This window comes from Neofelis nebulosa, chromosome 4, assembly GCF_028018385.1.
Source record: "Neofelis nebulosa isolate mNeoNeb1 chromosome 4, mNeoNeb1.pri, whole genome shotgun sequence".
Lineage (NCBI taxonomy): Eukaryota > Metazoa > Chordata > Mammalia > Carnivora > Felidae > Neofelis > Neofelis nebulosa.
The window spans coordinates 154,494,570-154,555,517 of NC_080785.1; the positions used below are offsets into that span (position 1 = coordinate 154,494,570).

At 55.0% G+C, this 60,948-nt stretch overlaps 1 protein-coding gene and 1 long non-coding RNA gene across 2 annotated transcripts; one reads left to right on the forward strand and one right to left on the reverse strand.

Moving 5' to 3' along the window:
- Positions 1-10,856: 10,856 nt before the first annotated feature.
- LOC131510290 (uncharacterized) lies at positions 10,857-13,021 on the reverse strand. Its single transcript, XR_009260979.1, has 2 exons — positions 12,881-13,021; positions 10,857-11,137 (listed from the first exon to the last, which is right to left on the reverse strand). It is a non-coding gene; the product is annotated as an uncharacterized LOC131510290 (long non-coding RNA).
- A 4,620-nt stretch (positions 13,022-17,641) lies between these two features.
- Positions 17,642-56,703, forward strand: SLC6A20 (solute carrier family 6 member 20). Its single transcript, XM_058727247.1, has 11 exons — positions 17,642-17,877; positions 33,149-33,289; positions 34,780-34,871; positions 39,001-39,228; positions 42,617-42,727; positions 43,525-43,766; positions 44,892-45,054; positions 48,246-48,450; positions 49,956-50,115; positions 52,521-52,686; positions 54,431-56,703. Exons 1-11 carry the CDS (start codon positions 17,757-17,759, stop codon positions 54,578-54,580), a joined length of 1,779 nt encoding a protein of 592 aa, XP_058583230.1. The 5' UTR covers positions 17,642-17,756; the 3' UTR covers positions 54,581-56,703.
- The last annotated feature ends 4,245 nt before the right edge of the window (positions 56,704-60,948 follow it).

The window sequence follows — 60,948 nt, forward strand, 5'->3', positions numbered from 1 at the left end:
GAAACCTTGAAACCTTAAAACCTAACTGTCCCACGTGAAGATAAATAAATACGACATTCTTTGACATAAACCAACATGACGACTCTTCCACATGCAAATACCTCGTGCTCTGGTTTTGCTACTTTTTGCGTGTCTGTTTAACTCCTGCCTTTAGCAAAATGAAGTGTTAAATGTTTATTTTTTGCACATTTACCTAGTTTTGAGGTTTCCCTCATTTGACCGAGAAAGCAAGCCTCTTTGGTCTATATATTCTGGGTTCCTAAGAATGTTGGCTCAAGCCTTGACTCAACTTTCGATGTGCTGAGCTGTCTAGATGGTGCATTCCTGGCTGTCAGGACACAGCTTTGGCTCGACTTAAACATTCAAGGCTCCTGCTCAACTATGGCTCAGACCTTTTGATGACAAAAGAAGCATAAAGGGATTTTGTTACCAATTTCTTCTGTTCAACATTTAAGGGCTTGTTTTTTCTCGGTGTGCAGTACATTCTGAGTCTATAGTGAGTAATCCTATTTGATAGAAACTTTGCTATTTGTTATGTCCGTTCTTACGAACTGAAACGATCCGTAGAGATGCTTACATTTTTAAATGGCATGCACACATTAGACATTAATGATTCTTTCGCTGATGTAGAAATGCTTATATTCTAAAGCTTTTCCGTTAGAAGTTCAAGGCCTAATTCCTCTCATGTAAGCAAGTCTTTTAAAAGTAAAAGGCAATAGCTGGGTGTTGTATGGAAACCAATTTGACAATAAATTATATTTAAAAAAAAAAAAAGTAAAAGACGATAAGAAGGCGCCCGGGTGGCTCAGTCGGTTAAGCGTCCGACTTCGGCTCAGGTCTTGATCTTGCGGTTCATGGGTTCAAGCCCCACGTCAGGCTGTGTGTGAATCAGAAGTCCTGGGAAGCCGGTGTAAGCAGCGTCCCCTGCGTGCTCTGGCCAGCAGAGGACAGCGGCCCACCCGGCTCCTCGCCAGGACTAACGTTGCCGCCCTCGCTGTTCCAGGAGGGGGGCTCGCCCAACCTGCTATCCGTCCCAGGAGGGAGAGGCCCTCCCTCCGAGCCTTCGTGTCCCACTTCGGTGCGCCACGGTCTCCAGCCTCCCGGGAACCACTCAGCAGTGCCTTAGGACTGGATTCACGGGTCCTTGCCCAGGTGCCGAACACCGAGTCCCAGAGGAGAAGCCCCCTGTCAATAGCTCTCCTTAGCCGGCTTCTGTTCATCGCCCACTGGGCCGGCATCCTCGAGTTCCGTGCCCGTACATGCCCTTCCGGCCCCTGGCGGTCCACACTAGCCAGCTACTTCAGCGCTTTGGGGGAATGATTCACTTTCTTTCCAAGCAGGACAGTGATTCTCTCCACAGGCCATGCTGATACTCGCCCCTGTGGTCTGATCGAGGAGCACTGAGTGCAAGTGACGGCAGATCTTGGGGGGACAGAGGTTATCTGGCCGCTCTTCTCTTCGAGAGAGGCCTCCAAACGATTTCCAGGTCAGGGAGCTGCCCTCTACGACGGCCACGAGCCACTTGCTAAGACCCAAGCATTCAGGGAGGGTCTGGGGTGTCAAGGCTCCTGAGGGCATCCGCCCAGACGGGCCCATGTCCCATCCAGAGTCCCCTCCCTTCCAATCAGGGCATGGCTTGAGCCAAGGGGACTTTCCAGGCCTCTGAATATGGTCCACTTCCCGATCATGCCACCTGGGATCCCACCTTGGCCTGAGTCTCGGCCTGTTCTTCTGCATGTGCCATAGGGCATCCTCATTGTCACGGCACCTCCAGTGGCGGAAGCTGGTCGACCAGAGCCTGCTGCTGTCTTCCTCACCCTAGTCCTGCCCCGGTTGGAGTTTGGTGACTGGCCCGGCAGCGTGCTGGAGTCTTACCACCGCACTCAACGTCAGCCCTGGGATCCCGTGGTCCTCTGGCTGGCATCCAGGTCCAGTAGTTGGCTTTCCCTAAGACAAGAGTTTGGGTTCAGGCAATTCACTTGGGAGGGGACCCCAGGAAGCACGGTGAGGGCGTGGGGGCACGAGGCGGGAAAGGGCGTGCTCACGTGCAGGGTGCCACGGTGCTCCGCCTAGCCCCATCCCTCTCCGGAGTGGGGGGTCAGGGCGTCACCCACCAGCTCCCTGCTTCTCGGGTTGCGCCTTGCTCCCGGGGCATCAACCCCCGGCACTTCTCGTGCCTGGGTTGAGCAGGCTCCGGTGTCCAAGAAAGGCCTCCAGGTGAAGAGACACAAAGAACCTTCCGCCGGTCACCTCCTGGCGAGGAGAAGTGGATGTGTGTGGGGCATTGATAGCATGTGGTCCCACGATGAACTGAGGAGACCGAAGGGTAGACGCCGTGGATGTTCTATGCTGTCAGTCCTTCCTTATCAGAGGGCAAACTCACACCCTGCTCGGCCTCTTCAGCCCAGTGCGCTCACGTGGCCGGGCCACAGCTGCCTTTAAATAGTAACAGCTCTTGAGAGAAAGGATATCCCCGGACTGAGCACCAGACCAGACCTCCCCATTGGGACTCAAGCGTGAGGGCCCCTTATACGAGCTCAATCCCAATGTTTGTGAGACTGAACCTCCACTTTCTGCACAAGCATTGCTTAAGCCATGGAAACCCTTGGGTAGACTGTTCAAGATATTAGATGTTACCTATAAGTTTTCTAATACCAAAACTTCCCCCATACCGGTGACCAAACTTGTTGAAAACTCAGCCACGAGAAAAATCTTTCATACGGAGCATAATTCCCGTCCTTGTTAGGTGGGGAGACAAAACCACAATTTTATCTTTTCCTGATGGCAGGAAGTCACTATTACAACTATCAGTGACTGTCCTATACGGCAGTGGCCTCAGGCTGCCTCAGCGTAGAGTGCTGTTTGCCCCAGTAATAAGTGGTTTGCGAGCACCGTGCTTTTTGAACTTGTATCGTTTTTTATGGTTTACCCATGTCCACTCCTCTCCTTTCCTATCACGCTGGTAGCTCACATTCGGATTTTTGAGCCACGTGCCGGTCTCTGTTGCTGTTTCTAAGTGGTGTGGGCTTGCAAGACAAAAAGAGACGCTTATTAGAATTCTATATATCCCCAGAGTGAGGGCCCAAGGGACTCCTCTTCTGTGAGCCAAGTGCATAGACTTTGTGGCATCCTGGAAACTCCAAGATTGTTTTTTAGATGCTTTTTATAAGAAAATGCTAACCTGCCAGGTTTGTTTCAAATAGTTGCAGTCTGCAGGTAAATAAGCCTGGATAAGTAGGAAATCATGTCTCTTATTTATTTCTCTTGCCTTATTGCACTGGCCGGGACCTCTAGTACAATGTTGAATAGAAGGCAACAGAGGCCATGCTTGCCTCGTTCCCCGCCTCCGGGGCAACGCTCTAAATAACTTCATGAATAAGAACAACGTTTGCCATATTCCGTATTAGATTAGAGACATTCTTTTCTATTCCCAGTTTGCTAAGAGCATTGATACAAATTACAAATGGGTATTGAAGTTGGCCAGATGTCTTTTCTGCGTCTCTTGAGGTGATGGACTTTCTCTCTCTCTCTCCCTCTCTCCCTCTCTCTCTCTCTCTCTCTCTTCTGTTAATACTGCAAAGTACAGCACTTAATTTTCTGGTGTTCAACTGTCCTCAGAGTCCTGCAACCATGTCACCTGGTCACTGACGGGTGCTGTAGGCACACTGGCACAGCAGCCCCTCGGGCCAAGTTTGAACCACAGCTCATCTGAGTCCTAGCAGGACGTCTTTCGATTCTCCCAGTTGATGAGGGGAGAGGGGGTGCGAGGCTAGTGAGGAACTACTCTAAAGCCACCTCCCCCTCGCCTGCCCACCTCCCCTGGGAGGGTTCGGATGAGCTCAGGATAGACCCACAAGATGAACTCAGTCTAGCAATGCGGCGTCCCCCAGCTCGTGTGGTGGCTCCTTCGGACCCGAGGGAGAAGGACCCAGGGAGCCGGCACCTTTGCGTTGCTCTCTTCCTTTCACTGTCTACACTGCCTGAATCTAAATTGTATCTTCACTCTCTGACTCGACCCCACTTTGGCTGCTGCTGCGTGCTTTGTAATCCCCTTCAGGATAAAGAAAGGACCATGACCCCAGCTGCTGGCAATGTCACTGGTCCTCAGCTGTCCGCCCTTTGCCAACTGCCCAACTAAAGGGAACCACCTGGCCTGGGTTTACACGCCCGACAGGGCGACAGCATCCGACAGTGGTCAGTGCAAAAGCATAAAGGCCAGGCCCTCCCGCCCCGTTCAGAACACCCCCTCCCTGGGTCAAGAGCCTTTCCACCGGGCCTGCCCGGGACCCTCCCCAACTGGGGTCCTGCATACCGACCTCTGTCTCAGTCTGCTTCCCGAGGGGCCCGGCCCACAGCGGTCACAAGGCACTATCCTTTCATATCTTACTGGTTCCTATTAGTTGACATCTTATTTGGGGGTTTTGCATCCATATTCCCGTCAGAGACGGGTGTGGGATTTTCCTTCCTTGTAAAACAGCTGTTGTTGGAAAGCCACCAACGGCGTTTCCGAACCCGGTCACTGGTTCGTATTCAACAAAACCTTTGAACCCTTTGACCTGCACTTATCTCACTTTGTAACTAAAATCAGTGATCTGTTATCGGAGTTGAGCCCCGCCCCCCAAGGAGAGAACAGATAGAGAAGGAAGTGGGCGGGGTTGATAACCCCCCCCCCCCCCCCCCGCCCCGGCCAGGGTCCCCCAGGACAGCTGCCCTGCTAACTCAGTAAAGGTCTTCCGGCCTGGCTGCGGCTGCCGACACGGTCCAGAGGCTTGAAGCGGCAGGTGCGAGGCTGGAGGCGCGTGGTCTGAAACGTGGGCTCTGCCGGGGGTGCCGTCTCGCAGGCGCGTCCTGGGTCAGGCTCCAAACAGCCAGTGCCGTCTGTTTTTCAGTCCCTTCGGTTTTATATTTCCTGCCTCCTGGCACTGTACCTTCTTGCCACACGTTTTGAGATTCTAAAATCACATCTTTAGACCCGCCTCAGGGTCCACGGTGGGTATTGGCTTTAGATAATTATTACGTTTTTTCTAGACAAAGCAACCACCTCCTTCTGCCCCCTTTTGGAGATAGAATTTACATACAAGAACATGCCCCCGTATTAAGGGCGCGGCTCGGCGCGTCTGGACAAACGCAGGGACCCGTGTAGGCACCACCACAGTCAAGACATAGGCCATTCTCATCGACCCCCAAAGTTGCTCGGCTTCCCGTACGGGGACTCTCCTGGGCCCTGGGCTCTGGGCCCCCCACGGATCCGCTCTCTCTCGTGATAGCTCAGATGATATCGTACCATATGCTCTCTCTTATACCTGGCTCCTTCCGCTCTGCAACTCTTGCTGGTAGACCCATCACCTCTATCTCTGCCCCTGTCTTCACATCCCCTTGGACACTTGTCATCGGGGTTAGTGTCCTCCCTAACCAGGACGCTCTCATCTCCAAACACCTAATTACACCTGCAAAAGCTCTTTTCCAAGTGAGGTCACAGCCCTGGGTTCTGGGTGGACATTTTGGGGCGGGAGAAGGGGGGACGGCCATTCAGACCATGCTGGAAAAGAAGGTGCTAGGGTAAAGGAATGACAGTAGAGTCGAATAAGGAAGAAAAAGAGAACTGGGGGTGTCGAACGCAAGCTGAGTAGGCCGGCTCCCTCCTCGAGGGGTCGGTCCTGGCCGACGAGCACCCCCAGGCCGAGGGAAGAGCGGACAAGGGCCTTGGACAGGAGTGGCCCGACCTGTGGAAGGGGGGCAAGGAGCCACGGGGCTGGGTCATGCTGGCCTTGCGGGCGACAGGGAAGATCTGAGACTGTCCTCGGAAGGAAACGTGGCACAGGTGAGCCTTGGAAGGAGAAAACCCGACCGGCCTGTGGCTGCATTGAGAGTGGACATCCTCGGTCAAGACTGGGAGCAGGGGACAGCTTAGGAGTCATCCAGGTGAGAGTCCGGGGCTTTGATCGAGAGAGGAGCGGTGGACGCGGGAAGAGCGGTTGAGTCTGGGTGTTTTGAATCAAAGGCAAACTTGGAGCAAAGGTGCACGGATCCTAGTGTCCGGCTCAGGGCGCGTTCGTGGGGGAAACGCTTGGTTTAACTGGCACCCAGATGAAGGCTTGCCCATTCTCTGCCCCGAGAGGCCTCCCGTGCCCCCCGCCTCCGCCGTGGCCCCGTCTCTGCCCAGAGGCAGCCACTCTCCTGACTTCCAGCACCCAAGGTTCCCGTGGCTGCTCTTGAACTTCACGTACACGGAGTCACCCCGTGTACACCGTGCGTGCATCACCCATACACCTGGAGCGTGGACGGTCCTTGTCACCCCAGCTGGTGTTTGCTCACGTGAACCTTCCACGGCTCACTCACCACCTGGCAGGTGCCGGGGAGGTGAAGTGCAGGAAGCCTGTCTGTGCCTCGCAGACATCCCGATGAGGACGATGGAGAGACGACAGACATCCATCTAGACAGACGTCTGAGGCCCAACGGGGGCCGGAGAGACAGCGTGGGAGTCACAAGTGTGTAGATGGCTTGAAGCCACGAGATTGCTGCGCGGAAGAGGCGAGCGTGGGTGAGAAGCCGGGGCGCTGCGAGATTGTGAGATCGCGGAGAACAGAAAGACTCAGCAGAGGAGACCAGCAGCCACGGCAGGGACCCGGGAGCCCACACCGGGGCCGTCCAGGAGGCCTCCGGGGAGATGAGCCCCAGGAAGCAGTCATCACCCCGGGCAGACACGGCAGAGAGGGCAAGAAGGGGACGCTGAGAGCCCACCTTCGCCTGAGCCACAAGGGGTCACGGGTGACCTTGACAAGACAGTTCCGTTAGACTGGGGGAGGTAGGCCCGGTGCAGGTGACAGTGCGGTGCGTCCGGGGAGGAGAGAAGCCTGGAGTATCGATGCCTCTTGAGGAGTCTTGCTGTCGAAGAGCCAATATAAAAACAAGAACAGGGGCGCCTGGGTGGCGCAGTCGGTTAAGCGTCCGACTTCAGCCAGGTCACGATCTCGCGGTCCGTGAGTTCGAGCCCCGTGTCAGGCTCTGGGCTGATGGCTCGGAGCCTGGAGCCTGTTTCCGATTCTGTGTCTCCCTCTCTCTCTGCCCCTCCCCCGTTCATGCTCTGTCTCTCTCTGTCCCAAAAATAAATTAAAAATGTTGAAAAAAAAAAATTAAAAAAAAAAAAAAAAAAAAAAAACAAGAACAAACAGGGCAGAAGCCGGAGGGGGAAGCGGTAACAAGCAAAGGGACTGTGTGAGGAGCCCGGTGTGGTTGGTCTTCCCCCCAGCAGAGCGCACGCCCGACATCGTTTTGTCGACTCTGAATGTATTTTAGCGAAAGTTGAAAAGGTGGGAAAAAGCGGGCAGAAGGGGATCATTCACAGAGGAGCGCTCGGAATGGCAGGAAAAGGAAAATGGAGGGGGAAATCTGTGTTTAAAACAACTTTCTTTTTAACATTTATTCATTTTTGAGAGACCGAGTGTGAGCGGGGGAGGAGCAGAGAGGGAGGGAGACACAGAATCCGAGGCAGGCTCCGGGCTCTGAGCTGTTCGGCGCAGAGCCCGACGTGGGGCTCAAACTCATGAATCATGAGATCATGACCCGGGCCAAAGTCAGAGGCTCAACCAGGGGAGCCACCCAGGCGCCCCAGGGGGTATCTGTGCTTTAAAGCTCCACAGATGGGGCACTGGGGTGGCTCAGTCGGCTGAGCATCTGACTCTTGAATTCGGCGCAGGTCATGATCCCAGGGTCGTGGAATCGAGTCCTGAGTCGGGCTCTGCATTTAGCATGGAGGCTGCTTGAGATTCATTCTCTCTCTCTCTCCCCTGCCCCCCCCCCCGACCCCCGCTTGCTCACACACTCTCTCTCTAAAAAAAATATTTTTTTAATTAAGAAAAAAAAAAAAGCTCCACAAATGATCCTGATGGGCAGCTAGGTTTAAGAACCAATGTGCTCTGGAGACTTTGACATGCCCACGTCCCCCGTCCCAGGGGTCCCACAAGAGCATGTGGGTTTTGACTTAAGAGCCCTGGGGAGGGACCCACGGGTCTGCCTTTCTCACAGGCTCCCCGGTGGTGCCCCTGCTCGTCCACAGACCACGTTCTGAGTATCAACAGACCAAAGAAATCCAATATAATCTGAACTATTGAGCTTGTGAAATGAAGCATGTGTGTTTCCTGGCAGAGTGAGATTCCTAAGGCCTCTCTTGCTATGAAAGGAAAGCACAAGCACAAAACAACACAGTGGGACACAGGACAGGTCCTCAAGGGGTCACGGATCGGGACAGTGTGGCCCCAGGTCTGTTCTGGCCCTGGAAAATATTTTCACAATGCCCCGTCTGTTCTTCCTCAGCAGATCACGCCTTCTTGCTGGTCTCGGTTGTTTGTTCCCGGCACAAATATGTGGGGCGAAGAGATAACCTTGGCCAACACCAACAGAAAGGACGGAGGGGCCTCTCCACCGCTCCCCGGGGCCCGGTGTTTACAGAGCACGCGGCCGCCTCTCCCCACGGGTGACCAGCTGAGTCGTCGTGGGGAGAGGCCGTAATGTGTTCCCATAAACTCGTTTCCGCATCTGTTTTCTCTGGCCTGAAAAATCCTGTCGGTTCTACTCAGGCCTTTCCTAAAGGACGCCCACTTGGTGGTGTTCACGCAAATTAGCTACTCTAGACACGGAAAGTCAGCAATTAATTTACAGACGATCCCTCCGGGTTACTCTGTTGAAGGCCCTGTCCTTTGGAAGTGGTCATACGGACAAAGGGACCCCCGGGTGCTAAATTCCTTGTTTCCTCTAACCTTGCTCCGCGTCCCTCCAGGCTCTGCGTTTTCAACAGTATACGCTCTAAAGTGTACGAATTCACACCGTTCACTTCGGCATTTCCCTACGTCACTGCTAGGCGGGGAGGGGGAGAAAAAAACAGTCTTGAATGACCCCCAGTGAAACAATGTGACAAATCCTGAGCGCAGGCCGTTCTGCAATTAGAACGATTGGCCCAGCCTCTCCGGAAAGTTTGTGTCGTGAAACTAAAAAGGTGGGGAGGCCATCCTAAAAGCAGCTGTATGCGTAACAACTAAACGCGATGTCTGAACCCTGACCGGCTCCTGGGTGGCTAAAAACTGGCATCTGGGGTCAACTCCTTGAAACTGTCACTTTGCATGCTTCGACCAAGTCTGAAGTTACCTCCTTAGCACATTTCAACCCTTGTCGCGCCAAGCTGCCGGCCCAGGATTTAACTTTTACCTTTTTACTTTTGCAAAATCCCATGAAGTAAACATTCCTCTGCAGTGAGATCTTTGGCGTGGACTCAGGGCTCACCATGATGTCCTGGCGTCATGATGCATCTTGACATACGTTTTTCTTTTTTTTAACCCCTACACAGGATTCGTTAGGCTGTGTGAATCTGTAGTGGGAAATGCTGAGCTCTTAGTCCTTTAAATACTGCTCTGCCTCCATTTCTCCCTCTCCTTCTTCTAGAATACTAAGGAGGCAGGGGCGCCTGGGTGGCGCAGTCGGTTAAGCGTCCGACTTCAGCCAGGTCACGATCTCGCGGTCCGTGAGTTCGAGCCCCGCGTCAGGCTCTGGGCTGATGGCTCGGAGCCTGGAGCCTGTTTCCGATTCTGTGTCTCCCTCTCTCTCTGCCCCTCCCCCGTTCATGCTCTGTCTCTCTCTGTCCCCAAAATAAAAAAAAAAAAAAAAAAAAAAAAATGTTGAAAAAAAAATATAGAATACTAAGGAGGCATAGGTTAGTACTTCATTGTTCTACATATCTTAACCTTTTTCGTAGTCTTTTGACCTCTTTGTCTCTCTGAGCAGGGCTCCAGAAAATTCTTTCTGACATACCTTCGAGTTCATCGAATCTCTCCCTGATTGCGTCTCACCCACTTTTAAACCCATCCACCGAGTTTCGGGTGTCTCATTTTTACGGCATTTTTCGTTTCAGAAGTTCCACTTGGTTTTTATTCCAATGATCTGTATCATTTTCCATTCTCTGCTCCTCACTTTTTATTTTCCGCTTTGACAATCCATCATGGACAGACAAGGGCAGAAATCTCTCTCCTGATGGTAGACCTGTCACTTTCTCCCTGTGGCCCTACCAAGTTTTGCTTCCAGTGTTTTGAAGCTAGTTGACTCATTGTATTCAACTTTGAAAATGTCACATGTTGCTAGTGATAGATGTCCTCTCTGTCACTCATAACACTTTTTGGTTTCGAGTCTGTTTTGTCTGACGCAACACAGCTCTCCGTGACTTTCTTTTGCATAATGTTTTCCTGGTATCTCCCCTTCACCCATTTACTATAAGTTTTTCTGTTATGTGTAGTGTGTGTCTTATAAATGAACTTTTTACTCCCGTCTTTCACCCGGTCCATTTACCCCATTTCTATTTACGATAATTACGGACACATTTGGACTTCTTTCCCCATTTTACTTCTTGCTTTCCATTTGTTCTGAATTTGTGCTAATGCTCCCCCTCCCCCGTTGTTTTGTTTTGTTTTGTTTTTGTTTGTTGGTTCGTTTGTTTTTTACTTTCACCAGGCCACGCGAGAATATAAAGCAACCAGAAGTCCAAGCTGCTGTAGAGTTTTGACACATACACACGAATCGGCAGCAACCATTCTAAGGTACATCTACCAAAGTTAAAAATACACACGCCTCTGTTTCAGCAAATCCACCCACAGAAACGCTTGTCCACACGCCCGTAGGACACACGTACCTGAATGCCCAACAGCCTTCTTCGTAAGAGCCAAATCCAAAAATAATCCAAATGTGGACAAGTGATCTGCAGTTACAATCACACAGAAAATACAACTGAGTGGCCAGGAAAAAAAAGGAATTAAGCACAGCTACACATACCAACTTGGAGGTAACTGAAAATAATAATGTGAGGTGAAAAGAAATCAAACACCGAAGAATAGCCACTATATTTTTTCCTGATACAAAGTTTAAACCCAGACAAAACAGAACTGGAGTAGGATTCACGCCCGAGGCGTAAAACCAAACAGGAAAGCAAGATGGTGTCAGCACGGGGTCACTTCTGCAGGGAGGGCGCGGGTGCGACGCGCAGGGTCGGTGAAGGGACCGCTGGGGCGCTGGCCATCCCTTTCGTGTCCTGGGTGAGACGGTCATTTCTGAGCCATGTATCTTCGCATGCAGTTGTCTGAATGGGTATTATATTTCGCTATGAAAAGAGGGGAAAAAAAAGGAATATCGTTCATCAGTAGCTTTTTTCTTTTTTCATGTTTATTTATTTTTGAGACAGAGAGAGACAGAGCATGAATGGGGGAGGGTCAGAGAGAGAGGGAGACACAGAATCCGAAGCAGGCTCCAGGCTCCGAGCTGTCAGCACAGAGCCCGACGCGGGGCTCGAACTCACGGACCGTGAGATCATGACCTGAGCCGAAGTCGGACGCTCAACCGACTGAGCCACCCAGGCGCCCCAGGAGATCTTTTTTCTACTCACTCACCATCATTTCCCAAACCTCCGCTTTCATTGCCACGGTGACATCCTTTCACTGAGTCGTCTAGTCTTCAAAGTTGCTGTATCCTCGGTGTGGGTCTGGGCACGCGAGGTCACAGGGGGAGCTGGGCGCGCACACAGTCCTGGCGCTGGAGGGGGCTTAGCGAGGAGGAGGGGTCTCCATCATCACAGGGGGAAAGCGGAAGGGATGGAGTCGGCGGGCTCAGTATAATTTAGGTGGCACATCACTCCCTTGTAAGAGGTGAAGGAGAAAAGCTATCTGCCACGTTGGGCAGCCCGGCTCCGGACCCCTCCTCTAAAACAGAGGCGTGGGCTTGGGAGGCGCCTAGGGGGCTCGGTCGGTTCAGCGTCCGACTCTTGATTTCGGCTCAGGTCTTGCTCTCATGGCTTCTGGGATCGAGCCCCGCATCGGGCTGAGCGTCAAACCTGCTTGGGATTGTCTCTCTCTCTCCCTGCTTCTCTCTGCTCCTCCCCGCCTCGTGCTCGCTCGCTCGCTCTCAAAATCAGTAGACGTTAAAAAAAAAATTATTTAAAAATAAAAAACAGTGTTTTAAAGGCATGGGCTTGGCAGTGGGGCTCTAGCACTTTCTTCGGACCTTAACTCTTTTGCCAGACTTCTCCACGGACACCCAATACATAGAAACATCATGGCGGGGCGGCTCCATTCGGGGTCCCACTCCTGCTTCCCAAGCCCTGGACACATGTCCTCAGCGTTCTGGGGCTGTGTGGGCACAGAGCGTGGGCAAGGTCCGTGGCGCCCCCACCCCCCCACCCCGCCACCATGGCACACATAGCACTGGGAAGGCACGAAGACTTTTACAACCTTAATTATCAGCTTCTGTCAAAATGAGTGAGGAAAGCACCTGCTTTGCCTGTAGGGCAATGATATAAAGCTTCATTAAAAAAATTTTTTTTTTAATGTTTATTTACTTTTGGGAGAGACAGAGACAGAATGCAGGTGGGTTAGGGGCAGAGAAAGAGGGAGACACAGAATCCGAAGCAGATTTCAGGCTCCGAGCTGTCAGCCCAGAGCCTGACGCGGGGCTCGAACTCATGGACCGTGAGATCATGACCTGAGCTGAAGTCGGACACTCAGCCGACTGAGCCACCCAGGCGCCCCAATGATAACCCAGGGCATCTGTGGGCACATGGGTGCTTGCAGAGCACGGTCGAAGGGGCTGGCTGCGCTGAGAGTCCAGGGGTCGAGCCCAGGAGCTCCCTTTGCAGCCAGGAAAGGCTCAGGTCTCATGGGAATTCCTGCCTCTTCAACACGACACGCACACACACAAGCACACACACAAGCACACACACGCACTCCCCCACACACATAGAGGCATGTGCACACACATACACATGCATGCACATGCTCAGCCCAGAGGCAGGGGCTCCCCCAGATCTCGAGGTACATGTCTCTGTGCCGCCCCAGGGACAACGAGCAGGTACCTTGGGCAGCAGGGAGGGGGCACCGTCCCATCCAGAGCCGTGCCTCCAGTCCCCAAGCTGAGCGGGCTCCTGGCACGTCATAGGTGAGCCATAAAAGCTCGAATGTCTGAAGAAACTTCCTGAAATGTGGGTGCCCGGGCTGTCGATGTTTGAGAACGATAATGATGGACTGACACCGAAGTGCCCAGATTCTGTGGCAGCCTTTTCACGTATCAGCGAACCTTTACTGAGACTCAAGCACGCACCTGGGCTGGGGAGAAAACGGTGGGTAAGACGTGACCCAGCCACGGAGCAGAGGGGACACATATCTTGCGTTCTTCGTGACAGGGCCACGCGGAAAGCATTAGAAACCAGATGTGCGCCCCAGGCTGGGAGCAGGAAAGAGAGAGCAACAGAGTCTGGCCAGGGCTGGGGTGCTGGGCTTCCCAGAAACGGTAGTGTTCCATCTGGGTCAGGAAGCAGGGGGAGGCTTTTCCCAGGTCAAGAAGGGAGAAGGTGTTCCTGGTCGAGGGAACTGCCCACGGGTATAAAAAAGCACATTATATTCCAGAAGGTGAAAAGTCTAATTTCTCTGGAACCTAGGTGAGCAAGGATCAAATTCCTCTTGGCCCCATTAAAAAATAAATTCCTCAGGGCCTTACAGAACAGGCTGAGGAGTTTGGACTTTATCTCGTGGGGAACCGGGGACTGGTGGGGGTAAGTAACAGCATTATCGCTGGGGTGAGCACATGATTGAAAGTGGCCTGGCTGCGATCGGTGGGGTAAGAATCTGGAATCCTGGAATCTGTGACCACACCTATGCAACTGAGTCAGGACCGCCCCTTCCTTCTCCACCCTCTTCCCTGAACCAGATAATTCTGGTAGGCTGGCCTTCTATCCTTCTGAAGCCGTGTCCTCATTGACACGTGGCAGGCTAAGATGGGACAGGTCCTCTGGTCAGAGGGGAAGATTTCTTCCATTCTGGCAGGGAGCACTGGGGAGCACTCAGGGCAGGGCTTCACCAAGCCTAGAACCTTGTTGCCCTTGGGCACTTGACCTCGCTCTCCGTGACACAGAGGTTGCCCACCCCCCCCAGCCCCAAGGCCCTATGGGGTGCTGGAGCCAGGTCCCACGGGCTTGCGAGTGCCAGCTGGTACCTTTTCCAGAATTTTATGAGCTGATTTTTTTTTTTTTAAGTTTACTTATTTTTGAGAGAGACAGAGACAGAGTGCGAGCAGGGGAGGGGCAGAGAGAGAGAGAGGGAGACACAGAATCCGAAGCAGGCTCCAGGCCCGGAGCTGTCAGCACAGAGCCCGACCCGGGGCTCGAACCCACGGACTGCGAGACCGTGAGCTGATTGCCAAACAGAACCCTTGTTGGGGTGCCTGGGTGGCTCAGTTGGTTAAGTATCTGACTCTTGATCTTGGCTCAGGTCATGATCTCACGGTTCGTGGGTTCGGGCCCCACGTCGGGCTCTGCACTGAAGCCAGGGAGCCTGCTTGGGCCTCTCTCTCTGTCTCTTTCTCCAAATAAATAAATAAACATTAAAAAAAAAAAAAGCACAGAGCCATTATTAAAACTTAAGTTATATAAACTACAGTTAAGTGATCTAAAACAGAAATAACAAATACTCAACCTCCCCCCGCTTCCTAATGATCTACTGCCCCTCCATCATGCCGTTGAGGCCATGTGCACCGCGTGTGGAGAATAGAGAGCCCTCCAACAGTGCGCTCCTGCACGTCCCCGCGAAGCGCCACGTTCAGCGGCCCCCCCGTGGGAAGCCTGGAATCCGCCCCGGTGGGAGTATTGACAACAGCGAGATCGGCGAGGGCCGCAAGCCAGGGTTCGCAGAGAGCTGGGTGTGAGGCATCTGCCATCACTACACCACTAACCTCCACCCACCCACCCCCCCTTTGCTGGCTCCCACGAAAGCACACCCCGCCCCCCTCAGGCCTGTTCTTCACCCTTCTAGCAACACAACTACTCTTGGCAGATTAGCTCGCAGGTGGGTGTCAGGAAGGTGTGGGGACCCTGGCAGGAGTCCTGAGCGTCCGCCCCTGAAGAGTCACTCAGTCCTGCTGTGGGGCATCTCCCCGTGCTTCCCACAAACCCCACCCAGGACCTCACACCCCGGATGGCCTCCCGGGGCGTCTGGCAGTGTGAGTGCCCGAGCCCTGGAAGCGGGAAATGGCAGAGGGGCCTTGCCTGGTCAAGCCAACAACCCGCAAACAGCACAGCCTCACATTCTAGGTGGCAGGCGACCGTGCTGGGCGTCTCTCCAGGGTGCCCGGTTCCTGAATGCCACCGTGCGGCCGGGCACCCTCCAGGGAGAACTCCTTTCCAAGGACAAGACCGCGCCAAGCAGACAGCTGGAGGCGGCAACGTGCCTTCTGTCTAAACCAGTCAGCAACACTAAAAAGGCGGCCCCGTCTACAGACTGCCGAGACTCCTCTTGCCACAGATTTAAATTCTCAGGAGTACCTTCGTGACCTTGGAGTTGCTAAGGGAGACGTGTGTCAAACAGGACATTTGTTTAAAACAAAACAAAAGAAAACCAAAACCAAAAAACTAACAGAGAACACCGAAAGGGGAAGATTGGCCATTGGCACTTTGTTAAATTCAAGGACGTCTGTTCATCAGAAGACACCACCGATGGAAGAAAAAGGCAGCTCGCAGATGGAGAGAAGAAATCTGTCCTGCATAAAACTGACAGGGGGCTCATATCCAGAATGTGCAGGGAACCCTGGGTCAGAAGGAAAAGACAGACAAGCGAATTGCAAAGCAGCAAAGGCACATGTGCTTCGCGAAAGAGGTTCTCCAGAAGACCCAGTTCGCCTATGGAAAGGTATGCAGCCTCATTAGTATCCGGGAAGTGACAATTAAAAGTCACGGTGAACTATCACCACACGCCCACAAAGCCGGGTAGCACTTTGAGAACAGAATGACAGACGTTGGTGAGGACCCAGGACAACCGAAACTCTCGTGGGAGTATAAACTGGTACTACCTCTCTAGAAAAGAGTTTGGCAACACGTGCCAAGGCCACGCGCACACACTTGCCGTCCGGCCCGGAAGTTCCCAGCGTTGCGTGTATTCTCCTGCCCGAGGGCAAGTACTAGAATGTTCCTCACTGCTTTATTCACAGCAGTCCCAAACGTCCTGCGGTCATTGACTAGGGTATGTTCACCGCACAGAATACTATGTAGCCGTGAGAAAGAACAGCCTTAGAACCGCACGCTGCCGCAGACTGAATCCCACAAGGAAGCCAGGCACCATAGAGCGCATGCCGCACGAGTCCACGTGTGTGATGTAGTTCACGTGCAAAAGCAGTGGAAACTAGCCTGGGCTGGTGGGTCCCTCTGAGGGGGGGAGGCCAGTTGTAGAAAAAACACTTACCAGAATCCAAAGTTTAAAAATCAAAATGGTCCCCGGCCCCTTGCTGCATTGTGGACTTTTCCTGCTCTGCCTTTTGGAGACAGAAATTTCAAGGACGGGTAGGACGTCCGAGAAGCCCCTACCTTCCTGACCACACTGCCCGTTGTCAGCCACCGGCCGGGCAGGAGCGCTGGGGACACCAGAGTAATGATTTCATTTTGGCTTCAAGGAAGATTTCCACTGGCGACTCCACCTTTCATCTCTTTTTAATTTTAATTATATATCAAGAATTTTCATAGCGCTCACTGTGTACCAGGCACTGTTCAAAGTATAATATTAATGAACTGATTTAGCACGTTACGCATTCATTCATCCAGACTCCTGGGGACTTATAACAGTGGCCCCTGTATCGAGCACTTACTATAATGCCACTTAGTAAGCTATCAATGAATTCTCACATGGGCCCTTGGGAGGGGGAGAGGTTTGTTTCAATTGTTTCAATGAGGCAACAGTGGTTCAGAGAGGTTAAGTGACTTGTCCAAGGTCACACAGCTAAGTCAGTGACAGAAGCATTTCTCCAAAGCACCATGCTTAGACATGTCTAGTGACCACCCTGAACCAAATAACTTTTCGAGACTGGTCTCTTAGGCCTCAATGCCAGTGTCATGAATCAGAATCACAGAGGTTGTTCAAAACCGGATTCCTGGCCCCACCCTGCATCACAGAGCCGGACTCCCCACCCTGCACACAGTAGGCAAGTAGGGCCTGTCTGCAGATGGAGGGAAACCTGGCCGCCTGGATGGCTCTTCCTCCAAGAAGTGTGTGTCTGTGGACGGTGGAGGAGGGTGGAAAGTGCCTCCCTCCCTCGCTCCCTTCCTCCCAGTTTCTGGGCAATGTTACATCTCCTACTCTGGGAAGCCCTCCCTGACCACCCCAGCCTATACCCCAGTACTGCTCACCCTTTTTTCTTTGCCTTAGTTGTCTTCTTCGTGCCTCAGGCTTTTATATGGACTAAAATGAACCATATGAAATTGTCCTTTCAATTTCAACGGTAGTTGAAAATGGGACATTTTATCCTGTCCAATGAATGTAAGCCTTTCCCTGCGGGGAATGCCCCAACGCCCGGTCCCGGAGGGAGGGTCGGGGATGTCTGTTGTTCACAGCCTCATCCGCAGCCCAAGCCCAGCACCCGGCAGGCACCCAGGAAACGACGGGTAGGTGGGCTGGGAGAACCCGACGGCTCCCAAGAGCCGCCGCGCAGCAACACACCCCGGGCGCCGCCCCCGTGCCGCGCAATCCCGGGCACCTTCCCGGCCGCGGCGGCCCCGGGCGGGGTGGGGCCCGCCGTCATCCATTTACCAGCCTCGCCCCTCGGCGGGCGCGCGTTAATGAGATTAGCAATTAAAAAGCGAGGGAGCCTGTGGCGGCGGCGGCGGCGGCGGCGGCGGGGCCACCACAGGGCCGAGCGGGCGGGACGCGCGCGGCAGCAGCGCTCCGAAGCAGCCCCTCGCCGAGCCCGCGGCCATGGAGAAGGCGCGGCCGCTGTGGGCCAACCCGCTGCAGTTCGTCTTTGCCTGCATCTCGTACGCCGTGGGCCTGGGCAACGTGTGGCGCTTCCCCTACCTGTGCCAGATGTACGGCGGAGGTGAGTGCGCCGGAGGGGGTGCGCGCCAGCCGGCGCTGGGCCCGTGCTCCCGGCCGGTAAACTGAGGCACGCCGCTGCCCAGTTCTTCCCCCAGAGCCGCCCTCGTGGCGGGGGGGGGGGGGATGCTCTCTGCAAGCCCCCAATCCCATCCCAGGGGCGTCCCAGCGCCTCACACCCTTGCTGAGAGCCCTAGGAGGGTCGGGGAGCGTTTTCTCCCTGGGGCAGTAGTCTGAGCAAGCCTTCCCTTTACCTGGGAACAGTGAGCAGGAAATTGGCTTGCTCGACAGAAACTCCTGACACCAGTGTTCAAATCAGAAGCGTATTCCCAGCAGCGCGATTTGAAACTCCGGGTCAAAGGGTCTTGAGCCAGCTGTTTAAATCTTTTTGTTAAAGCATTGGTTTGGGTTTGGAACCGCAGGTGACAGGACAGGCAAGTCATTGCAATTCTGTTGTTTCGGGTTTGGTTTGATTTTACAAGTGCTTCCTCTGACGCATCATGCACACTCACCAGCTAGACCAACACACGCACCTCATTTTCCCTTAACATTACAGAGAGCCGGGGACACCTTCGTGACATGCCACAGAGCCTCTGTGCATGCGGTTGTCGCTTTGGAAGGCAGTGTGGCAAGAGGGGTTCAAGCCTCAGCATTGAACAGTTTTTCCTCCTCGGTTCCATTCCTAGAATTCTACCTGAAGGAAATGATCAGAGTTCTGACCGAGGGTGGAAGGATCGTCTCGATCTTTTTTTTTTTTTTTTTACATTTTATTTATTTTTGAGAGAGAGACAGAGACGGAGACAGAGCACAAGTGGGGGAGGGGCAGAGAGAGAGGAAGACACAGAATCCGAAGCAGGCTCCAGGCTCCGAGCTGTCAGCACAGAGCCTGATGCTGGGCCCGAACCCATGAATTGCAAGGTCGTGACCTGAGCCGAGGTCAGTTGCTTAACCGACTGAGCCACCCACGTGCCCCTGGTCTCCATCTTTTAATAAGAGTAAAATGTTGGAAACTTCCTAAGCCCTTGGGGCACCTGGGTGGCTCAGTCGGTTAAGCGGCCGACTTCAGCTCAGGTCAGGATCTCACAGTTTGTGGGTTTGAGCCCCGCATCGGGCTCTGTGCTGACAGCTCAGAGCCTGCTTGGGATTCTCTCTTTCTCTCTCTCACTCAAAAATAAATAAACTTAAAAAAAGAAGAAGAAGAAGAAAAAAAGAAACTTCCTGAGCTGTCAACTAAAGGGGTTGGTTCAGTAAATTATGGAACATCCATGTAATGGTGTTCTTTGCAGCCACTAAGAAGGAGTTTTCAGAACTTTCGTGTAAGTTTTCTCCTGTCATATTCAGTGGAGGGAGAGGAAGTCAGAATCAATATTGTGTAAAAGGGATGATCTCAATTATGTTTAAAAATATGCCAAGAAAAGAGACGAGGAAAAAAACACTCCAAGATATTAATAATAGTTATCTCAGAGTGATTTTTCTCTGCTTTGTACTGTGTGTGTGCATGTGAGTGTGTGTGTGTGTGTGTGTGTGTGTGTGTGTGATGCCTTCTATAATCAGAAATGTTTTTCACCATGAAGGACAATAAGAGATGTTAGACCAAAGGATTCACAAAACGTAACCCATGTAAGAAGGACCAAGACGTAAAACACTGCTCCCCCTCCCTTTTTCCCCACCAGTTCAAAAACAAAACCAAAACAAAAACCCAAAACTTGACAAAAGTCAATCCATGGAGTTGTTGTTTTGTTTTGTTTTTTTACGTAGCGTATCTTAACTCTCTGATTCCTTTTTTAAAATTTTTTAATGTTTACTTATTTATTTATTTTTAATTAAAACAATTTTTAAAACATTTTTAACGTTTACTTTTTATTTTTGAGAGAGAGAGGGAGACAGAGTGTGAACAGGGGAGGGTCAGAGAGAGAGGGAGACACAGAATCCGAAGCAGGCTCCAGGCTCTGAGCCGTCAGCACAGAGCCCGACGTGGGGGCTCGAACTCACAGACCGCGAGATCGTGACCTGAGCCAAAGTCGGCCGCTCAAATGACTGAGCCACCCAGGTGCCCTTCTCTGATTCCTTTATTCATTTGAAGGCCATAAATACATTAAATTTCTTTGAAGGGCCTGTGTTGCCATATGTTGGAACAGCTTCATAACTGACTTTTCAAAGAATTGTCAGCATGAGGTTTCCTCGTCCTGCTGTGCTCGGCACACCCAGCCATGATACCTCTTTCCTGGCTGCGTGTTTTCCAGCCATCGGCCCAGGTGAGCCTTGCTGTCACATGACTGTTTAATTCCTTGTTAATAACAACACCGTCCCCTGAATCGTCTGCAGGTGACACAGGTAGGCTAGAGTCGTTCTGGAACAGAATATATGGAGGGAGTTGCTGGGGACACCTCAAGCCCTCTGGGACCCAGAAAAGGAAAGAAGAAGAAACCCTGGGGGCGCCTGGGTGGCCCAGTCGGTTGAGCCTCTGACTCTTGATTTCGGCTCAGGTCATGATCTCACGGTTCATGGGTTCGAGCCCCGTGTCGGGCTCTGTGCTGACAGTGCAGAGCAGAGCCTACTTGGGATTCTCTGCCCCTCTCTCGCTCGCTCTCTCTTTCTTTCAAAATAAATGAATAAATTAAAAAAAAAAAAGGGAAGAAGAAATCCTGGGTCTGGTACATAGTGTACTTGGGCTGGATGGGTGGACGGATAAATGCCGGCTGATGGATGGGCAGGCACGGAGGAGAGGACGGGTGGGTGGCCGGCTGGAGGCGTCTGAGGTGGGCAGGTACAGGCTGGGCCGGTGGCACCCCCTTAAGCATAAGTGTCTACACAATAAAAGACGAAACAGCTTATCCAGGCGCAGTAAGGACTTCGTCACCCGACACCGGCCCCTATTTCCACCCCATCGTCTGCCATCTGTTCATTTTCTAGTCCCGCCAACTATTCTGGACCACTTCTCTGTCCAGAGAATGGGTATTCCCTGCCTCTACACTTTGCACGAGGTTATTCCCCCCCCCCCCTCCCGGGAAGCCGCCGTTAGCCTGGAGCCCCCTTTCCCGGTCTCCCCCCAGCCCCACGCTGTGAAGCAGCCGGGTCAGAAGAGGCGCCGGTGAGTATTTGTTGGACGGATGAGCAAGCTCTGTTGGGAAAAGCACAGGAGACGCGAGGTGGGGTTGCCGGTGGTTTTCCCCAAGCCTTGCCCTGCCCAGCAGTGTCACCTGCTGATAGGTGATATATGTGGCCCCAAATCCAGGCCGTTTGCAGACCCACTGTCATGAGAGGCTCCAGAGGAGCGTTTAACCTCCTTCTAAATGACCCACCGCCTCCCGCCAACAAAGAGCTTGTTTATGAACTAGAGAGCCAGGCTGTGCCGAAATACTTCGCAGAATAAAACGGATTAGGGGTCCGTGCGCCCTTCCACGGGGCTGTGCCTGTGACCCGTGAGGCTTGTTCCCGTCCTGCCCTTCCGAGCCAGGCCCAGCACGAGGAATGTTAATTCGGAAGATTACATTCCGGGTACCAACCCCCGCCGTTCAGCGCGCCGGCGCTTGGCAGACCTAAAAGAGCACAAAACCCCACCTCGAGCGAGTCCCCTGGTCTCGGCGACCGTGTCAGGGTGGGAGACCGCGTGGTTCCAGAACGGAGCCGGGACACGAACGCGCTGCGCACACCCGTGGGGAAACTAGATACCCCAGCGCCTGGTTTGTACGTAAAGGCGCTCGAGTCGCAGAAGAAACGGGGACGCCTGAGAACAGTGGTGTGGCTGGTGGCAACGTGGACGTTTTTCCCCTAAGTCTTCTCTCTATTATATTTGAACCGTGAAGAGGAAGAAATCGGAGGACACCTGCCTGTGTTGTGGTTGGATGACACCCAGACTGGATGTCCCACGTCCCCCCGATGCCCCCCCTGCACCTCCCTTCCCTCCTCTCTGGTCCTTAGAGCTGTGCGTCTCCAACTGTAGCCTCCCTGGGGAGCCCCATAAACTGCAGGTCTGTGGCCCCTGCCCCCTGAGACCCTGACTCAGACCTGCGGTGACGCAGGGACGGGATCTGCCTTTCTAACCAGCACCTAAGGGGTATGGATGCTGTGGGGCCACGGAGCACAACTTGGACGAAGGTCAGGGTTGCTCCTGTGCCCCCCAGGGCCACCAGCGGCTGGGAGCCAGGTAGTGGGGTGCTGGAAAATGTTGATCAGCTGCCGGGGATGGGGTGGGGGGGGAGTGGAGGGGAGGAAGTAAGACCTCAAGTGTAGCATTTGATGATAATCGCAGTGCAAACGCTCCCTCCAGGGCCGATTTCACACTGTGATGTCCCCGCGTAAGGTCCCAGCAGGTGGTGGTGGCAGAGATGTGGGCAGCTGGCTCTCGTGCGTGAGCTGGCCCCAGTGGCCCCGCGCGCCCCTGCCGCCGCAGCCCTCCAGGCCACGCCCAGCCTGGGACCGAGCTACACATATGTGTGTGCATGTGGGTGCCCGCGTGGGGCGGGAAGCTGAGTTTCAGGGCTTTGTCGTCTGTCGAGCACATGAAGGTTCCAAGGTCGGCTCCCGAGGCTGGGTTCCGGCAGTGAGGCAGTGTGGTCAGCGAGTCCCTTGAGGAGCCACGTCTGGTGCCCGGGCTGGGGTTTCGGGACTCGGTGCCCCGGGAGACAGCAGCGTGCGAAGCGTTTCCGGCGGTCGGTGCTGTCACCCCCACTTAGAGGTGGGGGACAAGTCCAGAGAAGAAAAGGGGGCTCCTGGAGGTGTAGCTGGGGCTCAGGCCACTCCTGCGTCCGAGCCAGGGCTCTCTCTAGGCCCCCCACGTCGGGGTCTCATCTTCTGATCCGAGCAGGCCAGGAGTGACTGCGGTAGATGGGAGTCCCAGGCCCAGACTCGCCGTGACTCAGGGCACTTTACTTTCCCGCACGGTCTGCTGTGATGCTCAACCACAGAGGGGGGCTGGCCCAGCACCTGCTGTCTGCAGTGTCCCCAGGGGAAGCCCTCCTATGGCTGTCAGGCCAACCCCCTCTGCGCCTCTGCCCTCCCCCCAAATGTCTGGTGCCCTCCCTCTGCTGGGCGTACCCTGTACTCCTCATCCTGTCCAGGAGACCTCCTCCTCCCTCAGTTAAAAGGGACTCCAAAGCCATGTCTTACCATGCACAGCACCGTGGGCTCAGACACGGCTCACCCCCGTCCCCCACGGTGGGGAGGAACAGCCAAGATACAGTGCCCACCTGCCCATGGAGAAGCCTCAAACCCGTCTACACGTTAGCATCACCCGGGAGCTGTGAAACATGCCGACGTCTGTCCCTCCCCAGAGCCTGATTGAGCCGGTCTCATGTGTGGCCTGAACATTAGTTTTAAAGCTCCCCAGGGGATCCTACTGTGCATGGGGATGAGAACCGCCATCGTCTATCCTGTTCCAAACAGGAAGGAGAATAGAGAAGTACGCGCTCAGCGATATAAACGTCCTAGGAATTAATTTCAGTCCTTCAACAAGTATTGAGTATCTGCTGCAAGCCAGGGACAAAGGTGGTCATCGCCCTTAAGGGGGCGGCACCCCCTTAATGGAAATGGCCCTTCCACACGGCGGGGGGCAGCAAGAGCTTCCGCAGACGGTTCTTTGGGAGGCTTCGCTGAAATGACTCGAGGAAGGACTCACTGCCCGAGAGAACCCAGGAAGGCTCCCGGCCGTGGTGGCATTTCATCTAGGCCTTGACAGAGGAGTCCGAGAGCATCAGGTAGCTTGAGGGACAAAAACCTTCCAGGCAGAAGAAACCCCCGTGTGCCAAAGACACAGAAGGGTATGCATCCAAGGGGAATGGCTGGAAACTCTACGTGGCCCGGACGTATGGGGTGGGCGCCGGGGCAAAGGCGGGAGGGGAGAGGAGGAAGGCGAGGAAGGTTCCAGCATGAACCCAAAACCAAAGAACCCTCAATAGCTTCGCTGGGAAGTTAGAACTTCCCTTGGGGAGCAGAACCAGGATCTCAGGTGGGGAGCGGTACCCTCAGAGCCATAGTTTACAGAGACGGGGCCAGGGGCCGGGGCCATGCTGGCACAGGGGGTGGGCAAGGAGGGGTGGGGGCAGATGAACAAGTTTTAGACCAAGGCGTCAGGCAGGGTAAGGGCGGGGGAGAGGGGTGGGTACTTTTCATTTTTCTTACTTGTGTCTTCCTTCTCCGTTTCCCAAAAGTTGACTGGTGTCGACTCCAAATAACAAACTTTTGGGGGAAAGCCAAGATGGAAGGGGTCAATGAGGAGGAGGAGAAGGCCTTGGGGTGGAGGGGCGCAGAGGAGAGGACAGCGCTCCTCAAAGTGTGGTCCCCACGCCAGCAGCTTCAGCATCCCCTGGGGATGTGTGATCCGTGCCCCTTAAACTGAACACGTGCACACCCCAAGAAGAAAAAAAAAAAAATCAGGTTAAAAAGTCCTCGTGTGGTTTGGTAGAGACCAAGGTGTGTAAGTAGGAAGAGAGCATGCGTCTGAGCAAACCGTCCCCTGAAAGTGGCTGCATCTGCTTGTTGGGGTCTTTGTTGGTCTCAAAGGCCAGAGCGAGATTTGCGGACATAAATGTCCTACAGAGAGAGGATTTTCTCTTGTCGTGAGCCTCTTGGGAGCAGCAAACAGATACGGCGCTGGCTGTGATAATTAGAAAAATAAGCAGCAACGTGTTCTAGAAGGACATACGTGCGTGTGTGTGTGTTGGGGGGGGGGGTCCCAAATGTGATACGTGTTCATGGTAGAACATTTGGAAAATTAGAGAAATATACAAAGAAAGAAAATACAAAACCATCCCCAATTCCAGTACCCAAAGGTCATGCTGTTACTTTGTTGTTTTTTCTTTAAAAAAATTAAGAACATGTTTTGTATGTAATTTAGTGTCTTGCTATTTTTTACTTCACCTCTGACCATCATTTCCAAAACCGTTCGATACTCTTTGAAGCTATGAACTTAAAACGGCTCCGTGCGGGTCCGTGGACATACGGAACAGCTTATGTACCCATTCTCCAGTGTGGAACTTCATCTCGCACAACTTGCAAGCCGTATGTCTAGGTGGGAAATACATTTGCATCAGTGGTGCCTCGGGACCGTATGGCTCCTAGCACGAAGGGGGAGAGGCCCAGCTAGAGACCCTCCCCCATGTCCTCTGCTGATTACAAATGTCTTGAGCCTGCTCTTGACCCCCCGGAGGGTGCACCAGAGGTCTTTCTGGGAAGTAAGTACTTTTTGTAGATATCAGCCAACTTGTCCTTGCGAATGGCCGCTGGGGCTGCCCGACGCGGTGAAACCCTCACCCCAGGGGGGTGGGCTTCCCTGGCGAGAGGGACAGGCGTCCACCCTGCTAGAAAGGGCTGCTCTGTCCCCCGGGGTGCCCTTCTCCTCTCAGGGTGCCTCTCTCCTCCCCCTGCCCGATTTTCCCTCGGATTCTGGGAGATGGGCATAAACTTCCCACAGTTGGCCACTCTGTCAGGTCTAACTTCTCAGCTGCAGGTGGGGCTGAACGACCGTCGTGTTCCGTGGAGCGAATCTTCCAGGCTGGAACACTCAGACCTGTGTCTCCGGACCTCCAGACAGCCCACCGTTTTTGCCCCCTGGTGCATAGGACACGAGAGCTCACAAAACTTAATTTTTTTTTTTTTTTTTAACCTGGGACTAGTGGGGCCTTTCAGGAACGTAGCCAGGGAAGCGTCTGGTAGAATTTGTTACTGTTCCGGATGCTGTCTTGGCAGCCTTCTGTCCTGCTTGGTTCTCCCTAGAGACACAGGAAGCGCTTGGGCTTGCGGTCCGTGCCTCATTGCCTGTCCTTTCCACTTTCTCCTTTCTCCTTGAGCTGCAGGGTAATTTCTAAAGGTTGTGGGGTTTTTTGTTGTTGTTGTTTGTTGGGTTTTTTTGTTTTGTTTTTGCTTGTTTTTTGTTTGTTTCTGCTTATTGCCTCCATTGGCTTTAAATTCACCTGCCGTATGTTTTTCGTCTTCAGACATTTCTTCTTCTTCTTAGATTATCCTTCATCATCGTCCAATGCTGTTCCATAAACACGGGGTCCTCTTGGCTCTCCTAAGAGAAGATACTAGAAATTTGCTAACACATTTCTTCTGTTTCTCATGGCAAATCAATTTCAGAGGAAGACAATTGCTCTGATGCCTTCGAGTGGCCCTTTTTTTTGATCTACGGTGTATTATCGTAGGTGCAAAGGCTTCCTTCTGAAGGTCAGCCTTTCTGAGGGAGGTGCAGGCCAATATAGACTTGCCCAAGGTCTATATTAATACAGCCACAAAATAAAGCGAGAGTTCAGAGGAATCTTGAATGAAATTTTAGCAACATGATGAAGTGTACCAGGCCTGTCAACTCTCTCTGGTAATAGCTTCCCATATTGCCCACCCAAGTAGAACCACCATCAGAGAGCCACTTACCATCGAGCAGTCACTCAGCAAACACTTACTGACCCCCCTACTCCATATCCGGCCCTGTTAGGGGCTGGAGATTCAACTGTGAGCCAGGCAGACCCCGTCTCTGTACTTGGAAGCTGTTTAGGGAAGTAGGGGTGGAGAGAGCGGTAGACAGTGAGCAGGGACTGTGAGGGGGGCACCCCACTTACCTTTGGGTGACCTGCAAAGGTTTCTGGAGGAAGTGATGTGCGTGGAAGGTCTGGTGAGGCCTGAAGGATTCTGTCCTGCCTCCAACAAATATTCCCGGTGCTCTGCTCTCCGCCCAGCACCGCTCTGTTCTGCACAGACCAGGGAGCAAGAACATCCGTGCTAAGGGGAGACAGACACCAAGTAGTCAAAGTCACAGCAGAATTTCACGTGGGTAACTGCTCAGAAGGAAGGTCCAGCGGGGTGAGGGGTTGAAGGCTCACTGTGGCGCGGGGACTGTTGTCGCTGAGGCAGACCGGGAAGGCCCCTCTGAGGAAGGCAGGTTCGGCAGAGAAATGAGAGAAGGGAGAGAGCGGTCCAGGCTGAGGGAACAGCCAGGGCGAGCGTGCAGAGGCCGGCCCCACAGGAAGGGCCCCGTGGCTGCAGCGGCGTGAGGGAGGCCACCAGCCCTGTGCCGCAGAGGCCGGGGGCGGGAGTGCGGGTGTTATTCTAGGTGTGAGGAGAAGCCAAAGACGGTTTGCCCAAGGGGGAGGGCAAGGGGCTTCTCTGACAATAAGCTGTCGCGGGGAGCTGTAGAGCGGACGCGAGAAAACCACCAAGAGGACTGCGGCCGAGACATCGTGGCGGGTGCTGGGGAGTTGGCCGTGAGCAAGAGTTCTCCAGGCTCAGAACTGTCTTTATATCCTCGGAATATGTGTCCTCAGTGACTGTAAACATCCACCTCACCCAGAGTAATGCAGACGCACACGGGGCCAGGCCACCCGCTTGTCATGACCCATCTCGGCTCAACAGGCCACCCTAGAACTTAAGGACTTAGAAGGAAGGATGGAATTAGAAAGTCACCGAGCGGCAACCAACAACGTGGGACTGTTGTTCCCGGCAAGATTCCAGCGAAATCTAGAGGGCACAGGTCTGGTGGGCAATGGGATGGCTACCTCATCTCAGAATATCTCCCGGCAAGACACGGAATCGTTTCTAAGCGGCACACAGGAACTTTCCCCAGACATACCTGGCAGACCCCACCTTGGCCAAGTGAGCAAAGTTAACCTGGCCGGGAATGGGGCGAAGCAGCATCACGTGCCTCTGGACAAAGACCCAGATCGCTTCAGGGTTCCTACCAAAACCCAAAGCGAGGGAACGTTCCACAGAATAAGTGGCTAGTACCGTCCAACGGGTCAAGGTCATGAGAGACAAAGAGAGCTTGGGAGGCCGTCCCGTCGAAGCTGGCAGACGAGATGTGACCTTAGACGCCATGCGTGATGGTGAGACCAGAGGGAGGGCAGGGGTGGGGTCGTTGGTCAAATTCCAATAAAGTCTATAGATTAAATTAATCGTGTTGCTTCCACGTTGCCCTCCTTGTTCTGTTCCTTGCCCTGGGATCACACAAGAGAATGTCCTTGTTTTTAGGAGCTTCGCGATGAAGTATGGAGAGGTTAAAAAGGGGTGGGGCGGGGGGGGGAGTAGTGGCTGAAACAGTGAATTCTTTCTCACAGTTCTGTGGGTGCCTGGGAAGTTCTCTGCCGGCTTCATCAGGCCTGGCTCTCATGGTGGCATCCACTGGCAGCTGGAAAGCCCTCACACGTGCACGCTTGGTGCTGAGTTGGATGGGCCCTCAGTTCTCCTCCAGTGGGGCTTTTCATCCCCAGGTCCCCTGGACCGGCTTCCAAACGTGTCAGCCTCAGGGCACGCACTCCAAGAGGTGGTGGTGAGGCTGTAAGGCGTCCTGAGGCCCAGGCTCTGGAACCATCATGGCGTCCTTTCCCCCACATCCTGTTGGACAGAGCTGGTCCCAAGAGCAGCCCAGATTCACGGGCGGGGGAGACAGGAATCCGTTCACAGGAGCAGCTTCAGGGAATGTGCGGCCATATTGAATCTCTCACAACGTGCCCCATCCAGACACACGGGAGTGAAGGCCTTTGCCTCTCCCTGATGACAGGGTCTCCTCATGCTAAGGCAGTGTCAGAGGTTTTATTTTATAATTTAATTTAATTTAATTTAATTTAATTTAATCTAATCTAATTTAATTTAGTAAGCTTCACACCCAGTGCAGAGCCCAACACAGGGCTTGAACTCACAACCCTGAGATCAAGAGTCGGACGCTTAACCGACTGAGCCACCCAGGTGCCCCTCAGAGGTTTTACATCAAAGGAGCATGGGGAGCACTCCAGTGGGAAGAGGGTTGGTTAGTGGGCTCGTTTTCAAACTGATCACAAAAGTGATTTTTCTCTTAGCGAGATATATTTACGTGCGGAAAAATACACTTTTGTTGGTGTAGTTTTATGAATTTTGATGAACGTATGGTTGTATTCCCACCACCAAGTAACACCCCTTACTGTCAGCCCTCCCATTCCCAACGGCCCGCGGCCACAGGTCTGTTTTCTGTCCCCACAGGCTTGCCTTTTCCAGAATGTCACATAAATGGAGTCGTACAGTCTGTAGCCTTTTTTTCTTTTTTAACATTTATTTATTTTTGAGACAGAGACAGAGCATGAACGGGGGAGGGTCAGAGAGAGGGAGACACAGAATCCGAAACAGGCTCCAGGCTCTGAGCCGTCAGCACAGAGCCCGACACGGGGCTCGAACTCACGGACCGCGAGATTGTGACCTGAGCCGAAGTCGGCCGCTTAACCCAGGCGCCCCAGTCTGTAGCCTGTTGAATCTGACGTCTTTAACTCGGCATAATGCTTCTCCGAGTCTCCGATGTTATTGCGGGAATTAGTAGTCTGTTCCTTCGTACTGGCTGAGTAGTATTTCATCGTGTGGATGTCCCAGAATTTACTTATCCACTGGCCCACCGGATGCCAATTAAGTTGTTTCCGGTTTCCGACAACTCTGAAGGGAGCTGCTGTAAACACTCACATACAGGTTTTTGTGTGAGCGTACGTTGTCATTTTTCTTAGCTTAGCTTTCCAAGAAACTGCCAAACCGCTTCCCAGAGTGTCTACACCATTTTGCATTCCACTAGCGATGCGCGGGTGTGTTCCCCCCCCCCCCCCCGGGGCCTCGCCAGCACTTTGTGCTTTCAGCCTTTCTTACTGTAGCCATTTCATCCCAGGAGGTATGTGGTGGTGTCTCATTTGGTTGACATTTGCTCGTTTTCAGAATAAAAGCTGGTGTTGAGCATCTTTTCGTGGGCTAATTTGCCATGCGTGTATTTTTTTGTACCTTTTTTGAACGGGTTTCTTCTTTTCTTTTTCATCATTGTTGAGTTTTGAGAGTCCTTTATAAATTCTAGACACCAAGTCTTTTCCAGACACGTGTTTTGCAGAAGTCCCTCCCAGCCTTTTAGCTTGCCTTTTTCACTTTCTTAACCGTGCCTTTCACGGAACACAGTTTTTTTTTAAATTTTTTTTTTTCAACGTTTTTTATTTATTTTTGGGACAGACAGAGACAGAGCATGAACGGGGGAGGGGCAGAGAGAGAGGGAGACACAGAATCGGAAACAGGCTCCAGGCTCCGAGCCATCAGCCCAGAGCCTGACGCGGGGCTCAAACTCACGGACCGCGAGATCGTGACCTGGCTGAAGTCGGACGCTTAACCGACTGCGCCACCCAGGCGCCCCTCACGGAACACAGTTTTAAAATGAGATCTAACTCATCAATACTTTGCTTTCATAGACGGTGCTTTCGACGTGGTATCCAAGAGATCTTTGCCTCACCTTACGGTCACAGGGATGTTCTCCTGGGCTATCTTCTAGAAGCTTTATAGTTTTGAGCTGTGCACATAGGTCTGCGATCCATTTTGAGATTTGGGGGAGGAGGTATAAAATGGGAGATGGGGGTGGAGATCTGTTTTTTTCTGCGTGTGGATGTTCAGTTGTTGTGACATCACTCGTTAAGAAAATAGTGGCTGAGCAAATTCGCTGGGATCGTGCGTTTGGCTACTCGGAGGATGGATAATGGAAATGACCGATGGGCAGGCCTCAAGAGCCCCCATGCTACCACCTGGGCACGGGCCTTGGATTTCCAGCTTCCCGTGGGTACTGGGCCATCAGCCCGGCCCTGTCAAAGACCTTGCCAGGCCTCCTGTGGTTACTGTTTAATGCCTTGGGGGATAATGAGCTTTTTCTTAGAACCACTGAGGGTTTGAATGTTGTTGGGTTTGTAGGTGGCAGCCCCCTTCCAGTCCAAGAGCAGCCGGCCTCTTGGACTCTCTGCTTCTGAGAGGCACCTGGTAAGACGTCCAAACACGTTTCCTGGGGCAGGAAGGGGGCGGGGCCTGGCAGAGTCATCAGAACAGAGTCCAGAAGCGAGAGGGTAACGCTTGTCGTAGGCCCCCGTGTGAGCAGGGAGGACAAGGCCCGGTGGTCCCACGCGCACGGCCGTGGTTTTCTCTCCACGGTGGGAGCTGACTCTGCCTGATCTCTGCGTGGCCCTGGTGCCAGCCACTCTCCTTCTGGGATCTCCATCCCGAGGAGAGAACCGAACACGTGGACCAAGCTCGGTCCCACTGCTCTGTTGAGGATGGCAGGGACCCAGGGCGCCTGGGTGGCTCAGTCGGTTAAGTGACCGATTTCAGCTCAGGTCATGATCTCACGGTTCATGAGTTCAAGCCCCTCGTCGGGCTCTGTGCCGACAGCTGGGAGCCTGGAACCTGCTTCGGATTCTGTGTCTCCCTCTCTCTCTGGTCTTTCCCCGCTCGTGCTCTGTCTCTCTCTCCTTCAAAAATAAATAAAAACATTTAAAACAAATTTTTTTTTACACGATAGCAGGGACCTAGCTACAGCCCAGTGTCCGAGGACCAATGAAATGAATCTGGGTGTGTTTTCCAAGTGGGATGACGTACAGCTACACGAGGGTGACACAAATGGTCGTGTTGTGGTTGGGGGAGGAAAGCAGGCCCCGGGGCAGCACGTAAGCGCGACGGAGGCATTTTCGGAAATATTCGATGTTCACGGAAGCATACGTATTTCACTCTTTACCTATACACTTTTGGAACCAGTTCCTTCTGTAACCTGCCCTTAATCCCTGCAGCTGTAATGTCAGGGTTTTATTTTAATCAGGAGTCCTGCCCTCTTCTCCTCTGGGACCTTTTCCTGGGTTCTCTGCCAGGTTGCTGGGAGCAGGGGGGAGGGATGAGCAGGACTTCAGGGAAGGAGGGGCGGGGCTCACAGGAGAAGCTTTGGGCAGGGCTGTGCAGGGCAGAGGTGTGGGGAGCCCCCAGCAGGCTGCCTGCCTCTGTCCAGGTGCCAGCAGTGGGGAGGGCTTCCATAGTCCATCCACAACCCCTGGCTCCGTACTATCACCACGGGCTCTTATCTGCAGACGGCCCCGAGGAACCAGTGGGTTTTAAATTTGCATTAGCCATAGTACTCTTTATTAAAACAAAACGTTAGGCTGAGGGCCACTGTATAAAACAGACACACATACAATGGAGGTGCTCTGTAAAAGGAGATGGTGGCCTAGGCTCTGTCTGTTGAGGACCGCTTGTCTCCCCATACATAGACACCAAGCCCCTGCTTCTGCCATTGGTTACTGCCACAGAAGATGGAATAGGGTTTCTGGCAGAGGGGCTGGGGCAGCTGAGGCATTGAGGGAGGCACTCAAGGGGCTTGGGACAATGGCAGTTTACCACCCAGGATGGAAGTATTTAAACTTTTTAACTGACAAGTCTGCATGTTATCACAGATAGATGGATGAACAGCTGGATGGAGAAAGAGAAAGATAGAAAGGATAGAAAGATGGATGGATGGATGGATGGGTGGGTGGATGGGTGGGTGGATGGGTGGGTGGATGGATGGATGGATGGTTGGATGGTGGGTGGATGGTTGAATGGGCAGGTGGGTGGGTGGGTGGATGGATGGTTGGGTGGTGGATGGATGCTTGGATGGGTGGATGGATGGATGGGTGGGTGGGTGGGTGGGTGGATGGGTGAATGGGTAGATAGATGGGTGGGTAAGTGGATGGGTGGATGGATACTTGGATAGCTGGATGGATGGTTGGATGGTGAGTGGGTGGTTGAGTGGGTGCATGGGTAGGTGGATAGATGGATGGGTGGGTGGGTGGGAGGATGGATGGATGGGTGGGTGGATGGATGGGTGAATGGGTGGATGCATGGGTGGGTGGGTGGGTGGGTGGGTAGATGGATGCTTGGATGGGTGGATGGGTGGATGGTTGGATGGGTGGGTGGGTGGATGGATGGATGGATGGATGGTTGGTTGGATGGATGGGTGGCTGGGTGGATGATGGATGGATGGATGGTGGGTGGGTGGTTGAATGGGTGGGTGGATGGATGGATGGTTGGTTGGATGGATGAGTGGCTGGGTGGATGGATGGATGGTTGGATGGTGGGTGGGTGGTTGAATGGGTTCGTGGGTGGGTGGATGGATGGATGGTTGGTTGGCTGGATGGATGGGTGGCTGGGTGGATGGATGGATGGATGGTTGGATGGTGGGTGGATGGGTGGGTGGATGGATGGATGCTTGGATGGGTGGCTGAATGGATGCTTGGATGGGTGGATGGATGAATAGAAGAAAATGGATACGTGACCTACGAGCGAGGGGAATGAAAGAACAGTGGGTTGTGGAAAAGCTGGGAGAGAGTGAGGGCAGAAGGATGGAGGATGAGTGGAGATGTGGGAGGATGAGTGGGTGGAAAGGTAGAAAGACGAATGGACAAGTGGAAAGCCGGAAGGGAGGGAGGGAGGGTAGATGTGCATGGAGGTCAGGTGGGCTCCGGAGTTAAACTCATCAGTGACGGCCTGGTGTCGGCTCTGGACACCCGCAGGTAGTTTCCTGGTGCCCTACATCATCATGCTTGTTGTAGAGGGCATGCCCCTCCTGTACCTGGAGCTGGCAGTGGGCCAGCGCATGCGGCAGGGCAGCATCGGTGCCTGGAGGACCATCAGCCCCTACCTTGGTGGTGTTGGTAAGTGGGCACTCTCCTGGATCCTGGACAGCAGGGGGTGTGGGTGGGAGCCCGTTGGCTGGCAGGGCAGCCGGAGCAAGGGGCGAACGCAAGGCCCAAGAGAGAGCCCGGGAGGGGGTGCCGCGGGATGTCGGCCGAGGGGGGCTGGATCCCTTACCCGCAGGTCAGTGAAGAAGGGGGGGCGGCACACCCTCTGGGGGGCCGATACCACACTGCTTCTCTTCTGTGAGCCTCAGCTGGCTCTTCTGTAAAGGGAAATAGCTGCCCAGCCGAGGAGCTGCAACTCAGTCTCCCAGCAGCTACCGCTTTGGGAGCTCTAACTGCTCCTTGCTAATGATTAATAATGGCTCCTTCTCGTGAGCGCCTACTGTGTGCCGGGTGTCAGCCTGTATGATACATGCACACGAGCTCGTGTTATCTTTGTTACACCACCGAGGGCCCGTTAATGTCTCCAGTGCAGGGAAGCAGAGGGGCACATGGGTGGCGCGCTGGGCGCGCTGTGCATCCCGTGTCCCCTGAGTTCCTCCGAGCTGGTGCGTCCCCGGCGCCTCTCGGCGATGGTTAGTTAACCCGCCCTGCACAACCCCCACGTTCCAGGGCTGCCTGTGGGCGGGAGGAACTTTGGCCAGCCCTTGGCCACGGTCTCTTCTGCTCGGCCCTCCCGCCTCCAGCCAGGTAGGCAGGGAAGCAGAGCGGTGTTTCAGGAGCAAGGAGGGTGTATGCTCGGCGTGGCATGTAGTCTCGGAGGCAGAAGAAGTGTGTCCGTGGCCTCAGGCATCATCTCTGAACCCGAACTGCCTCCTCATCGCGAAGGGCTGTTAATTTTTAACAAGGAGGTGTGTGGTTTTACGATCTGCCCGAGTAATCAATCACAGAGGGCTTCTCAGAGGTGGCATTTGCTGCCTAAATAGGAAAGATACCGGATGTGTGTGCCAAGCAGGGGCGCTGGTGAATGTTTAACGGCCAGCTCTCGGGGGGGGGGGGGGGGGGGGGGGAGGGGAGGCCTGTTTTCGGCATTCCCTGATACCCGTGGTGTAAAGACTTCCGCCACGGCCGATTTCAGACGGCCAACGGGATGTCCCCGAGGGTGGGGTTGGGCGGAGATGTGCATGGGGGTGGGCGGAGATGTGCACGGTGGCTCTGGGTTGGCGGGGGGAGGGGGGGCTGGTGTGGGCTCCGGGCCCCTCCACTCCAGACACCCCTCCACGTACCCCCGTCCCTGGCCACCGCGAGGCAGGGTTTGGCACAAGTGACTCGGCGTCAGGGAAGCCAAGGGGGGAGCACCTGTGACGTCTAGCATCAGGGTGGCACTCGTCAATGACAGCCTGCCTCTCATGCTAAGTTTGCTTTTTTAATGCTTTTTTATTATGTATTTTTGAGAGAGAGAGAGAGACAGAGACAGAGACAGAGACAGAGGGCGAGCCGGGGAGGGAGAGAGAGGCGGACGCGGGAGTCCTCAGCGCGCGTCTGCCCCCCCCCCCCCCCCCCAGGCCTCGCCAGCGTGGTGGTGTCTTTCTTCCTCTCCATGTACTACAATATCATCAACGCCTGGGCCTTCTGGTACCTCTTCCACTCCTTCCAGGTGAGTGAGCCCGTGCCAGAGCGGGCGCGGGGAGCGGGGCAGGGACAGGAGAGCAAGGCCATGCCCCGAGGCGGGGGTGGGGTGGGGTGGGGGGGACAGGGGTGAGGAGGGGGGGGGCGGCGACCTCAGGGGCTGGGGGAGGCCGAGCAGCCCACGCGAGCGGAGGGCTCCCGAGCCAGGCATCCACGGGGCCCTGCCATTGTGTGTGTGTGCGCGCGCGTGTGTGCGTTTCTGGGGAGCGGGTTTCTGGCTTACGTCACGTTCTGAAAGATGTGACCTCCCCCCCCCCCACCCGCCAAAGTATGAAGCACCACCAGATGCTCCAGGGGAGAATGTGTGGATGGAGAGAGCCACCAACCCAGTAAGAGCAGGAGGACTTCCCCTGCCAGCCCCTCACCCCCACTCATGCCCCCTTCCCCTCCTCCTCCCCTCCCTTCCAGCTCTGGTCGCTTGTCCTCCCAGCCTCCTGGCTCCAGGCGGAGCCCCCACATTTCCCTGCAGACCAAAGTTCTTCTAGAACGACCGTCGGCACCCCTGTAACACAGCAGGGGTTACTCCCAAAGATGAACACTTTAAACCTGTATTTCTGATTTACGGCCATAGCTGACGCTCGTGGCAGAAAATGGGAAGGGGCCGAACATCGTAGAGAAGCGAGAACCCTAACTCCTCACTGAGAGGTGCTCTTTGTATCCAAGCCGAGAGGAGTCTTCCCTTCTGCCGCCCGTGCTCACGGCTCTTCCTCGGCACCTGCCTTTCCTCTCGGGGACCCCCTCCCCGCTGCCCCCGGCTTGCCTTCCAGCAGCCTCCTCCGTCTGGGACAGAAGCTCCCCGGGCAGACGCCACGCCCTTTGCCACTGAACCCGGCCTTTGCAGGACAGACGCTGTCCCCAGGGTCCAAAAGCAAGGCAGGGCCGACCAGGGACTGTGGATTAACCCCAACTTGTGGGGCCACGCTCTGGAGCACTTGGGCACAGCCGTGAGCCTTTGGCGCCCCAAGGAATGCCCGGGTGAATGACTTCAGTCGTCAGAATGTGGCATCTACACTCGGAAGATGCTACATCCACGCCCCGCTCTGGCCACCCGGTCAACCCTACCCGGGTCGCCCCATGGGGAAATGCCTCGTGTGCATCCCTGACAGGAAGGGCTCTCTGCTCTGAGCTTAATTGCAGCCCCCATCTTCTCCCTGACTCCATGAAGACCGGCCACAGGCCTGCCTCTCCTCTACCTTCTGGGTGGAAACAGCTCCTCTGACTCTCCCCCCCTGGTGGCCACTCCTCCTCCTCTGTGCAGAGCTATCATGTACAGTTGGGCGGGTGGTGCACCGCACAATGGAACTCCAACTGAAGAGTTGCCATATGCATTGCCAGCATTATGCCTCCGTATACTTATAGAAACAGTTTTCCAAAGGTAGGAGCAACATGTCCTGTTCTAACAAAATCAGGAATATTTGACCATCTTCCCAAGGTGAAAATAAGGTTGTCTCAAGATATGAGACACGTTTCCCTCTCAGAAGTGCAAGGACCAGCAACTCCTGAAAATCACTCGACTATCCATTCGGTCTGTCCTTCCCAGGCCCCTGGACTTCTCCTTTAGTTCCCCCACTCTGGAGCCCTCCTCCGTGGTCACGTAATGATAGTAACTGAAGCAGCGGTCGCTCCCTCAAAGCCAGCTCAGGGCCCCGCACAGTTGCAAGCCCTTTAGAGGTAATCACCCAGGAACCGTCACCACAGCCCTGCGATGTGGGGTGCCCCGCATCAGCGGAGGGGAACTGAGTAGCTGTGAGACTGGACGCCAGCAGCCTGGCCTCAGGGGCTGAAGCCTGTCCATCCCCCTACCAGGCTTCCCAGCCTCCTGTCTAGGACCTTGCCCACAAGGAGCACCGGGGGCTGTTAGAAAACCAGGTACAAAATGCGAGCCTGACCCACTGATTCCGAGGAGGGGAGGCTGGCTGCTGGGAAATGGTCAGTTTCGTAAGTCCTTGCACTCGCTTCAATTCCTCCCCCGGGGGAGCTTTCAAAACTCCGAGGCCCGGGCCCCACCCAGACCGATGCAGTCAGAGTCACTGGGGGTGCAGCCTGGGCACCGTATTTTTTTTTTTTTTTAAGCCTCCCTTCTCCCCGGGATTCAGTCATGTAGCCGAGCCTGGGAACCAGGCCAGCCCAGGCTGGCTCAGCAATGGTCCAGTGGACGGACCAGTGGCCCAAGGGGCTGTGGGCTGGGTAGCTCCACCAGACTCCCAGCCCACGAGGGACCCTCCCACCTGCCTGGGGTATGGCGCTGGTTTGCCGCCGAGCATCTCAGTTGGCTCTATGTGGCCATTCTCTCCATGAGTCTCTGTTGCCCAGCGGTATGGCCAAAGGTCTTTACACATCAGCTGGTTTCCAGGAGCGTGACCATGAGGGCTGCGAGGCCCCAGGAAGCCCCGGCTGGGAAGGGGCACTGCGTCACGTCACTGCATTCTGTCACAGGCCAGCCCAGATTCACGGGGAGGGGCCGTAAATGCCGCCTTTCCATGGAAGGAACTGCTGGGGACCGTCTTCAGAACTATTCTGGTCAAAGCTAGAAACGGACTCGAATTTCAACAGGCCAGGGGTCCACCCCCGACCCCTGCACAGGTCCCGAGCATTTTTCAGGTGGACAAAGCTGGGCTCCAGCTGCTCTTCGGTAGAGCGGCCCTGGCCCATGAGGTGACGTCTGTTTCCCCTGAAACACACAGATGGAACCCAGTGGGCCAGGACTTGCTTCTGTCAGTGGAGAACTTTTGTCTAATGACATCTGAGCTTACGGGACCCAGAAACAAGCAAAAGTGATGGATGTGGGGCTTGGCAGAGCAGAGGTGGGACTCCTAATCCCTGTCCCCCGCCCCCTGCCCCCAGAGCCAGAATTTTTTTTTTTTTTTTTTTTTTTTTTTTTTGGGACAGAGAGAGACAGAGCATGAACGGGGGAGGGGCAGAGAGAGAGGGAGACACAGAATGGGAAACAGGCTCCAGGCTCCGAGCCATCAGCCCAGAGCCCGACGCGGGGCTCGAACTCACGGACCGCGAGATCGTGACCTGGCTGAAGTCGGACGCTTAACCGACTGCGCCACCCAGGCGCCCCCAGAGCCAGAATTAAATCCACCGCCTGCCCTTCCTCAGCTCCCACTTCTCTCCTGTTCATCGTGCACACATCTCTAGGCTCTTTTGTTCCTAAGTGACAGACAACCCAGTTCAAACTGGCTGAATCAGAAGAGGCTCTTACTGACTCTATCTACAAAGTCCAGGAGGGGAACTGCTTCAGGTATAGCTTGACTCAGGCTCCACTGAAGTCAGCAGTGCTGGATTCTCTCTGTCTTAGGCACACAAGGTGGCTGCAGGGAGGCTGAACCTCACCCCTGCCTGACTTCTAAACCCAGCGTCTGTCCTGGGAGAAGCAAGTCCCCACCGCCTGTTAGTGAGGGAAGGACCTGAGTCTCATTCAAGCCAGGACTTGCTAGGAATGTGTGAAAATAAGCCAAGTCCGCCCCAATGAGAACAGACTGAAGCAATTTATCCAGAGCTTGCGACCGTTGCCTTCGGCAGAGACCCCAGGGCAGGCAGAGGAATGGGGAAGGTGTGTCAGTGGGAAAAAAGGCACGGCTTCCGGTGTGCCCGGACTGGGGTAGGGGGGGCTATCTCTGCGGTGAGGGGAGCAGATCGGGCTTTCTCCGGTTGGTCTGGGGTCGGGGAGCACGTGAGTTAGGGACACTGGCTGTCACTGCCCAGGTCCTGCCCACGCCACTCCAGGCCACTCCCTGCAAGATGCTGTGGCTGGAGTCCATGGGCTCATTGCTGCAGAGGTTGTGGGTTCTATTCTCGTAGACGGTCTGGCCGTCGTCTGTCTGGTCCAGTGTCTCGGACCCACGGCAGAGCCAGGTGATCCTCAACAAACTCCTGTGGGGTTGCACGGTGCACGAAGCCCTCTCCCCGCCTCTCTCCTCCCCCCAAGCCCGTCTGTGCCCCCGACCGGCCCTCCTGGTCCCTGTCTGCCTTCGGATGCTCCTGTCCTTTGGGGACCAGGCACCCTTCCCGTCAGGACCATTCCCGTCCTTCCCGGCTCTGCCCTTCGGCCCCAGCCCTCACCTGGCCGTGTGCTTGTTCTGATCCCCAAGGATCCCCTGCCGTGGTCCGTGTGCCCGCTGAACGGCAACCGCACAGGCTACGACGAGGAGTGCGAGAAGGCGACCTCGACACAGTACTTCTGGTACCGGAAGACCCTCAACATCTCGCCGTCCATCCAGGACAGCGGGGGCGTGCAGTGGGAGCAGGGGCTCTGCCTCCTCCTGGCCTGGCTGGTGGTGTACCTCTGCATCCTGCGGGGCACCGAGTCCACCGGCAAGGTGGGTCCGCACAGCGCCCCCCGCCCGGGACCTGGGCGGTGCTCGCGGGGGCGCAGAAGCCGTGCTGGGGGGGGGGGGGGGGAGAGGGCAGCGGCGATGTCACCGGCACGAATCCCCTGCGAGGCGACCGTGAACGTGGCCGGAGGTGCTTGAAGTTGCGGTCTTGAAGTGGGGGCGTTCCCGGTCCCTACACGGATGAGCATGTCTGTGCCAGGCAGCTGTCCCCAAAGCCACACCACCCGAGTGGCACCGAGCACCTCGACAGTGAGTCTTCCCTTCTTTAAAAGCCTTAAGTGACGGCGCACGTCCCCCAGACACCCTGGCCGCCGGCTCTCAAACTGGACGGCACATCCGGGTCACCTGGAGAGCTTCTAGAACTCTGGTATCTCAGGTCCTCCCCCAAGAGGCCCTGGAGTGATCAGGGCAGGGAGGGACTTGAGCCTCGGGATGTTAAAAGCTTCCCCCGGGAGGGTTCTAATCTGCAGCTGAGTCTGAGAACCTTTGCTCTGAGCTGCTGTCAGGCCTGATTTCCAAACCTTCTCTCCTTGGTGCACCCCCAGCTTTATACTCCTTCCGGGGGCGTGGGAGGGGGCTGAGATGCTCTTGAACTCTAATCTGCCCCAGGTGGAAAGTTTCTCCTGCAGTGTTTCCAGCACCTGCCATCTTTCTCAAGCTTCGGCAGGCGCCCGGGACCCCCGGTGACACCCGCCTCATACCTGTTCACTCCTAGCCGGTCCCCTGCGGGCTGGGCGTGCGCCTTGCCTCAGTCTTGCAAAAGCCCTTCGGAGTGGATTTCATTATCCCACTCACCCGAGGTATGGAGGGGCAAAGGAGCCCGCCCCGGGGCACCAACCAGTGAGGGCAGAGCTGGGACACACCCAGCTTTGTCCCTAAGACTCCCCATCCTCTTGTCCGGTGAATCGCCTCCTGTTTGCTCTCTCCATACCTTTTGTGACTTGATCCATCCCAACTTTTCCCTTCAGAAGTTCCTAAGAGGCCACCTGCCCTCACCGTCCTGACCACCTGCGTCGCCTCCTCCAGCCCCACCGTGTTTCTCTTGAGGCAGCAGGACCAGAATGACCCATAGTATCTTAGGCACCCCGCGACAAGCCCAGTACTGTGCCTGGCGTCTTCTGTTGGTCTCCAAGACTCCGTGACGGCCAGCATCGTAGCCCCAACAGCGCCCCGTCCCACGGCCAAGCTAAAAGACTAGTGAACCTTCTCTGGAAGAACTTAGAGCCCGCAGCTACTCCCTCTGTCCCATCTCGAAGCTTGGCTAGTATTTTATGCTCATAAAAACATGGGTTTTGCAATTTGTCTCCGCCAGATGATTATGAGCGTGATACAGAAGATCCGAGGGCAGTATCTGTCAACTCTTTTCCAGATCATTTATACAAGTGCCATATGAGGTCATGCCATGCCACGAACACTAATCCCATTGCCTCTGCTCAAGCCGCACCCCGTCTCCACGACAGAGCGCCCCCACAGCTTTATTTATGGGGATTAATTCTGTTAAAAACGGTGTACCATTTCCTGGCCTCTTCTCTTGGAATCTCCTTTTCTTCCCCTCCAATGAATTGTTGCAGCCTGGTCAGAAATGGTTTCTCCCAGTGGTGTAGGCTGGGCCACATGCCCAGCTTCCCTGATGAGGGAGGAGGGAGCCCGGAGAGCCCCTCCCCCTCCCCAGGACACTCGTTTACCTGAGGGGAAGGAGGGAAGTTCCAGGGACCTGCCTTCCGTGTCCTCAAAGCGTCCCCTGGCTGTGGACATCGGTCACCCCTCCTCTCTTGCCCTTGATGGCCTTCAGCGCGCTGGCCGATGCCCTGGCCCTCATCTGTCTCCGCCCCATACCCGTCATCCCAGCTGGGTTGATGACTTCTCAAGTCACGATGACCTCAGTGAGGGATCAGTGGTAAAAGACACGCCCCACCTCTGCTTGCCGTCCCCTGGGGTGAGGGGGTACAGACTGTTCCTCTGGTGGCCTCGGGAGTGGCCGGGAAGGTGGCGCCAATGCCTCAGCGGGAGGGGAGGGCCCAGTGCGATCCGGGCCCATCTGGACATGGGCCCCCAGGCACATTTCGCACCGGAGGACCCACACCTTAAGCAAAAACCGCCTTCGCAAGATTCTTTTTGCGAAGTACTTCTGGGCTTTAAGTAAAGGGGCTCTGGCGCGCATACGCAGTCGATAGGGAGGAAAAGCGCCAGTTCCCGGACGGGCATCCGGGCACCGGCAGATCCCTGTTCGAAGCCGTGTAAGAGTCAGCAGGACCAGAGCGTGAGGCGGTCGCCCAAACCACCACGAACACCACCGGACTCTTGATACGTGTCGTGTCAGCAGGAACACGATTTGGTCGACCAGAAAGGCCATTCGCGTCCAGCGTTCAACCCCGCGACAGCGAAGCCGCTCATAAAATATCAGCTCATCGAGTTTGTGTCATATTCCTGATAGGGACACGCTCCCCACACCCACGTCATCACGTTTCCCTTACAAGCTCCTCTCAGGGCCAAGTTGCTCTCGGGGCTCCGTTCTGGAGAGACGTGCCTTGCTCCCAGCCCCTGGGTTTTTTGGGGGTTTCTCTTGGTTTTGTTTTTTCTTTTAAAGACAAGGTAAAGCAGGGCGCCTCAGTCGGTTAAGCGTCTGACTTAGGTCGGCTTAGGTCATGATCTCCCGGTTCGCGAGTTTGAGCCCCGGGGAGAGCTCTGTGCTGACTGTGGAGCCTGCTTGGGACTCTCTCTCTCTGTCTCTCTGTCTCTCTCTCTCTGCCCCTCCCCTCGCTCTCTTTCAAAATAAACTTGAAAAAAATAACATTTTTTTAATGTTAATGTGCTAGGTATATTTTTGTGGGCTGCCTCAAATCCTTTCTTTCCTGTTTTAGCTTTTTATGTTTATTTAGAGAGAAAGAGAGAGAGAGAGAGAGAGAGAGAGAGAGAGAGAATGAGCGGGGGAGGAGCAGAGAGAGAGGGAGACACAGAATCCGAAGCAGGCTCCAGGCTCCGAGCTGTCAGCCCAGAGCCCGACTCGGAGCTCGAACTCACGGACTGTGAGATCATGACCTGGGCTGAAGTCAGACGCTTAACTGACTGAACCACCCAGGCGCCCTGGCCTCAAATCCTTTCTGGAATAAGGTCCGGTTGAAGGGAGAGTGGCAGGCAGAGGTCTCCTGTTTCTCCTGAAGCAGATTGCCCGGCAGTTACGGAGGCGGGCAAATGCATCCCACCTCCCCACTTTCTCCTAACTCAAACCCAGCCCCCCTGCATTTGCCAGCTGCCAGCTGGACAGTGTGATAGTGTGGTGCTTCGTGAGGCCTTCAGGTCTGTCGCAGGGACAAGAGGGGCACTGTGGGCACCATGTCTCCAGGACGCTGACTCTGCCCTCTGGCGCCCGCAGGTGGTGTATTTTACCGCGCTGCTGCCCTACTGTGTGCTCATCATCTACCTGGTCAGGGGCCTCACGCTCCACGGAGCCACCAACGGCCTGGCGTACATGTTCACGCCCAAGGTACGGGCTGGAGGGAAGGGGACCTTCGATCTTCCGGGATGGGTGGAAAGAGGGGAAGACCCAGGGAGGTGGGTGGAGCGGTGTGGATTACCTACGGGCACTGGGTCACCTCCTCAGCCAGGCCGTCCCCAAGCCCCGTTCATTCTAGGACACTGAGTCTTTGGTCCGCCCGCCCTCCTCCTCCTCAGCGCCCCCCCCACCCCGAGTGACTGCTACCCCAGCCCCGCATCTGGCCTCCTGGCCCCCACTCTCACCCCACACCCTCCTGGCAGTCTACGGATTTACCACCCAGCCACCTCTCTCCCTCCCGCACACCTGCCCGCACCCTTTCCCTTACAGAGGTGAATCCACACCCCGCAGGGTTTTCTGTGATCCCTCCTTAGACCCCGCTCCCCGACGCCCCACAGCCAACGCTCATCGGTCGCCAGAGGGTGTGGGGAGGGGGGGCACTATCGCCTTTGGGACAAAACAAGTTCATTTGGCAAATCTGGCGCCTGGAAACAAAATGGCTGTGGTAGCCCCCCCGCCCCCGCAAATGCCCCCCACATTCCAAATGACCCCCCACCGTCATCCCAGACCTAGAGCTCCAGCCCCAGCCCACACCGCCTCCATCTCGTGGGGGCCCGGGCCCGCACAGTGCCTGGTCATGGATCAGGGGCTCCTTTTACATATCACTCCCCCTCCCTGGGACTCCCCCTCCCTGGGCCTCCCGCCCGCCCTCTGCCGGTCGGTGGGCTACGGGGCGGGGGAGTGCCACCCGGCCGGGTCCCCCACCCCCGTCCCTGCCGGCTTTGCAGTTGGAGCAGCTGGCCAACCCCAAGGCCTGGATCAACGCGGCCACCCAGATCTTCTTCTCCCTGGGCCTGGGCTTCGGCAGCCTGATCGCCTTTGCCAGCTACAACCAGCCCTCCACCAACTGCCAGAAGCACGCCATCATCGTGTCCCTCATCAACAGCTCGACCTCCATCTTTGCCAGCGTCGTGACCTTCTCCATCTACGGCTTCAAGGCCACCTTCAACTACGAGAGCTGCTTGAACAAGTAAGCCGCCCAGGCCACCCCGTGAGCCCCGGGGCCTCGGGTTGGGGGTGCGTCCCGCCGTCCCCCAAGCTCTGAGAGCCGCCTGGGAAGAGATGGCACAGGGAAGTCAAGGGGCGTGGGACAAAGGACGCCGGCTTTGCGGCTCTCCACCCGGGCCCAACCCCGGGCACCCCGCCTGAGGGCTGAGGGCAGCTTCGTACGTCCAAAGCTCTTAGCACAGGGAGGCACTGAAGAGCCAAACCTCGGTTTCTTCCGCCCCGTCTCCCTGACCTTGGAAGTAACCCAGAGCCCTCTGGGTGAGCCAGGGCCATTACAGAATCTCCTATCTGCCCCCCACCCACCCCCACCCCCACCCGCCTTATCCAACGTATAATAAACATCATCCAGACTAGGCTGTCCCATACGGCAGTCACTAGCCCCAAGTGGCCACCTACAGATTTAAATGTGGACTGGTTTAATTAATGTTAGTTACATCCAATCAGTTCGTTGCACTTTTGTTTAAACCGGTTTCCATTGAAATGTAAATGAATTTAAGTCGGTCTCTCAGTCACACCCACCGCATTCAAGGCTTCAGCCGCCACTTGGGACGGCACAGACGTGGAATGTTCCCATCATCGCAAAATTTCTGTCGGACAATGCGGGCCCAGAGGTTTAAGTGGCCTAGCTGTGTGGGTTGGTTTCTCATCTCTGGTCCTCTTTCAGGCTCCCTCAAAGCCATTCAAGGTCACCCCGGACTTTAAAAGGTCACCAGCCGCGGTGTCTGGGTGACTCAGTCAGGCGTCCGACTCTTGATTTCGGCTCGCGGTTTGTGGATGGAGCCCTGCGTCAGGCTCTGTGCTGACAGCACGAGCCTGCTTGGGATTCTCTGTCTCTGTCTCTCTCTCTCTCCCTCTCTGCCCCTCCCCTGCTTGCTTGCTCTCTTCTTCTCAAAACTAAATAAACTTTTAAAAAACATCAAAAAATTTAAAAAAAGAAAAAAAGGTCACCAATCAACAGATTCCCTTTGTTGGAGAGACCTTGCCCAATCCGAGGGGAGGGAACCCCAGCACCCCGGCTTCCGAGAGAGGGGTTGGCGACCGCGGCCTTTCTACTCAGTGAAGGTCAACCTGGCATTCCGCTCTGCAGGGTGATTCTGCTGCTGACCAACTCCTTTGACCTTGAAGATGGCTTTCTGACAGCCAGCAACCTGGAGCAGGTGAAGGGCTACCTAGCCTCGGCCTTCCCCGGCAAATACAGCGAGGTGCTCCCAGAAATTAGGAACTGCAGCTTGGAATCAGAGCTGGCCACGGTAAGGCAAGATCTCAGCCCGCTTCTCTCCTCTGAGAGAAGCCAAGGAAGATTCTCCAGTCAGCCTTTGGTGTCAGACCTGTGCGTTACCTCCCAGATGCCGCCTGTTCGATTCGGCAGCCACTCCCCCCGGGGGGCGGGGGGGGGGGGCGAGGACCTACTGGTTCTGACCCAGCGAGAGCCCTTTGTTACTAACTTTCTTCCCCCCGCCAAGTCCATCCATGGGGGCCCTGTTTGAGGATCCCGGGCCTAGAGTGGTTTCTATCGCCTTCACGCCGGGATCATGCACATTCTTCTCTTAAGACGTGGCTCACGATGTCTGGTTCCTCAACCAAAGATGTCGCTAAAGAGCTTAAAGAACAACAGCTCGTCATGAGGCCCCCAGAGCTACTTTTCTACGGCTCAGGAGCTTCAAAGGCCAGTCCCCACCGCACCTGCATTTGGTGGCTTGTCCACTGGCACCAACTTCCCGGGGAACGTTGGCTCTGGTTCTGGAATCCGGCTTGCATCACGTTCGCTTATCAGGTCATTTCACGGGTGGGGCCACGCTTAGTCTGTCCCGGCTCCCTGCTCACACTGGCCTGTGGCCTGACCCCCTCCTGGGCGGGTGTCACAGCCCCAGCCCTCAAGCCGCAGCCCTCAAGGCCTTGATCGGTTCCGTGGGCTTCGGTTCCTGTTCCGTGAACTCATTTCAAATTTCCTTTTTGTTTTGGACATTTGGGGGGTTTCCTGACTTACTTTTAAGCTTGGCTCAGCGTCCAAGAATTACGTGGTTATTCCTTTATTCAACCTGGGCTTTTTTTTCCCCCCATTGTGTTTGTTCTTGTTCGTCTCTCCCCCTCGTTCCACTTGATTCTCTACTGTTTGGAATGGACACAGTGTATTTCTCCTTCCGAATTTTTCCTGTGCGTATTTAACTTAACAAAATCTGAAATTCAACGATATTGTGACTTCCCCCCCAAACAGAACAAGGATTTTTAGAACGCTTTCACCTTGTCCACCTAATTTTATTTATTTTTTTATAAATAAAATACACTTTTTAAAATGTGTGTTTGAGAGACAGAGAGCAAGCAGGGGAGGGGCAGAGGGAGAGAGGGAGAGAGAGAATTCCAAGCAGCCCCTTAAAATGCCTTCCTTTAGGGGCACCTGGGTGGCTCAGTCATTAAGCATCTGACTTTGGCTCAGGTCATGATCTCACCATTCGTGGGTTCGAGCCCAGTGTCGGGCTCTGTGCTGACAGTTCAGAGCCTGGAGCCTTCTTCGGATTTGGCGTCTCCCTCCCTCTCTGCCCCTCCCCGCTCATGCTCGCTCGCTCTGTCTCCCTGTCAAAATACATAAATAAACTTTTTTTTTTTTTGCTTTTAATTTTAATCTCAGTATAATTAACATACAGTGTTATATTAGTTCCAGGTGTACAGCTCTTTTCTCTTGACACATTGGAGATCTTTGCCTTGTGATTCTGGCTTCCATCACTGCTCTTCGAAAGTCCTTCTTCAAAGGACCCGGCTTCGCTCCAATTTCTCTGTCATCTTCTCTTGGACTCTGGCCTCTGCAATCCAAGCGTGGATGCATTTTTATTTATCCAGCGTGGGCTTGGGTGACGTCGGGCTTCCTGGATCCACGGACCCGTGTATCTTACCAGTTCTGGAACATTCATACCTATGTCCTCGTAATCATCGCCTGGACTTCCGCCTGTCTTCCCCGTTCGGAATTCCAGCTGGACCTTCTCATCCCACCCTGCAAGGCCACTCTTTGATGTTTTCCCACCTTCTTGTCTTTTTTTTTTCTTCATTATGGATTCCTCCCTGGGATATATTTCCAAGTCCACTAATTTTCTCTTCAGGTGCAAGCAGTCCTTAGCTGTCAGTGGGGTCTTTTCATCCAGTATGTTTTTAGATGCTATTTACTCTCAGATTTGCTTTTCATTCCAATGGTTTCTTGTCATACATTTATCTTGGTCATCATATCTTCTGTTTCTTTAAAAATGTCATGCATAGGGGTGCCCGGGTGGGTCAGTCCGTTGAGCGCCCAACTCTTGATTTCGGCTCAGGTCACAATCTCAAGATTTGTGGGACGGGGCCCTAGGGCGGGCCCCGCACTAACAGCGCGGAGCCTGCTGGGGATTCTCTCGCGCTCTTTGTCTCTCTGCCCCTTCCCTGCTCTTTCTCTGTCTCTCTCCGAGAAAAATACGTCATACATAGCTGATCCACTGGTGGCCTTGGACAGGAGAGTGGAAGGCAGTCTGTCCTCAAGGGGAGGAATGTTTGATCACTGTTGAGAATGCGTTGGCTCATAGTAATGATAAAAAGCCAACCTGAGTAATTTCGTTACCTTTTGTAAATTCCCTACGAGCGATCACCCCCTCTCGTCTGCACCCAGCGCTGGCGAATCCCACTGTGCTCACTGGTTTGCCATGGAGCTGACCTATGTTCTGAATCGGCCCCCCAGCGTCTGCCATTCTTGGGGAAGGGTGTTCTAAACCTTAGTCCCGCTGACTCTTTACTTATGGTGGCTTGTCTTCTCGTGGGTTTACAGATCCGTTTGCAAGCTCGCCGCTTGATCATCTCTGGTGGTCCTGCGGGTCTAAATTGGGGGAGCTGTCCCCCAGAGAGGGTTTGCTTCTGCTGCCGGTAGCCAGGCGGCACCCCCCAGCTCATGACCTCTTTTGACCCCTCCTGGGGTTTGTCTTTAAGCAGGGAGCTCTAGCCTCTGTCTCCACGGTTCAGTATCCCCACAACGGTGTTGTTGCGGCGGGGATCTGGCCACGGGACAACTGCCCTCCGGGTTGCCTGCTGGCCGGGTCAGCACCCCACCTTACGGGCTCCTCTCGCTCTGGCCCCCCCCCCCCCCACCTCAGCTCCCAGCCACCGAGGCCTCGGAGCACCTAGTCAGTCATGATACCGGGAGCAGAAATTATCTTTGTTGTATTTCATCCCGAACAGACGTGCTCCTCGCGCTTTGCAAATACGGACCCAGTGCTCCTCGCGCTTTGCAAATACGGACTCCCGACGGCTCACGTTTCTATCCAGCCCAGCTAAGCCCGAGGGGCTGGTCTGCAGACGGAAAACCCAGCCTCAGCATGTGGCTTCTCGTGGCCAGTCCCCAGGGCCCCCCAGGATGCTTAGCACTGGGCGTGCTCAGGGAGCCGTAAGTCCGCTGGGGTGTCTAACTGGTGTCTTCTCACACGGGCAGGCGGTCCAGGGCACTGGCCTGTCCTTCATCGTCTACACCGAGGCCATTAAGAACATGGCGGCATCCCAGCTGTGGTCGGTCCTCTATTTCTTCATGTTGTTGATGCTGGGCATCGGGAGCATGCTGGGGAACACGGCGGCCATCCTCACGCCCCTGACCGACAGCGAGGTCATCTCCAGCCACCTGCCCAAGGAGGCCATCTCCGGTGAGTGGGCCAATCCGCGGAGGACATGGGGGTCGGGAGGGCGGGGCGTGGGGCGCGAGCAGACGGACAAGCTGCCGCGGGGACCGTGCGCTGGTGGAGGTGGCGACCTCCTAGCGGTCCTGCCGTGGCTCTCGCCGCCTCTCGGGCAGTCGGGACCTGGCACGTGTGCGTCTCGCCCGCGCACCTGGTTCTCCCTCACGAGGCAGCGCAGTGGCCGCCCCAGCGCCGGGAAAGGCCGGACTCACCGACCTGGCGCTCAGAACTCTCCAGGCCAGGAGAGAACCTGCTTCTGCCTTTGTTCCCGCTGCCGTGTTAACAGAACGTGTGCATTTCTTAAACACAAACTCAGTCATTTTCACACGTTCCCGCTCAAGTAACCACCGCCTAGGTCGAGACACAGAGCATTTCCAGCCCCCGCCCCTGCCCCGAGAGCCCCTTCCCACCCCTTCCCGTCAGGACGTGTCCGCCCCTCCTCCCCCCTACCGCCTAGGCCCCCACCCTACCCACCATGGCGCCATCCCACCGCATCCGGGACATCCCCTCTCCCAGCCCAAATCCAATCCAGCTCCCACCCCATCGCCTTAAAGCCCTGACCGCCTGGGCCGAGCCGCTCACCCTTCGTCGGAACCTTCTAGCACTTAGCATCTCCCCTTGCACCTGGTCTCTGTAGCAGCACCCTGTGTGCCGTTAGCTCCCGGCCAACACGTAGCCCCTTCTCCTTGTGTGTCCCCTCAAGATGGCACTGGGGTTTGGTGAGTGACGGCACATGGTATGATGGCGGGACGGGCAGGTGGGAGGTGGGAACTTGCGAGTCAGATACTTTGTGGAGTGCCCGAGGGAGTCAGCCAAAGGAGACCGGGACAAGGGCCCGGGTTCTGGAGGCAGAAGGGCCAGTGTCTGAACCCAGACTCCGTCGCTGACCTGCTGTGGGATTTTGGGAAATTTACTCCATATCTCTGAGCCCTTGCCTTCCCCATCTGTAAAGGGGGCCCCTGAGGCTTTTGGATCCAATGCCCGACAGGTGCCTGGGGTGCACGTAGTGGGAGCTGGGTAAACATTCCCGTCTGCCCCTCCTCTCCCTCCTCCCTCTTCCCGCCACACAGGAGTCCTTGGGATGCCCTGCAGGGCAAACCCTCTGCCCCAACTCACCTCCCGGGAGCTCAGGGGCTGAGTTGTCGGGATAAACAGAATCACCAGACCCACAGGCTGGGTGAGCCCCCCCGCCCCCCAGATAGCCGTGCCCACAACTTTCTTTCCCCCTCGAGTTTGAGGGCCCCCCTGCAGGACAGAGCCGAGAATTAACATCAGTGACGTCTGACACACATTCCCCGGGACACCTTTGCTGTCTTCCACCCCTCCCGGAACACACACACCCGTGGCAAACACGCAGAGAGGCCGGTCCCCGGCAGAGTCCCCTCGGGGTCGGTGGCTCTGCGGCCACACAGGAAACTGGATGAGCGGGGGGGGCGTGGCAGGCAGGTGAGCGTGCGGTCTCGTGGCCCCAGGTCTGGTGTGCCTCGTCAACTGCGTCATCGGCTTGGTGTTCACCATGGAGGCCGGCAACTACTGGTTCGACATATTCAACGACTACGCTGCCACGCTGCCCCTGCTGCTCATAGTCCTGGTGGAGATCGTCGCCGTGTGTTACGTGTTCGGGCTGAGGCGGTGAGGAGGCCCCGCCCCCAACACCTGCAGGGGGTGGGGATGCCCCGAAGGCCCCGCCCCACCGGGAAAGCAGCCCCTTCCCACGTGCGCTTGGCCTTCCCCTTTCCACTTGGCATCGCTTTTCCCTCTGCCCTCATCTCTCAGCTCATTCTCGGCCTCGTTCGACCTGCCGCCAACACCTCCTGTCCCCATTTCCCGTGGTTTTACTTTTTAGTATAGGACGTTCGCCTGTTGATCGTGCCGGGCCCCGGCGGCTTAGTGGCGCAGGGATCCGTTACCTCCAGCCACCACATACTCTGACCCTCGGTGAACATCAGTATTTTTCGGGCACACTGACCAAAGTCCAGTTGATAACTTAAAACCAGAAAAACGTGGCCGATTCAGGATGTCAGGCTCTCGATCCCGGGGCACGGCCGGGCACTGGAATGTTGTAGATCCCTGCCCCGCCCCCCCCCCACCCCCCCCCCCCCGGTGATGGGCTGTACCGCCGGGCTGAGGCCACTGGTTTAGAGAGACTTGCTCCTCCGCGTGGTCCCAGGGGGGAGCCTCACCGTACATGCGGGACCTCGGGCCCACCCAGGCCCGGTGAGTCAGATCCTACACGTTCACACGGGAGGGGTCCACATGAGCATTTGGGAAGCACTGCTCAGCTATGAGCCGATCAGACAGGTGAGCCAAGTTGTGCCCCCCCATCCTCAGTCTTTTCCCACCGTCCACGTTGGTTTGGAGGGGGGTGGGGGTAGGGAGCAGCACCAGCCATGACATTCTAGAAACCAGACCCCTTTGAGCCATGTTTCCCACTGTGTCTGTCCCCAAAAGCACTGGGGTCCCGGGCCATGCTGAAGGACGTCCATGATCAAATAACTTGCAAGACATAAGTTAAACAGAGTCAGAATTTCTTTCCTCTAGGACTTCCTGGAGCCATGAAGACGATTGGGAATCTCAAAGAGCGGGTATAAATGGTCGCCTTGCCAAAACCGTTTTGGTCAAGGAAGCCTTTTTTCAGCCTACCTCCCATTTGCTACCTACTGGGGACATTCGAGCTAGAGTGACCCACTCTACTTTCCCAGGACCGAGGGCTTTCCCAGGGTGCGGGCTGTCCAGGGCTAACACTGGGGAAGTCCTGGGTAAACTGGGACAAGTTGGTCACCCGGGAAATGCCAGTCTAGAGGGAGAAGCAGATGGGTCACCTGAGAGGGTAGGTGTTTCCCAGGAAGGGAGAAGGCGGAGGAAAGAGGAACAGAACCCAGGGCCCACTGGAGGTGCTGGAGAAAGGGCACAAGTCCATGCAAAGGGGTGGTGCTAAGTGGTGAGGGGAGGGAGAACCAAAAAGGCGTCTCCTATAGAGTGTGGAAGTGGCAGGATCCGGGAGTGACGGGGAGGGAGACAGCGCCATCTAGTGAACATCTAGCAACAGCACCATGTCAGGTGGGAGCTCAGGACACGCCCCAGGCCCCAGTGTGACAGGTGGCTGTGGTTGCAGCTGGTGACAGTCTCACCCCACCCCACCCCCGCCCCTCTTCAGGGCCACTTCTGCTTTGGGTGCGGTTTCAAGGCCCTGGACGGGAGACAGCAGGCCAAGCCGGGTCTGGGCCTGGGTCTGCCGCTACTCGGGTGCCCTGGGGCAAGTGACCTCATGGCCCGGGCCTCGGTGCCTGCTGCCGTTAAATGGGGGTGACGATGGCTGGGTCAGTATTTCCCAAAGTGCTGAAGACACTTTCCATACTTACTTGAGTCTGTGTTAGGAAACGTGATTAGCTCTTTAAAAGGGGTGGGGGAGGAGACATAGTGTGCAGACACGATCGAAATCCCAGAGCAGCCACCTTTGGGGGGCACTGCTCTGGCTTCTCTTACGCCCGCTCCGGCGGGTCTTGGCCAGAGTGCTGCGTTCCCAGGTTTGGCTCTCCTTCTGTCCCAGAACCTGCTGTGGCTCCAGGGTACAAAAGAGATTCCTCTCTTAGGGGCGTTTTCATTCGCTGATACCAGGATGGGAGGGGTGGGGGCAGAGCTGCCCCCCGGGGTCCCCGAGCGTGGAGGTCTGGCTTGATAAGTGACCCTCCAGGCTGTTGGTTTCTGCTGTCTCTGGGAAGTGCCCTCTGGTCCACACCGGCAGCCTTCATCTGGAGGTGGACCCGGGAAGATTATCTCCTGACATGCACCTGACTCTGGGGGGACTGCTCTGCTCCCCTGCTCTGTGGTGGCCTTGGCTCGTCCCCCTGCCCCACCCCACACCCCCTCTGCCCAGGAGGGGTCAGAGAGACACCCCGGAGGGGTCATGCCCAAGGCTCAGTGGTGCTCAGAACAGAATCTTCCTAAACAAACAGGGATGTGGACGCTGGAGCCCCGCCCCCCCCCCCACCCCGACGGCGTGCATAATCCAGACTTTCTCCCCGTTTCCCAAATAGATTTGAAAGTGACCTCAAGGCCATGACTGGCCGCACCCTGAACTGGTACTGGAAGGCCATGTGGGCCGGCGTGAGCCCGCTCCTCATCATCAGCCTCTTTGTCTTCTACCTGAGTGACTACATCCTCACGGGGACGCTGCAATACCAAGCCTGGGATGCTTCCCAGGTACCCCCTGTCTCGGGGCCCCCGGGCTCACTCTCCAGCAGCGGCTTTAAGTTTCCTGAAACCAAAGATCCGCTTCCGCGGTGTGGGCAGGTTATTTGTCGCGGCCTGGAAACACCACCCGGGTATTTAAAAACAGCCCAGAAGAGCAGACCTGGGCTTTGAGTTTTGTGACATGCGCTCCTGTAAAGAGTAAGATTCCTTCTAGAACTTCCCAGGGGGCCTTTCCCGGGGGGTTGGGAGAAAGCCCCCTGCAGAGGCGCTGGTTCCTGCCCCCAGGCTGCGCCCTCCTCCCTCCTCCTCAGCCTCAGGCCCTCTGACCTCAGTCCGCGGAGCCTCCTGGGGAAAGGCAGAGCCAGCCTCCGGGGCATGGGCCCTGAGCCCCGGCGGGCAGGCGCCCGAGACGACCCGTCTTAGCGCTCGAGTCACCGCATCCCGGGAGGGTCTGGCTCTGGGTGTGTGTGTGGCTGGGACACAACAGGCTCACTCAGGCCACAGGCAACTGCTGTTCACTGACCAGAAGCGCCGTGTGTCAGCATTTTGACAACCAGGGCGGCCGTGTCAATGCACTTGGCCTGAGGGCCAGCCTTGGCTGCCCTTACATACAGGCAGACTCTCACAGCGAACATTTACGCTGGGAGGAAAGTAATCCTGCAGGCCAGTTGGCATTTGCTTTCCTATGGGTAGAAGACGCTGGCCCTTAGCACCCAGCGTGCATGGTGGCTTTGAAGGACGCCACTCCAAGTGAGCAGGTGACTGATGGCGGCTGCGAGGCGCCCCCGCACCTGCCTCCCGGCAGGAGAAGGACCGGGGTGTCTTCTCCAACCCAGAGCAGACTGACGCTTTTGTCAAAAGCAGTAGCAGTGAATCCCTTGAAAAGGGAGAATGTATACAGAAAACCACGTATGGACTACAAGCTCCCATTATTTCTTGTATCAACAGATACGAGACGAAGCTGTCACATTGCTAAAACAGCTTCTAAACGCTTCCCCCGGTTTCTGTACTGGTCAGTACAGAACAACAACAGCAACAAAAAGTCATAGGACAAGTAACAGGAAGTTTGTGGGCTGGTTCCCACACCACACTCCGAGCGCGTTTTGGTTTACAAGCCACGCGCGGTTGGCCTGTGATCCCTCGGCCGTAGCTGTTCTGCGGCCCCCTCGTGGAAAGGTGGCATTTATTGGCTTTTTGTCCTCCTTTCTCATCAGCTTTAATGCATCTGCATTCAGGGAAGCATCCCCCAACTCAATCCAGACGTCCGCCAAGCCTTCTCCCAAGACTAGGGCTGTGCCGTCCAAGATGGCGGCCAACCACCACAGGTGGTGATTAATATTTCAATTCGTGAATATTCAGTACAATGTAAAGTTCCGTGCTTCGCACCCACTGGCCACATTTCAAGGGCTCAGTAGCCCCCTGTGTCTGTTGGCTACCATGTTGGACAGCACGGGGCTAAGGTTAAGCCCCCTCCATTTAGGTGGCCCAGATGGCACCTCAAATGGAAGGCCCTTGATTACTCCTGTGCCTGCTCTTTACGGGTAGCTCCGAACAGTTGCCACCAGTAAGCACGCTGGTTGAGGTTTGCGAAAGAGAAAGAAGACAAGGGCAACTAGTCTACCCCGCATGCTTGCTAGGAAGCTACAGAGCCGGGTGGCCCCGGATGTAAGGATGCCCAGCCCCAGATGCTCTCCGCCAAGCGGGGCTCTGCCTGTGGTGGCTCTTCCTGCTGACCCTCGGCTTCTCCTTTCAGGGTCAGCTTGTGACCAAGGATTACCCCCTCTACGCACTGGCCATCATCGGCCTGCTCGTGGCCTCTTCCACCATGTGTATCCCCCTGGTGGCCCTGGGGACCTTCATCGTGCGCTGCCTCAAGAGGGGAGACACGCCCCCCGTGGCCTGAGGACTGGGCTTCCCAGAGACTCCGGTCCGCCGCTCGCTGTTCTGCGGCTGTATTTATAAGTGGAATCTCCCTGGCTGCCTTTAAACATATTTACTCCAGAAATACTCAACCCGTCATCTTCCTGAGCCCATCAAGAAGAATTAGGAGGGTGTGGAGGAAGGGCCCTCGGGAGGACCCACACCCATCCACGGAGCGGCCCCTGCTCCCCTCTGCCTGCCCCCACGGTCGCACCGAGCTGGCTCCTTTCCGCCAAAGACACGGGCTTTTCAAGGCCAGTCTTGAAGACCATTGCTTTCTCGATTCTAGAGAAGCCCCAGAATCCGGGCACACCGTGGGCTGAAATTCGACTATAATTTTTATGGGATAAAATTTAAGCAATTTTTTTCCCCCTGAAGAAATCCCAACATAACAGAGGGCAGGTGCTTTTAGATCAGGGTGAAGAGAGGTTTTTTAAGTGCCCTGAGATGAGCCATCTGAATGTCACTGGTGCAAAATCAGTTCTCTTTTTTCAGTCATACTGAATACGCCAAGACTGTGTTTCTCACTGAGAGGACTGGCTGGCCACGAAGAAGGGAGGCCTTTGTTTGGGGTCGCTCCTGTGATCTGAGGTCTCTCACAGCGGGTCGAGGACCCGTCACCCCAACCACAGGATGCGACCCCAAAGCCCCGGGCATGGTCCCGTGAGCAGTCCGTGCAGCCGGCCCCTGCCCCAGTGCCTTACGCGTTAGGAAAGGTGCCAGAGCCACTTTGAGGGTGAAAGTAAATCTAACGTTCCCACAGATGACGTTATACCTGAACACGGTGGCCAACTCTTTATAGCAAAGACCACGAGCATCGCTTACAATCGATTTTAAAATATTTGTACATTTTTTAAAGTTTATCCATTTATTTTTAGAGAGAAAGAGAGAGAACATGAGCAGGGGAGGGGCAGAGAGAGAGGGAGAGAAAGAATCCCAAGCAGCCTCCACACTGTCAGCACAGAGACCGATGCGGGGCCCGAACCCTCGGAACCGTGGGATCATGACCTGAGCCACAACCAAGAGTCAGATGCTTAACCGACTGAGCCACCCAGGCGCCCCTGTACAGAAGTTTTCTAAAGCGTATATGTAACTCAAACAGAGCATCTTGTAACTGGAGGCACTGTATTTATGATGCAGCATTAGTCTACTAGGCGAGTGTCTCCTGTCTTTTTTCACGGCAATCAGCAGGTCAAGGTTATTCCTGAGGGGGGAGGGGCCCCCCCCAAACCTTCTGTGCTTCACTGACATACAGAATTCACGACTTTCTTTGGGTAAGATTTGTACAGACATCTTCGAAGACACTGAAACACTCCCCTGGGACGTCGGCTGGAGTGTTTTGTTCTGTTTTGACTTCTTTTTCGTGTATTTATAAATGCCCAAATAACAGAAATAGGCATCCGAAAGGTCTTCTGCTTTTACAAGCCGTCTTGTCACTGCTTCCCCGTTTCACCCGATGGCCACTTATGACGAGGTCATCACTAGCCTTCAAAATGCACCAGCATTTATCAAGCACAAGTACTCAGCCTTCGGACTTCTCAGCAGAGGGTCTAGCGTTGAAAAACTGTAGATGTCAAGGCTTGAAGAGTAGGTGCACTCAGTGGCAAACACACTGCCCTCCGTTCCTGAATCCTTGTGGAGCGGGTCCCCCTCGGGCCCCAGTCATGGTCACGGTCTTACAACATGGGCCGCCCCTCCTGGGGTCCGTCATCAGCAGGGTGTCTCAGCCCCAACTGCCAAGGATCCTCAGGACCGTGGAGACGAATGTCCTAAATCATTCCTTTATTCTGTGTTTCCACACCTCGCCTCCCATTCGAACAGCCTGTGAGCATGTAAAACTCCCAACGCCCCACCCGGGCCACACCCGGAGGACCAGGGCTCCATGATGTGTTACACAGGTAGGAACACTTACGTCCAAAGTGACCTTTAGGGGCGCCTGCGTGGCTCAGTCGCTTAAGCGTCCGACTTCACCTCAGGTCACGATCTCACAGTTCGTGAGTTCCAGCCCCGCGTCGGGCTCTGGGCGCTGACGGCTCGGAGCGTGGAGCCTGCTTCGGATTCTGTGTCTCCCTCTCTTTCCGCCCCTCCCCCACTCACACCCTTCCTCTGTCTCTCAACAATAAGTAAATGTTAAAAAAATTTTTCAAAACGTTTGAAAGCATTTTTGTGCACTTCCAATTGCATGGAAAAGCCACTTCTACAGAATAATTCTTGCTCACGGAAGTCGGATGGATGAGGTCACACTGTTCTAGAACAATGTGCTCCGGGTGAAAATGCCTCAGGTTTCCCATTCAGTTTTATTCTGGTTTCTGTGAACTTCACGAAGAACAGAGCATTCTTCAGTAATCCTGTTGAACCAGGAGTGAGTCGTGTCTCAAAAAAATTCTTTGTTGACTGTTTTCTCGGTGCTGCACAAAAGTGGTCATCTGACACCTGTCCACCTTCCTCCATTAGGCTGGAGAGAGAAAGGGATGTGCCACCCCCATCCACGTAACAGTCACCGTGACGTCGTGGCCAGATCACGGACTCCAGAGAGTTTTCTATTTATGCTGGAGACATAACGGTCCTTGACTTAGCTCTAAGAAATCAGGGAGGGAGACGGTTGGGTGCTCAGCAATTGTTGTCATAGGTAAAACCTTTGACAAGTGTCTCTGTAGGTTTGTGTCACGTACTGGCTGCAGTTTTGAGCCCCCTCTCTTAACACGAGATATGCCCACATTATGTAAATAGATGAGCTAATTTTGAAAACATGGCAAATAAAAGAGAATCCACCCAGTGTCTCGTTTCTGTCACCTTCCCCACGTTTCCCTCCTCAGGCAGCCAGAGAAGCCACACTGACGCAGTGTGACCCTCACGGGAGGTGATGGTTAGAGTCCGTAAGAAAAATCAGAAAAGGGCGCCTGGGTGGCTCAGTCAGTTAAGCGCCTGACTCTTGGTTTCGGCTCAGGTCATGACCTCGCGGTTCCTGAGTTCAAGCCCCACACTGGGCTCTTCGCTGACAGTGTAGAGCCTGCTTGGGATTCTCTCTCTCCCCAACCCCCCCCCCCCACCCGCCTCTCAAAAAATAAACTATAAAAAAAAATTAAGAAAAAAAAAAGAAAAATCATAAAGGTCTAATTCGATGGGTTTAAAACAGGGTATGAGCCCTTCTAAATTGCTGCAGAAAAAAAACATCACTGATGAATGGGAAATTCTTTTTTTTTTTTTTTTTTTTTTTTAAAGTTTGAGAGAAAGCTCGTGAGTGGGGAGGGGCAGAGAGAGGGGAGAGAGAGGATCCCACGCAGGCTCTGCACTGTCGGCTCAGAGCCCCTCGTGGGCCTCAAGCCTGTGGACCGTGAGATCATGGCCTGAGCCGAAATCAAGAGTTGAATGCTAACTGACTGAGCTGCCCAGGTGCCCCGACAAATAGGAAATTCTTAACCAGAATGTCTCGACCGGCCTCCGACATGGGAATCACTTCTCTTCTATTGCCCACGTGGACAGGATCAGCCTTTCTTGAGATCTTACAAGTCAGTCCGGAGGCAGGTGCTGGGGACAGTGCTGAACAGGACAGACACGGTCCCTGGACTTTATGGCACTTACATTCTGGGGGGTGGGGGTGGGGAGAGTCACAGTGAAGGTAACAAACGAGATGACTACAGATGGTGACCGTTTCTAAGAAGCCAATACATGGGTCAAGTGGTGGTGTGGCAGGGACAGTGCATCAGTCCGGTGGTTGAGGAGCTTTGCGGACCGAATGTCTGTCCAGGAGGAGGCAACAGCATGTGCAAAGGCCCGGAGGTGGGAAAGGGCAGGAAGGAGGCCTGTGGTTGTGATGGGGAGAGTGATCGGGGGTGGGAGTGAGCAGGGTCTGGTCAGTAAGACCTTGTGGGCCAGGCAAGGAGCTTAGATGGTCTTCAAAGAGCACTGGAACGCCACTGGGGGGTGAACACGGGGGCCCTCCCTGCATGAGCTGCCGGGAGAAGACGTAAGTGTGTAGCACGTAAAACCAACAAAGAACTACTCTCTAGAATATAAAGAACGTCCACAAATCAGTAAGGACAAACAACCTAACAGCAGCCGGCAAGAGACCCCAACAAGGCGCAGAACAGGAACAGCAACGACCCAACAAAGAATTATGAAAAGATGCTCCCGTCTCACCAGTGATCGGAGAGATGCCGGAATGGGATGCCGTTTTATACCCGGTGGATTAAAAAGTCAGGAAGTCCGGCTTCCCGAGCATTGGTAGTCACGGGGAGCCACTAGGCCTCTAAATGGCACAGCCAGTTTAGAGAACAATTCCGTGTTATCTTGTACCTTCACGGCTCGTGATTCTCCTACTGGCAGAGGGAAGGCGGACGGGAGCTATGGGGAGCAGGGACGACGGGGATATCTTTGCACCCTCCTCCCTCTCCTGCTTCCACCTCCTAGCTCCCCTCTCCCCTCCCCTCCTCCCAGGTGAGAGCCAGCTGCGCGCCCCAGGGGCTACCCAGCAGAGATGAGGGATGCCTACGAGGCCCTGCCCAAACTGCAGGGTCTTGTGAGCAAAGCCCATGTCACCCGGGTGCTGTGCCACTCAGGGCGCTGGTCTGCTCTGCAGAACGAGCTTGCCAGAACTGCTGGGTGCGAGCACAGGCTCCACTGCCCGCAGGAGTCCAGCTGATTCTCTCTGGAACTAACTCAGAGTCTCACCTTTGGAATTTTCTCCCTTCACTGGCTGCGGTAGCAGACGTCTACGATGGCCCCGGAGACGCCCACCTCCAGGCACTCATGCCCCCGTGTAATCCCTCCCCTCCCCTCCAGTGAGCTGGACCCAGTGGCGTACTTCTAACGCAGAGAATACGGCAGACATGACGTCCGAGATTGGGTCACGGAAGGCTGGCACTTCGGTCTTGCTGGCTTTGATGAGCCAGGCTGCCATGTCGGGAGAGCCTCCCGAGGCAAGGAGCAGATTTTAAAAACCTACCATAACTTATCTGTATTAGGAGGCTTTCTTCTGACATCAGGACCCTTGGATGATAAAACCCCAAGACCCTAATTTGTTTAAGTCACTTCCCCAGGCTGCCTGGGTGGCTCAGTCCGTTGAGCCTCTGACTTTGTGATCTCCTGGCTCGTGGGTTCGAGACCCGCGTCAGGCTCTGTGCTGACAGCTCAGAGCCTGGAGCCTGCTTTGGATTCTGTGTGTCTCTCTCTCTCTCAAAAATAAACATTTTTTTAAAAGGCTATTAAGCCACCCCTCTGTACACACACCCCTACATTCTTCTCGCCCTCTTATCCAGGCTCTGGGTTTGGCACACCTCCAATTCCAGTCTTGATACCAAAAGTAAATCCCATTCCATCAGGACTGAGGAATCTGCATCATATAACTTTGGGGATCCTCCCCGCCTCTCCCCACCCCCACCCGTGGTCCCTGAATCCCGAATGGGACAAAGCTTGTCATTCTGTAGCTACAAATAAGACAGAGCACAGATTCCTTGGGTAACACACTACGAAATCTCTCTCGTACTGAAGTACAATCAGAAGCATACCCTTTTTCTTCACCCCACGGAAGGAAGGAGCTAGAGATTACCGGGCACGAAACACCGGCTGGGGTATCAGGGAAGGACAGAAGGTCACAGGGAACAGGTGGGAGAGATTCTTGAAAGCCCCTTTGCAGGAAGCCACAGGGACAGCTGTCTTCACCCGTACGTGCAGGGAAGGGGCCGCAGTAGCCCACGCAGAGAGCCGACCCCGGGGACGGCCTGGCACAGCCTGAGGCAGCTCTGCTCGGTTCAGAGGGGGACGGTGTACCCACACACCATCTCCAGGGACTCCTGCCTCGCTCCCGTGCGCAAGGGCCTCCTAGGCGCCGAGGTGTTTCCCGCCTCATTCAGACACATCCCCAGCCCCAGAGACCACTTTCTAATAAGCACCACAGTCCTACTTCCCAGCTGAGACCTGTATCATTTTGAAAAACAGACCACAACTCAAGAGGTGGGGGGGGCGGGCAGGGAACACCTTTTTACGGACATCATACGTTACTGAATTATTTCCCTGTTTTTTTTTTAACATTTATTCATTTTTGAGAGACAGAGCACAAGCGGGGGAGGGGTAGAGAGAGGAGGAGACACAGAATCCCAAGCAGGCTCCAGGCGCCGAGCTGTCAGCACAGAGCCCGATGTGGGGCTCGAACTCACCAGCCACGGGTTCATAACCTGAGCCCAGATCAGACGCTCGACTGACTGAACCACCCGGGTGCCCCAATGTTTCCCTGTTTTTATCTGTAACTAAAAAATAAGGAGGAGCACAATTTCTCAAGCGATCACTGAAAAGCCAGATTTTAGAAGCCATTAATTTTCTTGCTCACTTGCATTGTCCCGATTTTCTATGAAA

What these genes read in the sequence shown, in the direction of transcription:
- SLC6A20 (XM_058727247.1), top strand. Translation starts at nt 17,757, where the DNA reads ATGGAGAAGGCGCGGCCGCTGTGGGCCAACCCGCTGCAGTTCGTCTTT. An exon ending in CGTACATGTTCACGCCCAAG is followed by an intron (nt 42,728 to 43,524) that starts GTACGGGCTGGA and finishes CCGGCTTTGCAG; the next exon opens with TTGGAGCAGCTGGCCAACCC. An exon ending in TACGAGAGCTGCTTGAACAA is followed by an intron (nt 43,767 to 44,891) that starts GTAAGCCGCCCA and finishes TCCGCTCTGCAG; the next exon opens with GGTGATTCTGCTGCTGACCA.